The following is a 63,408-nucleotide window of genomic DNA, read 5'->3' as shown; positions in this document are numbered from 1 at the left end:
AATCAGAGATTTTCCTTATTATTATGTTTTGTTTTCTTTCGGTGTTTGTTCATTCTTCATAAATCGCATACTTCCATAAGAATAAACATGCTCCTATTGAATAAATTTTTCCTGTCCAACCCTCCGACTCACTATCATGTCAAGTTTCTATTCGTGAACAATTACTGGACTGTAATAGAGAATGACAAATAGCAGAAACGTTGACTTCAGCATGGTGAGGCAATCTTATGTTTCCTTACCATTGTATTATTTCAAGTGATAACAATAACTGTATCTAATCTATGTGGATGACATTTTTATGTTTGATTTTCAGGTGCTTGGTTTTTGTAAGCATGAGAATCCAGAAGTATTGTATGTAGATCTCCTGCCCATTTTTCTGTAGCTACTTGGATCAATATAAATGTAAACGGATTTCAATTACCAGTATTATTACAGTGTGTTTTATGCTTCGAATAATTTAATTTATGATTCATTTTTTCACCTTACTACTTTATAGTTGACTTATTGCGTTCTCCTACAGGCCTTGAACACCCATGTGACTGATGGACAGCTCGGTTCTCTAATATGCCATGGTTCAGCAACCGGCAACATTTTACACAGCTCTTATCACAAGTCACATAGCACATTATCCAAATTTTCCATACCGGCAAATCATTTCTCCCTTTGTATGTCCCACAAAGTTAGTTCTCAACTATTCAAGGTGTTTCAGCACCCACCGACCCTTCGGTGGACGGCAATTATCTCATGATGCCTGGGGAAAACCACAGTCAACCAGTGGCCAGTCTGAAATATGGTCCATTCCCAGTATAAGACTATGCCAGCCTGGGAATTCAACTTCTGCGATATTGGGATTTACACAATTCATGTGGGTACTCAGTCAAGTAAGTCGGCAGCACACGGGCTAGAGCATATGATGAGATTGATTTAAAGACAACAACGTCTTATGTTCCGAACCCACAGGTAACTACCTGTTTTAATGAAATATTAGTAATAGTATTTAACATTTTCTCTGAGTTATTAGCGTAAAAATATATCCAGAATATTGATTGTAAATAAATTCTTGCCCCAATGAAATTCTCCATAAATTTCTTTAGAAACTCACAGATTCCAATTAAGTTGCAAAACCATAATTCATGATTGCCCAAATTGCCTCCTTAGTTAATACTAGCCATGAGCTATTAGATAATTATGTTACTGTTATATTAGCTTCAAATATTCCTATTTCTCATCAGTGCTGACAAATGCTTGTTCAATTTCCTTAATGTCTGAGTTCTTTCCAATCTTTGAATTCAAAGTCTCTCAAAAGTTCAGGAGGTTGTGTTTGAGCTAACAGCGCAACTTTCTGATTGCTGGAAATTTCCGGTCCTCAAACGCTTCCATTATCATGCGACTATGACAAGCGGTTAAGTAATTCATTGCTTTGGTTGTGATGCTCAGATCCTGATCATTTTAATTAGACTGAATATATATCGCTATATCACGCATATTTTTCTGAAACGTGGGGGTGCTGATTAAGTTATACTGTTATTCGTTTTTTTTCCACCGTCCATTCTTAACTGTGATATGCCTAATACTTAATTTTTTCTTCAAACAACTCTGAATTGGTAACACTTAGATGGGAAATGTCACAAGTCCAATACTACAAACTCTTTAAGCTTTAGGTATCATTTTTGTATTCTTCCAAGACTGCCAGAAAATTCGAAATTAACTTGCAAAATTACAAGGCCATAATTTGATGAGTATATTTTAAAATCTGCTCACTTTTCTTAGTCTGACAAGTTGCTTCTAATGAATAAGATTTTATGACGAGAATTATTGAGATGAAGGATGAATAAAATCCAAATCAATTTTCTTTTCTTGTTTGAGAGTTTAAGAATAATTTTACTCTTTTGTGCATTGTCTGTGTTGTTATCTTCAGTCAGATTTAGATATCTGGACCCAAAATCCAGTGACCCTGGCCTAGTTGCCGACCAGCACCACCCTATAATCTATATCAGGACAAGCACAAGCACATCAGACATATCTGCCAGCAGCCTCATGGAGTCAATCCGCGTTAAACCCACTTTCATTTTCCATCACCTCACCTGCAATATCAAAACTGTTTATCATCCACAACAAGGCCGCAATTGCCAGAGCAAACAAATCCTATAGGTCCACCAGCGGGAAGTTCACCCAGGCTGGGCCGTATTCTTGGAATTTTGCGGATAGTTCCAGCGCATCTGCTCAGGTTTGGAAGCCTATCAGCAATCCCAGCTCGAGCATCTTCATTGGACCAATAGCTTCTGAAGCACTGTTTGCCCTCTTTTTTTTTGGTTATTGGCTGGTATAATCTTTATATTTTTTAGATATCATTATTTGGTTTCATGATTAGCTTACTTTGTCAGATATGGTTATATTTTATCGTTAATGCCTGGTTTCGTTTTTGTTAAGTTCTTTTGCCTTTGTTTTAGTTATTTTCGGTTGAATAATTAATTCTTGCATAGTCTACCCTTTGGCGTTCGTATTACTTGTAAAGTGGAAATGAAACAGAGGAAAGCGACAAAACTGAGAATTAAAAAAAAATTTTTTCACTCCGGAAGTTTCAATATTTGTTGGAAAGGAGCCAACCTCTCCCAAAAGCTGGTGCATATTGTATGCATAGAGCTGTGAGTTGTACTTGGTCATGTACATTGATGGCCATAGTAGTGATTGCTTGTGTTTGGTTGAACGGTAGAAGTTTTAGAAAACTTGGCGATTGGTTTGCAACTTGATGCTTACTAGATTTGAGGCATTTAAACTGTGTGAGGATGAGAATGGTTTGAGTTTTACCGACTTTAGTGTTTGTATCAGTGGCAGCATTGGAGAAGGGATCTTGTATATAATCATGAGGACTTGATGTTTTGATGCGGTGCGGGAACGAGGAAGGCTTCAATTGTGTAGGCAGCGGCCACGTGTGGAGGTTTTAATAGTCGACTATTGTGGCTTTAATTGGATGGAGATTGAAATTGTGATGACACTGACCTAACTCGTATACACCCAAGTACGAACCTTTGTTCTCTGTGGTGTTGAACGATGAGTGTGTTCCTTGGGCGTTGTGCTTTTAGCATCGAAGTGCGAGGCTCGCTTTGGATTTCTGACTGTGAATCTTATGCATAAGGTAGGTCGGGCAAGCCATGTTGTGAGCTGCATTAACGGGCCACATCCTTGTGTGGACTTTTAGACTACCCCATGGGGTTGCGCCATCAATTTCATGAGTCAAGCTAAATTAGCTTTTATCAATGTCGTGTTACTAGGCAAAAAAATACCAGGACAAGTAGATATTTTGACTAATGACCATCGCTATGTTCATTATAAAGACCTTTTAGGGGGGTTGGTTTGTTTTCCCGGAAAATTAGAAAAGAGAAAATTTAGTAAAAGAAACCAGGTTTACAAGTGACTTCTCTTCACAAAGCTCTAAAATGGATTTCCTCATGTTCAGAATCACATTAATTATATATAAAAACTAATACTTAAAAGATTTACATCATATCCATTTAGGGAACACCGTAAGAGAACCAGGTAAGGGGCGGAACACATTATCGTCATCCTACCAACTAAACCCCCGACATAGCCCCAAATGAAAGAAAAAGCCCAAAAAACACTTGCAGAGGGAAGCCATCTTTTGGTAAGGTATTCCTCTGTTTAGAACGACGAGACTAGATCGCGATCTATGGATATTGGCGAAGTTTGTCGCACTGAAGTATATTGATTTCTTCTTTGCCAGTTCCTGGAAGCAAGGTTGAATGCGGACTCTACGAAGCCTCCCTTGCATTCTTCTTCTTCTGTACTTGACCAGAAAATAGTATACTCGCAATTGTTGACAGCCAATGATAAGAGGGGCCTGAACTAGCAGTCTTTAAAAATGATTGAGTTTCTATGTTCCATTTCCACCAAACATATACAAGCAATAGAATCTTCAAAGACTTTGATATCAGGACTGAGACCCGCGAGGAATCATGGAGGAATTTATCAAATCTTCATGTTGTGCGAGCGACAGTTAGCTGGGAGGAGGGGGAGGACTATTCCATATTGTAACGAGCAAAAGGACAAATTGGAAAAATGATCGTGAGTTTTCCGTATCCATTTGACATAAAGGGCATCTAGGATCACCAGTCCATCCGTTGTTGATCATGTTTGCTCCTCATGTTCAATTTCTTGTAAGTAATAATGCAGACAGACTTTACCTTTCATGGAATGTTGGATTTCCAGATAATGTTGAAGTACTTAGATTTCACACCCGGAAGAGACAAAGGAGTAAGTCCTGATTTGACTGAAAAGACCCGATGATGTAGAGGCCACGAGGACGTATCATGAGAAGAGGGGGTCAACAGAGAGAAAGAGGTTCTAAGAAAGAGAGAAAGGTTCTGAAGGTACTTCTTGATGGAGATCCCCTTCGGTGTAAGAGGTGCCAGCTACAAGATGTTATTAAGAAATATACCTTGCGAATTCGAATATTTGCATGCTGAGAAAGGGACACGTTGATATGTCTTTTGGGAAAGGCTGCCAGACGAGAGTTAGCTGACTGACCACTTTATTCGTTGCCAAAAGCTAGAGGCTTTACCATCCCCAGATGTGCATATACCTAGTTAATTAAGATGTTGAATGGAGGAATAGGATTTCAACAGTGATTAACAACTCATCAGCCACATTGGAAGGGTCACCTTACTTTCTTATTGTGGCTTTCAAAGTATAAACAAAGCTAAAGCAAAGAGAACTTTGTAGAAATGTTTGGAACAGTACATTCGTTCACTTGGTATTTAGGGAAATAGTCCTTTGAAATCGAAGCTTTTTTTTTTCCATAAAATTTGGGCGAACTAAACAGCCCCCAAGTTCACGCGGCAGGGCTCAGCCCAAAAAGGAACAGGCAACTTATTTTGACTGCGCATTTCGGCGGGGGTCTACATCAAAGTTTTTAAAAAAAAATGTGTCGTTAAATTAATCCTAGGTCATTAACCATTTGGGATACTCACAATGGTCCTCACACGATTTCTAAACAAAGCGACCATTCGCACTTTGCATATTGAGTATTAGAAATTGGGAATAAGACGTGTATAAACACGAATCGGACATTAGCCTTTTAACTAAGGCCCTACAACCCCAACTACTAGTCTCGAGGTGTGTTGATTGCCTCTTTGGCCTGAAATTGACTGTTCCACTTTTAACCAAAAAAATTTGTAGAGAACAAATCCCCCTTTCCAATTTCTGGGCGAACAAAAGCGACAAATATTTTTCTCCTTCTTACTGTTGCAAGCTCCAATTGTCGCAACTTGTCACGATGCTTTTTTTTTTTTTTGGTTAATAAGTCTCTCTCTCTTCGAATTCAACGAGCCACCAACTGATGCCTTATTCATAATGAAGCATTTATTCGTCAATTGGATATTGTTCGACTAAATCAACAGAAAATGTCCAGTATAATTTGCCCTGCTGCTTATCTTTGTAATCATCAACACTTAAACTCTTATTTGCTAACATTATGCCTGCTGCATTGCTTTTATTGTCTCTTTCAAATTTTGTTAAGCAGTACGTCATAATGCAAATGAGTGGAACCTGTCCCTGAACATTTCTTTTTAATAAAATAAGGATTTCAGTTTATTTTCACAAATTTAGTTCTAAGCTAGAGGAGTTTGGTTTGAAAAAATTTAAAAAAAAAATATTTTGAAAAAAAGGGTTAGAGTGCTTGAAGACAGTCTCTTTTGAATTTGAGAGAAATATGAGGATTTACCAATATTGAATTGATTTCATTGTAGATGGATAGAATTGCATAATACAGGTACAAGGCATTATTCTTTCAAAGAATTATTTTAAAAATTAGTATTTAAAAAAACATCTTGATGCTAACTTCAAGTTACCGGAACATTTATAGAACCAGTATGTCTTAGGTTGGAATCTATGTCCTAATATAATATCCTTTACAACAAGTCTGGGAGCAAAATAAATTTCATAATCGTTAAAGTCATGTGGATTAATGTACTCCTTTCTAAGCGATAAGATTTGTGGACAACACCAATGAATCTCTGGGTGCTTCAACCAGAATTAAAACATAGCTCAGACAACGCCTCATTACCCACATGGTCCTCTTAGCTTTTAGTGTGCTATTCAACAGGATTATTTTTAATTTAAAAATAACTAAATTACTTGCAACATTGAATAAATCTATCCTTGGAATAATCAAAATTAGAAGTGCATTTTTCAATGACAAAAACGAATGAGGAGTTAATACGCATAATAACCAAAGCGGAAATGGGTGGCACTAGGGGCACACCTCCAACCACATCCCAAACCACACCTCCTCTCTTATATGCTACAGTACACCGGCCCCACATGCCATTTTAAATCTCATGTTGTGGGCCCGGTACTGCTAGCATTAATGAGAGAGAGGGATTATGTTTGAGATGTGGTTTGGGGGTGCCCTATCATTTTCCAAGCGAATAGAGGGGAAGTTTGATTGCCTTTTGCAGGAAAAAGGGAGCTACGCAAGCTGAGCGCACGAAGATTACCAAACCCTTATGTTATATAAGGCGCCTTAAATTTGCAGTTTTAGCCGGAGAGTCCTTTTCTTGGGGGCCAAGACGGAATAAAGCCAAAGTACTAGGAACCTTAAGGCACTTATCAACTTTGATGAATCATTACATTATTTTTTTTAACATTTTTCAAACAGATCCTTTAGAGTTTCTATTTTTTAAAATCGACCGGTTTTTTTTATTTATCAAACGATCCGATTTTGTGATTAGCAGTCTAATCACCATCACTAAATAGTCGGGTTTGCACCTCCGCTATTTAGGAGGGTATTAACCTAATTAGAGGCCTTAAACACTAAAAATTAGGTCTAAATAGTCGGGGTTTGTCAACCCCGACTATTTATGAAGGTGATCTGCGGCTTAATTACAAAAATCGGGTCGGTTTTTGATAAATAAAAAACCGGTCGATTTTTGAAAAAAAAAATCTAAATGCGGGCTGTTTGAAAAATTGTTTTTTTTTTTCAGGTGTTTTTTATAAGCTTATGAATGCAGGCTCAGTTAAGCTCTTAATCTTATATAACAAAACCTCCTTATTTTAGATTCTTTAATTGATGTAGCAGGAAAACTTGAAGAGATTTCTATAGTTGCCTTTGTTCATTTTTTTAATTATTATTGCCATGACTTTTATTAGTTACTAGTATTTAATACTACTTGTTGTTAGATAAGATTATCAGTTTATGTTAAAGAACTTCCAACAATTCTCCAGTGAAGATTCTTTTATTATTCTTTTTACTAAATACTTAATGACCCAATGAGAGTGTATACTCGGATAATAAATATTATAGTATTATACTACATTTACCTAATATTTATATTTATTTACATTTTCATTTTCCTTGCATTCTTCAGGAAAAAATATTTTCCGCAATTCACTATTTTATTGATTTAGCTTTACTTCTATATACATAAAACTTAGTATGAAGTTCCTTCAGTGGGTACTAAAATGCACATTTCCAAAAAAATTTAGCTGCTGTGGATAGCGATCGTTAAGATGTTAATAATTTACAGAATAAAAGAGCGTTTCTCTTTCAACAAATAAATATTCTCGCGAACAACTCTTTTAGCAGGAAATATTTTAAACAAATCGCGCCGGCAAATTTATTTTATTCCTCTAACTTTTCTTAAACAGAAACGAATCAGTTTTGGGCCGTCTAACTCTTCTTCGGACACTGATAAACATTGATATCAGTTAATAAAGTCATCCGCATATTCACATAGTTAGTAAGAATGCATATGGACGGACAAATTACTATCAAAATTAGAATAATGGTACGAGAGTAAACTTTTTTAGACCACTAAGACTACGGTTTGATGCGATATAATATTAGCGCAAGCTCGCATCTTAAAATTATAATTCATCCTGCCGTTGAGATGTTTTTCTCATATTGACATTATTTATTTTTAGATTAGAAAAGGCGTCCTTCTCATCTTCACTTTCTGTACAAGGAAACCAGCATGATCTACACAGCATATTTTCTCATATTGATGAGGATGGATCTCACAAGATTTACACTGTAAGAAATTTTTTTCAATTCCAACAATTATCCGTTAAAAATCAAAACCATAACTCAAACCCAATTCAGATCCCGATCACAACGAAGAAAAGCCAAACAAACAAGCTAGCATGAAACAGCAACAGCCGGCCCATTCATTGTTTAATCAAGCAACAAGCTTCCTTGATTTTACCCGGCCTTTGAAAATTTAAGTTAAAATCGAATCGATCTCATTCTGTTCGTTTGAATTACCCAGTTAAAATCACAAGCATATAATTTTCACGCGGATGTTAGCTTGGAACGGGTAGTTTGGCTTCAGCCAAACTATCGTTCGTTTTAAAGCTTTAATACCATACACCACCAAGCCCCTCTCTCTCTTTCCCGCTCCTCCAATGTACCAACACCCAAACCATGATATGATACGAAAACCGAAGTGAAGAAAGAAAATTAACAAATAAAACATTGGCATTTTATCTATTTTTTTTTCTCTCTCTTTCCCTAACACTTTCATACTCTCTCTGCTCTCTCTCTCTCTGAAAAATCAAAATCTCTCAGATGGAGGAGAAATCCTGTTCTTGCGCCGACACCTCTTTCAAGAATCGTAGGTCGTGATCATCGTCGTCGCCGACAGCGACATCGAGGCCTTCTCGGGCCGAGCCTCGGTAACAAGCCTCCCCGATCCTCATTCCTTGAGCAAAACCCTAACCGTCCTCCCCAATGCTTTTCCGCCTTCCTCATATCCATCACCTGCATCCGTGTCTTTATCTATCCAAGGCATCGTCACAAACGCCGCGCTCCCCCCGCCATCGCCGCGCTCGCTCCTGGGACACCGCCACCGTCGCGTAATTTGGTTGAAGACCGCTCACGTCGCCGTTGCGTTAGTTTCGCGGCGGCGAGCCGAGTGGCCCTGAAGTAAATATACGATGCCGCACCCAGATCGCGCGCGCTGCGAGACGCGCGATAGGACTGCCCACCAAACGGCGTTAGACGGGGCGTTAGTTAGGTAGACATGCCGAAACCTCTGTAGAAGGGCTCGGACCCGTCGGATTTGACGATTTTTCTTGACGGCCACGTCGATCCCGCCGGTGTACTTCGAGTCTCAGGACCATTAGCCGCTGGCTGATTGGACGTCGATCGGCGTCCACACGAATTTGCGCCGCCCACGGCGGCGCTGAGAGCGGCGCGGGTTGGCGGCCGCTGCAGCGGCGGGATTCTGGTACTTCGAACTTCACGGCGGCGGCGCCGACGGCGGATTTGAGTGACCTCGAGGGCGGCCATGTAGACAGCGCGCGCCGGGGATAGTGCCGGTGCAGGAGCGTGGCCGAACCCGCAGGTAGAGAAGCCGATGGCCCTTCGCGGCGCCAGGATGGCGGCGCGACGGCCTGTGCAGAGTTAGCGGAGGCGGGAGACTGGAGGCGGGTTTGAGGACGACGGCTGGGTAGAGGGCGAAGGAGACGCGGAGGAGAGGGCGGCGCGAGGACGAAGCAACCTCGATTGTCAAGCATCTCCCAGTTTCGCATCCGCCGGGAGATGGATCTTCCGCCGCGCGGACGAGCCGGTGGGAGGACTTGCTGCTCCTCACGCCGCCGCCGTCCGTGGGCTCATCCTCTCTGCTCGCTCCCACCTATTTCTCAACGCCGGATCCTTCATCTGTACAACGAAAAACCTTAACCCCTAATCCTTGATTTTCTAACCGCCGTTACTTTACATGAGATTTTTGTCTTTTGATTCGATGCGGATTCGGGGATTTCTGTTCTTGGGTTTGCGACATATTAGGCGGTTGGATTGGGATTTCTCTGGAGTGAAGTACTGAGCACCATGGGTAAGGTAACGACGGTGGGGACACCGCGCAGTTTTTCTTTTCTGGGGGCAATAAAAAGGAGGACGGAAGACAAAGTTAGTGGATGACGGAGAGGATAAGGCGATGGATGTGGGGAAATGTAGGATTTCGGTGCAGGGCGTTCGTCTTTTTGCATATAAATAGACAATGCTCCCCGGTAGGTTACCGACGCGTGGCGTTCACAATTCGTGACGCGTTTAAAGAGAGCGTGGGTTTAACGGCAGGTTAGGAGGTGAGGTGTCCCTTCTAGTGACCAGGCCAAGAGTATCTTTCTGTGGGCGCGGGCATCGGTTGGATTTCTACCCCGTTGGCGATCGGTGGTTGCAGAACTTTTTAGCATCAAGCAGCCCACTGAAATGGTTTCACGTGGGCCTTCTGTTAGATTAATTCCGTATGGGTTTCGCAAACGAGAGCGTGGTGCCTATCAATGAGGAAAAAGAGTTAGACCGACATGAGATTCTTATTCGACGAGAACTTGGTTTTGGCCAAACCAAACCAGCTACTGTTTTTTATGTAACTGATGAGATGCGCACGGTATTTGACAATGTGTGTAATATATTATATATATATATATATATATATATATTATATATATATTATACTATATATATATATTATATTATATATATATATATATATATATATATTATATGAGTTAATGGGTATCCTTGTCATAGGAGGGGATTTTTCCCTCTCTTACGCCTTATGTGGCCCCACCAATCTCCACCATCCTCATTAAAGTAGACACAATCCCCACAAATTCAGCTCTCTTCCTACTTTAAGGATGGTGGGGATTGTGCACAAGGCTACTTGGCTCAGGAGAAAATCCTCTCATATTACAACGGATATCCATTAATCTCTCTCTCTCTCTCTATATAATATATATATTATATATATTATATATATATATATATTATATATAATATATATATATAATCATATATATAATATATATATATTAAAAGGTCTTTTCAAAGTGAGAATCCGGATAAACATTGGTCAAATGTATATCCATTAATTTTATTTTTGTACACTCCTACGGTGTGCTACAAAAAGATACCAAAGCATGGGAGCCTCGAGTATGATCCCAAATACAGCAACACCGCATGTGCCATCAATCAATCACTTTCGTTCCTAAATCGTAGAACAGCAGCAAGAACTAACTCGGTTCAATTGATTGATCATAGTACGTCATTGCTAACTGGATAGGCATCAACGACATGGATAATGAATGATCCGGGCTTCAGTCAAAAGGAACATGATCAACACAAGGAACAGTAAAACCTGCTGTCGAAGATGCAGAAGATTCCTCCAAAATCTCCGCCTTTTCTGGAGAAAAGAAGGCGCGCATCAGAGTTTTCTCTTCTGCCGTTTTGTTTGTTTCTACAGTCAATAGCTTGGACCGGGCACAACATAAAACGAAGGAAACGGAAATGACAAATACCAACGCCGTGAAGAGAGAGAGAGAGAGAGAGAGTGTGTGTGTGGGTGGGGGCGGGGGCTTACCACAAATATCAAAATGACATCTATGTTAACCTTATTTATGAGATCGGGATATTTACCTTTTCTACTTCCAACTAAAAACAAAAACAACTTGTAGCTTCCACTAAAAACTTACTCTAATATCATTTACAATATGCAAAAAATCAACTCCCAAATACACTAAATTCTAATTTTTTTTTTTTTGAGTTGGATGGAAAAAGTTGATATACTTGGGGACCATTTGGTTCATTTGGTAGAAGAAAAGAAATGGAAGAAGGATACTAAAAAAGCTATTCCAAACCTTTCCAACAATTTTTTTTTTATAGAAACTGAAAAAAAAAAGATGAAATGATATTTTATTTGAACTCTTGTGTTTGGTTCAAGAGAAAAAAAAAATGAGAAAGAAACATGTAGAATTATGAAGAATTATGAGGAGAAGAGAGAGTAAAATACATAACTTTCTCGGCATTATAGAAACTTGCTTCTATAAACCCAATGTCGACCAAACGTAGGGTTAGAAAATTGTTGGAAAATCTTTTGGGCATTTCTTACAAATATCATTCCTACTCCCCTCCATTTCTTATAATAAAAAATAAAGGGCAAACGAAACAGCCCCTTAACCTATGTTTTTTTTAAAGGAATCAATACCTATGAATTAAGCACATCTCTCGAGTGCCTCCATGGTATTTCTGTTCTAAAATAAAGGCAATCACTTTCATTACTTTTTCCAACTTAATGGAAAAGCAAGGGATGAACATAGAAGCTGACGACACGTAAAAGATCCAGGCAGCAGAGCGAACCAGAACATGATACATCTGAGTTGGTTCAAGCGTCCCGAAAAGTATTTGGAACTGTATTTAATTACGGATAAAATTTATATTAAACATAAAGTCTCCAAACAGTTAAAAGCGATTAATTACTCAGATAATATAAACTAAAGCTAGCCAGAGGATTAAATAAATAACAAAGACGTCATGTCTCCACTCCCAGTAGTGGTAAGCTAGAATTCAACAGTTAATGGAAAGGTCCCTTCCATAAAAAAAAACTAAAAAATGAGGATTCATTTGTGCCACAGTTACTTGTTAACTCCATCCAAGCTTTGCCAAACAGCCAAAAAACAAAAGATTAGTCTTGAATAATAACATAGAGGTGGAGGGCAAAGATGCAATTTTTAAAAGAAATATTTATATGCACAAAGGCCCTGCTTTATGGGGAGAGGCTATAGTTAGGTCCATGTTACAACATCCCCTAGGTTTGGGAAAGTAGATATTGATCTGTAATAAGTCATAGGTACAAGAGAATCTTAGCTACAACTTTAACTAACCTATAAAATGTTAATAAACAAACATCACATGCATCAATCACCACATTTCTGAAAAGATTGCTTCAGAATCAGTAACAGAACATGAGCCTATGGTAAAGCCACCAACAGATTAGCACCCAAAAAGCAGATATAAAACAGATAATAATATGAACCTCTTGATAATGAATAGAAAAAGATGATTCTGAGGGAACTAGCGTAAAGCAGCAGAAAAATAGACCTTAGATGTTTTGCTAACCATTGATACATTACTAAATGCTACATTAACTACAACGTAGAAATACAGATTGTGACTGACCAACTATTAAGAACAGCAAACTGAGCATTGTTACAAGTATGAGTCATTAGAAGCACAAACCTGTCCGCAGCGCTAAGGCCGTGTATTCTCAGGATCCACGAACTCGCTTGTTGCTGCTGCTGCTGCTGCAAGAAGGGCACTTGTACTGCCTAATATGCTCAGCACGAGCCGGGGTGATCTTCACACATTTGCCATGAAACCACTTCTCACAGATATCACAGCAAAATGCTCCTCTTCTCTATCCTCACAACCTTCATCACCCATATTCACTAAGCATGAGTCAACAATTTAGGACTTGCTTTTCTCAGCTTATAGAGCAAATAACAGCCACTGTGTACACAAGGAGATAGCATTTAGATAAATAGGAGCAAAAAAAGTAGATATTATGGGCAAAACATAAATATACACAGGTTCATATCTATGAATCCTATATGAACAATGAATGCTCCAAACACATCTAGAGATGAATTCACAATTTAGTAAACTTAATGATACGTGAACTTGCAATGTCTACTATGTAGATATCATGTAAAGCAGATAACAGTTGCATTAAAAACCCTCTAAGTTTGGCTTGAACCGGCATGGCATGAAGCAGCAGCAGATTCTGGGGACAAACTTTTTAACAATAAAAACGTAAATAGACGGAAGAATAAAGGGAGAACTTGCAAAACATTTGCAGGGATAGAAAATGTCTAATTGTCATAATGAGCTTGTTCTTCCAGTTGGCGCACCTTAAGAAGAAAAACCTGAAGCACAGTTCTCAGCTGCTTGAATGCAAGAAGAATTTAACCCCTACATCTGTTAAGAACACAATAAACTTTTTTCTGTGGCTGCAAAATATTTCTCCCATTTTAATAAAATATTTCATAGGACTAGTTATTAAGGAACAAATTTAGAACTACAGGTACCTCCTCAGTATATCATTGATAAAACCTTAAAAACCATAACTTGGCCATGTTGCTTCTTAGTCGAGAAAAGATGGCATATTTATGCCTTCTTTTCTCTGTGATGATGGAAGCTTTCATACATATGTCGAGAAGAGAATTTTATTTGCAGTACATAAGAAAAATAAGTTATGCGATGAATAAGGCAACTCTTTTTGTCCCCCTCTCTATTGTCAAACTCGCAATAACACTAACCCATAATGCCCAAGTACAATTGGGCCAAATGCGAGTTGATCACTATGGCGTCCATGAGGTAACAACTCTGCTTACATGCAAGGACAGAAAATATAACTATCAACTGTAGTTGTAAATGATGCACACAAGTGTTACTAAAAAATCCAAGTACTGGGAGCATCGCTGTTACCACTTTAGAGTTTGACTTTAATTTGTTATTGCTGTGGTTGTTGGTACCAGATGTCCTCACTTAAGAAGAAAAACCTGAAGCACAGTTCTCAGCTGCTCGAACGCAAGAAGAATTTAACCCCTACATTTGTTAATAACACCGTAAACGTTTTTCTGTGACTGCAAAATTTTTCTCCCATTTTAATAAAATATTTCATAGGACTAGTTACTAAGGAACATATTTAGAACTGCAGGTACCTCCTCAGTATATCATTGATAGAACCTTAAAAACTATAACTTGGCCACGTTGCTTCTTAGTTGAGAAAAGACGGCATATTTATGCCTTCTTTTCTGTCCAGAAAACTGGATGATGGAAGCTTTCATACATATGGCAAGAGAATTTTATTTGCACTACATAAGAAAAAGAAGTTAGCCCAAGTACAACTGGTCCAAATGCGAGTTGATCACTATGGCGTCCATGAGGTAACAACTCTGCTTACATGCAAGGACAGAAAATATAACTATCAACTGTAGTTGTAAATGATGCACGCAAGTGTTACTAAAAAAATCCAAGTACTGAAAGCATCGCTTTTACCACTTTAGAGTTTGACTTTGATTTGTTATTGCTGTGGTTGTTGGTACCAGATGTCCTCACTTTGTTCTTTCCATTCACGACTTCATAGACAGTAGGCAGCTCATTTATCATACCAAAGAGGCGCTTTCTGCATCATACACAGCACTCTCAATTGACAGAAGGAATCAAGAAACATAGCAACTAGACACAGAATGCAAAACTCCAAAAAAAGAAGTATAAAAGTTCGAGGGAAAAAACAATGCAGAAAATGAGACTATAAGGGAAACAATAAACAATAAAATTGCAGTCCAGATATATCTGTAATAGATCTCCTGGAAAAATGCCTATAACCAGGAGAATGTTACTATAAACAGGCGAACTATGCATGCATCCACATTAATGTCCTATTCGATACATGCACTGGTGTCGTACTCACTAATAGCTGCCATTAAATGGTCGAGTAGTTCCATTACAAACACTTTCTGTGGATAAAAAATAATAAACAAAAATCCTTTTCTTTAATTGACCAATAGCATTATTTGAATGTCACTTTCAGGAATCAGCTTCTTGTAGATTACAATAAACAAATATGTGAATGTTTCAATGTTCTTAAGTTGCACAAATGAAATAAAATCAAAAGATACGGAAACCAGAATCCATATGAACACAGCTAATGGAGGATACAGAAACCAGAATCCAAATGATAACACCGCTAACCTACAACACTTACTCTCCCTTAGTTCAATTTATGATAGCCAAAAATCACACTTTACTTCATATCTTATATCAAAAGAAAAAGTGTACAACTGCAATCTGGATGAAGCTACTATCGAATAAAAATATTAATAATGCTGAAAACAAAGAGATAAAACAATTACCATTCCGAACTATGAAAACTATGGATTACAGAGATAAAAGTAATAATTACTTAGCGGCTATGATAATATTTTGGCAAGCATGCATAACTGCTACGTATCCATAATAGCAAGCTCCAAAATCAGCAGAGAGATAACAATGCTGTATTGAATCGAATCACATAAGGTAGAAAATAATGAGATAACAGACAAATTTGCAACATTCCATGCCCTAAATGCAGCAAATACATAACAGGAAAATAAAAAAGCAAACTATTCAGCACAACAGGCAGGTTTATCATCACAAGTGTACAAAAATCAAGTACAAAATGGAAATGAAAGAACATATAATATCTAATGCTGTATTGATTAAATTTCTAACCTGTCGGCTTTATCAAACCCAAATCTAGCGCCAAAGTAGAAAGAGACAGCAACTAGCCATGCATCACTGTGTACTGCCACCAAAGATAACCAATCTTTTTCCTGCATTCCATCTCTAGCAAAGTTGATACCTAACGCAGGCTCAGGAAGTTCTGGAGGAACCTCTTCTGCAGGCAGAGTAACTTCCCAATGCTCGTTAGGATACCCATAAAGGCACAAATTTTCCTTATCTGCAGGACACACATGTAAACGAGATTAACAACCAAAATAGTCTACAATACTACGGAATGGGATTTTAAAACATGCAGCCTAGATAAGCTTATCTAATATTTCAGAAAAATGTAGCCCAGATAAGCTTATCTAATATTTCAGAAAAATGTTCATAATGTTTAATAGTTGTCCACTGCAATCCAGTGTGGCTCCCACATTACTCGAAAGATTCTAAATACTAACGGATTGATATCTTCATAATTAAATAAATGAGCAAACCTTATGCATATAGATTAGAGTGATTAGACTACTAACTGGTATTTCCACTCCAAAAGCGAAAGAAGGGGAACCATCAACACATGTAAAATATATGAGATAAATAATATTGAGAATAAACTTGTGTGGCTGTGTAAGCATATAGAGAGAAAAGATAAATGAATAATAACAAGAGACAAATACCAAATATTAACAACAACTAAGACATATAAATATAGAAAAAAAAAGGATGATAGCGATCAAGTGGACACCCATCTTAAGAACAGACGAATAAGCCCCCGCCCCCCCCCCCCCCCCCCCCCCCCCCCCCCCCGCACAAGCCCCCTTTACTCTAACATTCACCACAACATGCAAGAATGCTACACAAGCACACATAAAAGAGAGAATATTAGATTTAGAAACTATCATAAGTAGCTCATGATCAATACCGAAAACAAAAATGGTCGAAATCTTGGTACAGTGCAATTTTAGAAAAAGAAGGTAATAAATTTATTAGGTTTAATTTTATAAAACCCCACTCAACTATGGGGGTCATCTCAGAAAAACCCCCTCAACCATTTTAACTATACAAAAAAAACCTCAATTTTGGGGTTGTTGTATATAACCCCCTTAACTTTCAAAATACAACTTATTCCCTCTAACTTTTCTCACTTAACCCCCTAAACTAATATAATTAAATCTAAAGGAACACATGATCAAAATGACCATACTATCCCTAAAATATTAAAATTTTAACCATGGTGTTCCTTTTTAACTTTTTTGATTAAAAATACCTCCCTATTTATCCCCCTCTTCTTCTTTTGCCTCCATATTGATTGCTAGGTCTGCGGGAAACTAATTTTTTTCTATCTTTTTTGAAACATTAAACTTTTTTATTTTGTAATTATTCATGTTTCTAATTTTTGGAAAATTTGTTTTTTTTTTAGATTTTTTTTCTCATAAAAACATTGAATTGAAGTCTAATATTTTAACTTGGCTGGTTTTTTGGACTCACACGGGTTTTTCTTTTAACCAAGAGTATTTTGTCATTGCCAATTTGAATTAATGATACTAGGGGAGTTATTTGAAAAAGTTGTAAAAATATGGGGGGTTTTGTGAGACACCCCATAGTTAAGGGGAGTTTAGTCGTATTTTTAAAGTTGAGGGGGTTATCTACAACATCCTCAAAATTGAGGAGGGTTCCCTGTATTTAAAAAAGTTGAAGGGGTTTTTCTGAGACAACCCTAATAGTTGAGGGGGTGGTTTTCTAAAATTAACCCAATTTACTAATGAGGCACTTATATTAACCCAAATTAAAAAAAGAGCAAAAGTAAGAAAATTGATTAGAAAAGTAATAAATGTAACCAGAGATATGCTTTGAAATATTGAAACAATATCGGTTCCCACAAACAAATGATAGTTAAAAGCAAAGTTAGCACGATGCCTATGAAAAGTAACAACCAATACCAAAGAAGTAAAAGCACAAAATAGGAACTAAGATCTGAAAATTAATATCAGAAAAGAAAGTATTTAGGATTTAGTTCAACTCCTGTCATGAAAATAAATAAATATTCACATGAAGTATCTTGCCCAAAAAAATAACATCAACAAAAGAATAGAACAAAACCTTAAAAATGACTCCATAACTCCATATAAATCAGCTTCACAGGTTCCAATCCAATGTGACCCAAGAGCAAGAGGAGAAAACTAGAGATCAACATCACATGTAAAAGACACATATGAAAGACCATATGGTAGGTTGCACAAGGTCTTTAATAACCACGAGCATGCAATAACCCGCATTAACTTTAAAAAGTAATATGAATAGGGAAGTTCAGTAATACAAATTATCACAGAGATTGTTAAAAAGAAGTTGAGAAGCCTAGGGTCAGCTGAACTTTCCATAAGCACAAGTAAAATGAAACCAAGATTGCTACCTAAGCAACTAATCCCCAAAGCAGAAGCCCAACCAATATAATATAATAACATGTAATTCCAAGAATGAAAAGAAGAAAGTAGTGACCTATCTAGCAAATCCAACCTATGGAATTACGCAAAGTTGCCAAAGAAAATCATCCACGAACTTGGTAGAATAATTATTGAAATTAGGACAAACTAAGCTGTAACTACATCAAATCAACTAATTAACAAAAGACTGTAATGAGGAAGTAGAAGTAATAGTAGGTAAAGCCAAGCAACTGGCCCTGATAAGCACAAATCCCACTGTACGAAAAAGATGACGGGAAAAGCCTAAATAGGAATGGATTTAGCAATTAACAGAATATTCCAGATTCCAATACTTAAAGAAGAGAACAGAAGAAAAAGGGAACAATCAAGATCCCAACTACCTAAACCATGCAAAACAAGCGCAAACTGGATGGGCAACAAAACTGATTTCTAGATAGATTGAAGAAAGAGTTCACCTAAAATAGCAAACAATCCAGATCCGACAGAGTTCTTTTTAGAAATTAAACTAAATCTAGCAAATAAAAAACATAAGAGAATCAATAAAACCCAATAAGCCCAAAGACTACAAAAGGAAAAAATGAAGAAAGTACTGAGCACGTTTTGAAATAAATAAATCACATGGACAAAGCAGTTATATTATTTTTATTTTTTATTTTTTATTTTTTTATTTTTTCTCGAAACTACTTTCATCAGATCATTCAAACCAGTTAATTATGAACAAAGACAGATTCAGTATAAAAGAAATTGACATCAAAATTCAAACCAACAGCAGCTGAAATCAAAACTGTAAGCAGGAAGAACAGTTATTCAAGTCCCATGTGACGACAATTGTAAGTATAATCCTATGATGCACGGATACGGATACGGGACACGGATACGACACGGACACGGATACGGGATACGGCAAAATCCAAAAAAATAGGATACGGGGATACGGCAGTGATTTTTTTTTAAAATTATTATTATAGATAGAAAAATTTAGTCAATTAAAGTATTAAACTTGTACGTTAATTTTCATTCAAGCTTGCAAACTATTCAAACTTTCATACTAGTATACTGCATCACTAACAACTATATTGCTAAATTTTATTTTCTTCTTTACAGGTTACAAATGGCGAATCAAGTTTTAAGTTTCAACTTTCAAGTCAACTAGTAGCACTACGCATAGCTCAAATAGCAAGAATCAATACTCGCACTCTCGCAATCTCGCACATGAAAACAAATAGTAGCACATTTTCAACAATTATGACCGATATGTATTAATAAGAAACAAGTAATTAGTTCTGCAAAAAACAGTTAACACTTAACAGTGATAATAATAATAAAAACCAGTAGTTAACAGTTAAGATAAATCTCTCCTTAAATCTCACTTTGTAAAATAGTTACATTTCAACAGTTAAACAAATCTCTCCTTAAATCTCTCCTATTATTAATCAAAATAGTCCACAAACCAAACTTTAATAATTACCTATTATTAATTAAAAATCAGTTTACTGACTTACTATCTCAAATAATTAACAGTTAAACATTCAAAAACATTGCTTTATAGTTAAATAAGAAACCATTAACAGTTAACAGTAAATGGCTTAATAGTTATAGTGGAAATCGGGTATGTACCCAATAACCCAATAACCCTAGCCACCGCTTCTTTTTGCTTCTTTTTTAGCTTCCGTCAGGCGCTGCAGGCGTGTCTGAGCCGTGTCCAACTCCCTGTTGACCGCGTCTGGCCAACTTTGACCGTTGACCCGTGTCGGACACGGATTGACCGTGTCCGACACGTGTCGTGCACGTATCCTGCGCGAATTGTGTCTGATTCGTGTCAGACACGGATTCGTGGCCTCTTGGGGAGTATCCGTGCTTCATAATAATCACAATGCAACAATTCCAATTAAGAAGAAGTGCAAGCTAAGGGAAAATTCTAAAAACCACAACTGGGTCTCAAATGCAACATGAACAACTACTATCACAAAAGCTATACAATTGACATAAGCATTCAACACCAACAATACACAAGAAAAAATAGAAAAATACCTTTTAACCTAATGATCATCACAAGAAGAACACAACTATGCTTATGAAGCAGGTAATATAAAAAATACAACAACAACAACAACAAAGTCTTTATCCCATACGTTCGGGGTTGGCTACAACCTACAGGAATTCTATTCTTCCATTCTACTCTATTCTGGGTAATCTATATCCTTTTTAATTACTTCCAACCAAGTTCTCTAAGTCTATTCTTGAGCTCTTTCCCACATTAACTATAATATTTATTTATCACCTTTTCTAACTGGTGAACTAAGTAAAGGGTCTCCATCGTACATGACCAAACCACCCTATCCAATTCTCGCTCATTTTATCTTCAATAGGAGCAACCTCTAAGTTACTATGGATACATTCATTTCTTATCTTATCTTTTAGTTTATACCCACAATACCATTGTAGCATTCTCATTTTCGTACACTCATTATTTGCAAATGTTGTTTTCTCCCTACCCGGCATTCCAATCCATAAAGCAGTGTTCATCTTATAGTTGCCCTATATAATTATCCTTTTAGTCCCAAAGGTATTCTACAACCACATAAGCCCACATAAGCCTTCCGAAGCACTCCTCCAATTTACTCATCCCGATTTCATTAGATGGACAATATCATCCTCATCTCACCATCATGACAAATGATTAATCCTAAATAATGAAAGTGATCACTTTTAGATATTGATCTTACAATGAAAAAGATACACCCACAAAAAAATTATCCAATTAGCTACAAATAGAATAATAAAGAAAAAAATCCAGAAAACTAATTTAAAACCAACTGGAGGTAGCAATTCAAACAAAACTAACATTGTCTAATAATTATAAACAAAATAACTAATTCTCAAACACCGACATGCGCTAAAAATATTGAAAAATGACAGCATATTACAAACTCTTTGAGTGCCAAGTTATGATAACTAAAAACCCTACAAGATCCCAAGCATATCACAACCTATGTCAGTAGAAGCAATACTAATAAATCTTCAATAATTCCATATTGGTCCCTCAAATCTCAATAATTGCTCATTACTCCCACATTTCCTAAGAGGTCTTGCAATTTGGTCCCCCGATGACCAAAATACCCCTTAGTTATGATTTCTCTCTTAAAACCCGTCATTTCAGAAAAAAAGGTTATTGGCACTTTGATACTCCTAAGTTTACAACTTTTTAACTTTAATACCCCAAAAGTTTTTGACAATTTGATACTCTGAAATTTACACCTACCAAAGTTTAAAAATATGTAAGCTTTAGAGTGTCAAGTTGCAAACAACCCTCCAAAAAACAATAAATAACGGTATTTTGGTCATCAAGGGACCAAATTGCAATAACACTAGGGCTCGAGGGACTAAGGAGCAATTTCATAGATCTGAGGGACTAATATGGAATTATTGAAGATTTGAGGGACTAATATCTGAATAACCCTAAACAAACTTACTCGAAAATTAAGCTATCAAACTAGACAACAAAACATCAGCTCGCAGATTATCTTCTAAAATCTACCAAAATCTACAGAAAAAAAACTAACAAAACCACAGGCCTAGTTATCGAATTAACCTGGGTCGCACTGTTGGTAGAAATCCTCCACATCTGCACCAAAAGCAACCAAATAAATCAGCAAAAAAAAAACCCCACTAAACCCTAAAAATCATCTTTTTACGATGAACAGAGATAAATAAAGCGGTAAAATCACCGGTGGTCAGCGCTCTTATCATGCCAGCCCTCCTCCCTTTGTAATCCCTAAACACCTCCTCCACAGTCCTAGGGTTATATTGACCTCCGTCCATGGCCAAAGACGAAAACAAAATCGAGGGAGATAAAGGAAAATAAATGTTAAGATTTTTGAAGACAAAGGAAAGGGTTTGGGTTTATGAGGAAAGGGCGCAGCCGCACAAAAGGAGAAAAAGAAATAACAGGGTAATTTATTGATTATATAGGTAAAATACTTTGACGTTGATAAAATTGGGAGAAAAGCGGACTTGAAACTGGATTTAACTGAATCTGACAGAAGGGGGGTATAAAATCCGTATGGATATTGGCTTGAAAATAAGTTTTATACTGATGCGAGCTGCCGCACAAATTTGATCCCACTGAGGAATTTTGAAATTAAACGGTGGATATTTTATCCCGCATATGTTTCATATGCGGTAGTATACTTTGCAGTCACTTGCGGGTTAGGGCTCTCAACATTCTTCTGATGCTGACGCAATGAGTCCGTACATTTATGCGGATCTATGCATTTGTATGTGAAAAATATTCGCCCAAGTTGGCTCCTCAAATCTTGTCGAAGCTCTGATCCTCCAACAGCTTCCCCATTTTATTGGAATTTTCGTTTTTGAAGAATTTTGGGTTTTTTTTTTGTCCAACAGATTCTCCATTCCATTCCCCAAAATAAGGATAGAGAAGAAAAAAGATGAGTCCTTCCCAAATCTGCAGTATTCTTCAAATTTTTGAGGAGAGCTTTGTCATAAATGTTTCACGTTCTTCAAGTCTCCAACTACTCAAAAAACGACTCAACACTATAGGAGAGCTTTGTCATAAATGTTTCACGTTCTTCAAGTCTCCAACTACTCAAAAAACGACTCAACACTATAAAATGAGGGGGCAAAAAACAAAAAGTTTTCTTCAAGTCTCCAACTACTCAAAAAACGACTCAACACTATAAAATGAGGGGGCAAAAAACAAAAAGTTAATGTCTGAATCTTTATTGTTAAAGTTCATATCAAAAATGTAGAATATTTTTATTATTGTAATAAATACAAGATTCTTTAAAATGGGAAAGTTGTTGGAGTAAGCAAAAATAATTTGGAGAATATAACTTTTGTTTTCTCATTTTGGAGAAATTTTTGGGAAAGCTATTGGCGATGCTCCAAAAAAGAACAGCTAATGATCCTGCTTCGAATCTCTTAATTACGATGGCTACACTGCAGACTTGCAATATTTAATTCTGAATCTAAATTATTGTTTGCTATCAAAAAATATGAACATGTGTTATCTGAAATACCTCACATGTACTCTATGCTTGATTTATATATGCCCCCGCAAAGCATTCTCCATCAAAATTTGAAAACAGATGCAGTAATTTAGATTTGTAACAGCGCTCATCATTTCAAAAACATTAGCGTCAGCTTGAAACACTTACAAAGTATTACCATGATGAAAGATGCATCGCACAATCACAAAAAAAAAAGAATATATATAATTCACAAAATTTGTACTTGTGATAGAACAAGAGCAAGCCCATGAAGAATAAATTTCAAGCGTCAATCAGATTAATATAACAAACATTCTGAAGCTAAAATCTGACAATGTCATATCTTGAGTGTCTTCAACCCATTTCCCTGTGAAATATCTTTATGCACTCTTGGTTATCTTCTCACCACAACTTCCGTTGAAACTTTAATCTTTCTTCAGGGTAGGAGCCTCCACATTCTAAAGCGGTGTGCAGGTCACCTGGTTGAAGAATCTGGGGAAAAGGATACCCAAAAAAAAATCAAACAAATAGCCATGACAATATAAGGGTAAATTGCAACTTTAAGATTGCTTCTGTTTTCTTCAGCAACATTACGCATGAAGCTCTAATCAATTTACAACAGCTCGATGTAGTGTCAGGAAATTTGACCTGCCAAAGCACACATCTGAATTTACTGACGCAATGCGCAACACCAAGAAAGGGACAAAGCAACTAGCATGTAAACACTCATAAAAAATGTACTTTTAAGGAAATCACCATTAATATGTCGATAAATCCTTAAAAGTGTCATGTGTGCACTATCAATGACATGTCAATTATACAGTTATAGTATGAAAATTGTCCGCTGAAATTTGGATCCCAACTCCAAACTTTAGGTAAGCACAACCAGAAGTTTGTATGAAGAAGCAATATCCAGTTATAAATTGAATTTCTAGATGTTATAACTTAAAACACTTTACTGGAAGAAGTTCTATGTCCCTAAGATTACGAAGGGTGAACAAAATAGAAGTTCAAGACTCCAGTATCACATTCAATAACATTTTGAAATCCTCGAGTGAAGAACTGCTGAAATGATTCAAATATTTGTAGATCTACTAATTTGTAGGTTCTGTAAAGATAAAGGTTCCTAGCCTAAACTAATTTGAATAAAGGAATCACTTGTGCCTCAACCCAGTTAACTCATAAGATTCTGACTTGAATTTAAAGACAGCATGCTTCCAGTGCAAATATTAACATTTCTAATATGAGACTTAACTCTTCTCAAACAAGTTCCTATTGTGGAGTACTTAAAGTGGGTAGAAGGTTCTAGAGCAATGGATCATTACCCTTGTCATTGTCATCATCTTTGTTGAGTAATTTGATTTCTTGTGTGTCTGAAACATACTGATCCAGGAATAACTGAATCGTTCTCCAATAGCGATTCCCACCAGAAAGCCATGTGTCCATATGCATCCCAGTAGGAAAATCAGTAAATAGACAGCGATCATTGCGTCCACGTGCTTTATCATACAACATTTGCATGTGAAAAGGAGGTACCAATTCATCTTGTAATCCAGACAAGAAAAGAATTGGCTGTTTGATCTGCAAATTCGATATAACAGTAGTAAAAGCGAATAGAGGTTACTTTAAGCAATAATATTGCTCTTTAACAGTAAACAGTGAGGCCTACTTGTGATGCAATTATCATAGGTGATAGATGACATTATCAAGGACCAGAAGACAGTAATTTGCAGGCACAGGTGTAAAAAGAAGATTAAAAGGGGACAAGGAACTATGCCCAATCATGAATTTGCTAAAATTAGTTTTCAAATTGATTTTTTTTCCAATGTAATTACATCCTACTAAGTGACAGACCAAGGACAAAACTCGTCATCAAATTGTGGATTGCTGTGAAACTTAATTGGACCTAAATAGGATAGAAGCATTATCAATTACACATAGGACTTGGCATGTAACTCAACTTAAGTAGAATCGATCTCCGCACTCAACCTGGCCTAGCAAAACATTGTTAGCAAGAAACTCCATTTTACACAATTCATCTGTGATGGACACTAAGACATGACAAACACCTGTGTAATACAATTCAGGACACGCCTCATGTAGAAGAAAAGACAAATAATGTATCTTTATTTTAAAAACAACATCTCAAGAATCTGTATGTAAAATATAAAGCAACTGTGAAAGGAATGTCAAGTAATTTTATGCATGGTCGTCAAAACTTGCGTAATGTTTAACCACACAAAATGTCATGTTCTGTGAACAAATAGTACCAGATATATTATTGCTCCTTGAAAATAGACCAATACGACACAACTACACACACACACAGAGAGAGAGAGAGAGAGAGAGAGAGAGAGCATGTCCACATGTGTACAACATGTACAAACAAATGATACAGAAGAACCAAATCAATATAAGTTTGTATACAGATGAATGAGAACTTTAAACGACATGGTTATGGGCCACAAGAATTCAAGTTATGCATTTTCACTCATCAAAAGGAGTAAGTTATCGCAAGCAAGTATATGAGAGCCATTTTTATGACATAAAAAGAAGGTAAATGGAACGTTTCAGACTCACATGGCAAAGGTTTGCATCTAAACTCAAATCCAATGTAGTAACTGCCTAGAAAAGTTAAGTATTCTGTAAGATTTGAAGGCTAACCTCTGAAACTACATCGATGGTACTCCATGGTGACCGCACAAGAAAATTGAGAAGCCTGGGACCTCCAGACGCACTGCCACCTATAAACCACTTTAAGAACGGAAGCATGACTCCAGCCATATCCAGTATAGAGGTGAAAGTATTTTCCAATATCAAAGCAGAAATCTGTCAGATTCAGGACAAATTTTACAATTGAGACCCGAAAAGAATCTCAAATTCAATGAAGAAGTACACATACTCTAAAAATATTTAATCAGTAGCACCTGGAACCACATAAAAGCCATGTTGGCTTCCTGAACCTAGTAAAATATAAACAGGGCCGCTTGATCTGTTGTGATCTCAGAAACCAACTTTTGCTTCGAGGAAATATTAACAGTAAACTGTCTTGCAGTCAGTTAAAGAATTTAATGTTTAGAGAATTACACTTTTATGGCTAAAATCTTTAGAAGGACTATATAGGATTTTTTTTCCATTCATTGTGTGTATTCCCAGTACGGAACAAATTTTATGTTGCATACATAAGTATTTGGCTACAAGCACAATACACTATAATGGAGTAGAACCTTGTTTACACATTCTTGATTTTTATAGCCTGGAAACTTTCATTTTCATACATTCATATAAGGATAATTCAGGATAGAAGATATTGAAAGTAAACAGTAAAATACCGCAATCATAAATGTATAAGGATGGAAATCTCTGGCAATAAAGAAATACCTTATCAGGATTGTTTCTTGCAAGCACTGACCCGACAGCACCTCCAAGAGATCTACCAAAAACAACTATTCTGGATGTATCTATATCATCTCTTTTGCTTAAATGATCCAATGCTGCCTAGCCTCAGGGGTAAAACAGCCACCAAAGCTATAAAAGAACTAGAACCAAGAATAACATTGAAAGCTGAGTAAAATCAAAGAACGTGTCAGCAAACCTGAGCATCATTTATAATCCCATGCTGAGATGGGTAGCCATCACTTTCCCCGTACCTATTTTTAGTAAAATTTGTGCATCATCAGATTCCTAACGAGACCACAAGGACAATAAAAGTTGTGTACATCCTAGAAGTTTGTGTAGCAGTCCAGATATCAAAAGTAATCTCCTAGAACATATGGTAACTTACCCTCTGTATGAAAGCATAAACACATTGCATTGTAGTCTTTGCATCATTAAACGGACAAATTCAAGGCGGTGAGCGATATCTATAGGATATTGGTAAAGGTTGTCAACACAATATAAACTATTTGCAAGGCTATTACAGAAAAAATATACAGGATACTGCCAGCATTCTCTTGGAAGAAGAGTATTGTTGGACCTGCAAAAACAACCACCAATATGTTATAAACTAACCACAGAGAGGATTCAGAGACTCAATAAGCTTTTACTGATAATGAAATGACCTCACGAAACAGCATGAATAAAATGGTGAGAAAGAGAAAGATGGGTCTTTCTGTTTGCATAAAAAGAAATTCATGTCTCTTCTGTGGAATAGACTCAACTACCCGCATAGAGGATTCACAGACTAAATAAGTTTTCACTTTTAACTGCTAACGAAATGGCCATACGAATAGTACGAACAAAATGGCATGAAAGAGAAAGATGGCTTCTTTCTGTTCGCATAAAAAAAATCACATGTCTCTGTGTGATGGACTTAGTTATCAGCCAACTAAACCATTCCCTTGGTTTTGGGCTTCTAAAGTTCTCTTTATTCATTGTTGAAGTTTAAACATATAAGTTGGCAAATGTGATAGCTATAAATATGTTGCTTAAAATTGTTTTACACATTGCTCAGAGAACAAATGTGATAACTTCAGCGATAGCAATGTGAATTAAGCATCAGATATAGGCCAAAACTGTCTCTTTAAGGTGCCCTGGTGTGTTTAGTCAGTTCGCAGATGCATCACACACAAAAATCGACCAAGCCAACTAAATAAATGTATTGATTACTGTCTTCTTTTGTTTTGTTAACACTATTTATGTGCACACAAGCACTCGTCCGGGACGTGCTTATGTACATATTTGTGATGTTTTCTCCATCTCCTTTCTATTGTTCTCCTTTTGAATTCTCTGCCGTTTAACAATCGAATCAGATCCCTTCTCTCTTTACTCCGGACCAACATTTCTAACATCAAGGCAAATGGCAAGACACTTGATCACAGTGACAACAGCACCCAATCTAGTTTAAGTTTTTCAGGTAATGAAACAGATAAAAAAAAGTCCTGATCATGCAGAATTTTTTCCTCGCCAAACTCTAATTCCATTAGGGCTAAGTCTAACTACTAACATCCGCCACAGCATTAAGACGAGGGTGAGGCTTCACACATAGGAAACAAACTGATGTTATTAAATCTCCTAAATATATGGTCACTTAAGGTATTATCATAAAGATTCCGATCCTCCGATCAAATTTAGGGCAGGATCTCGAAAATTTCAGAAACAGAAAATGAAACCCTAGGCGCACCTTTGAGAGGGGGAGAGTGCTTAACAAACCAAGAATGAAGTCGAACGCCGTCTTCAGACGTGAGCCAAACATCCTCGTAGTCCAAATTGAACCTCGATGGGTTGACGGAGTAGGATCGAGGGAGGCCGGATCTTCTCCTGCAGCGCCACCGAAGCACCGCCAGCCCCGCCACCGCCACGCCGCCGCACTCCGTAGGCCAGCGCCTTTACCACGCCATTCACGGGGGTGCCGTTCGATCTCTTGAGCGCGCGCGGGATCGCGCTCGTTTTTGGGGGTGGGGGGAGATATTTTCGATGTTGATGCTTCGGCTCCCTCGCATTGGTAGGAGAGAGGGCCTTTTTGTTGGCCCATTTGATGTGAGGCGGACAGGTGGCCCATGTTTTTTCCCCTAAATGATGATTAGGGGGTGTTTGTTTCAAGGAAAATGATAGGGGCACACCCCCAACCACATCCCAAACCACACCCCCTCTCTCATATGCTACAGTGTACAGGGCCCCACATAAGATTTTAAAATTTTAAAATCTCATGTGGGGCCCGGTGTACTGTAGCATATGAGAGAGGGGGTGTGGTTTGGGATGTGATTGGGGGTGTGCCCCTAGTGTCACCCTTGTTTCAAATACTACAATGTTAAGATATGGATTTCACCGTGGGGTTTGAAATCCATACGTTTTTTTAACATGGGTTAGAATTTCTAAAATGTTATTTGTTTCATCAATATTTTAGGATATATAATTCTATAATTTGTATTTTGTTTGTTTCAAACTCAAATTGGAGAATTATAATTATAAATTTTAGAATTTGAAATCTAGCCTAAATCATCTTTCAAAGAGAAGATTACACAAATGCTATAATATACACACTATTCGTGACTTGGTTAGATACATCCGCGACTTGGTTAGATACACATCATTCGTGACTTGGTTTAGAATACTGGATTAATTGACTCGACAACTTCACTTGTTGTCACTCGTAGTCGACCCCGTAGCAACTTGAGCAGAAAAGGACTAGTCACTTTCTTGATGGTCGTCTCTAAAAAACATTAGCTGTGAATTTTTTTAAAATCATCTCCTGCATTGAAAGTTTTAATTGATTGTCCTTTTTCAAGGCATTTTATTCGTGTGTCATCTGACATTTGGATAGAGAGAGTATTCGACGGATGTGAGCCACCAGATACTGGTGTGCTAATCTGACGCCCCTAGTTTCACACATGGCTGCAGTCCAATGTGAACCCAAAGATGTCAAACATGTCATGCACCACACACTGTGCAATAACAAGTTTCACCAATCACAGCAATATCCTCTAGTGGAATCAAAACAATGTGCAAGTACAAAACAGGCAAAAAAAGGAAAGTAACTGCAACAGACATGATATAGAAAGGAGTATCTCATAAATAAATCATGTCTCAATGAACAACCTGTAATACATCTGATATCTGAAATAAATAAATACGTCTCAACATGAATCAACTGAAAACGTAAATAAGGCTCGTAGCATTTATAAAATGTGATACTAAAACTCTAATGTTTGAATAGAAATAAACTCTACTATAGAGTCTCTACTAGTAACTCATGTGACCGCGACTATGCAATAACTCCGTCACCCTGCAGCTCCTCGATGCTCTGAATCGCCTGAAAGGAAAATAAAATAAAAAACAATAACAAAAGTGTCAGAACGCTAAAGCAAGATCACCCCCATCCACCCTCAGGAGAAGGGTTACTACATATAGTGGAGGCTCTATCTATCAAGTATAGTCTACCTAATTCATTTTCCCCATATCTAATAGAATTAATACTTAAAAATCTACAACATAAGACGTAGTACGTCGAGCGAAGTAATCCAAACAAGAAAACCCTCATGTATATACCATATGTCTCAAATAGTAGATAACTAAATATTAATCTCAAACTAGAACTGAAAGCAAGAAATACTGGAAAGTAAAGTTGAAAACACCCTAGAGGGGGGGGTGAATAGGGTTTATGTTAATCTTATTCGATATTAATGCCGATTAAAACTTATTAACAAATTATTCTTGCAAGATAGATATATAATGTGTTATGAGCAATAACGAGCAATATAAACAAATGGCAATATCCTAGCAATGAGATACACTATGAGATATATGCAAGGACATAAACACAAGAGTAAACAATATAGTTGGATAAATAAACAGTGCAAGAATGATGATATAAGATATGAGCACAAATAAAAGAACACCAAAGCAAACTCAAACACATGATATGTTCACAGAGTTCAGTCAACCACTTGACATACGTCTCCGCTCCTCGCCTCGAGGAGATCTCCAGTATCACAGCCGGGTTTTCTACACTCACCCGAATAACGTTTATACCTCATAACTCGGTTTTCTAGTTCACCGAAAATTTTACAACTTACACACTTGCAATCACACTCTACACCCTCTAAGTGTTGGCCTGGCCCGTGTCACCTTCCTCAATTGTTTAGAATTACAACCTCTCATTAGGCTTTACTACCGACCCCACTCATCTTGGAACTGACTCCGTCTCTCACCACACACTTCTCTCGGTATACAATTGTAATATAACGTGTAACTCACAATAAGGCTCAAATACAAGATTTTGTTCTCTATAATAGATGAGAACACAATATAAGCTCACTCTCACAATATCACAATCTCACAACCCAATATATGATGTATGAAATACTAAAAGCTCAAATAGGGGTGTGTGTGATAAAATGAGTATAAATAAAATCTAACTCAAATAATAAACTAGTAATAATAAGAATATGAAAATCGATAATAAATTTCTAGATAAAAGAGTTAGAAAAACTTCTCTATAAACACATTAAGAGGATGAAGAATATTGAGGATGAATTCCTCAAATTGACAATGCAAGCTTCCTCTTTTGTAAACAAACACCAAACTCAAACTTGAGAAGAAATAAACTTTTAAGCTCTTAAACTCTTGTTAAAAACCCTGTTAGATCATATCAAAAGTGAAACAATAGGGGGTATATATAGGATGAAAAACCAAGGCACAAAACCTAAGAAAATCCAGCAAAAAAGACAAAATAACAAAAACTGAAAAAATAGCCGTTAGGGCTTATCGGTCGATTGACGGCTCTCATCAGTCGACTGATGAACTGACCGTTATAGGCAATTGACAGCTCTTCGGTCGACTGATAATACGATCAGTCGACTGATGACCTCATCAGTCAACTAGTCAGTCGACCAGAATTAAAACGGAGACTTTTAGCAATTGCAGGCAATTTTATCAGTCGACTGATAACCAGTTTTCAACCTGTATTAATTTTTAAAAGCAAAATTTAAAGTCCTTTTAAAAATAGCAAATAAATTTTAAAAAATATAAAAAGTTTAAAAAAGTTTATAAACATGAATATAAACATGTTGGAACGAGCATTTTTTAATTTGCTCTTACCATTTGTGATATCTCAGAAATATTTAAAAACATTAAAATACATGTGTTTATAAATATATTAATTTCGACATTTAGCTCAAATCAAGTTCTGCAAACTTGTGTAATGCTTTTATGTACTTAATGACAGATGTTAATAATGTTTGTATAGTCCAAAGCATATTAAAACATATTTTGCATAAAAACACCAATGATTTGAAAAATATCACAAATAAGTGTGTGTGTAAATTTGAGCTTGAAGAATTTGCACACATTACATATAAACCTATACCAAGTATACCAAGAATGAATCATATGAAGCTTGAACTAGATTGGTTGACTTGATTTGCATAGGCTTCAATATCAATGTAGCTCATTTTCCTGTATATACTAAACAACACAAAACAAAATACTAAGACCAATATTAGTCGTAAATTGTTTGTTAAATCATCATCAAAACAAGAAGACCAACAAAAGCCTCATAACCAACATTAGTATATGTATCTCATGCACTCGCATAACATAATATTTTGGTCATCAATTATCTCAACAATGAGTCATGTCTCATTTGGCGTCTGTCTAATACTCGACTATCAAGTTATAAAAGTCATCACTTTTCTAAAATTCTCAACTAATCGCGCCTCATGCAAAATAACAAATAGTCATATCAACCTTTGCGCATAATCATACGGAAACAAAGACATAGGTTCATCAACCTCTGCGCACCTTAAAGCGGGAACAACAGCATAGGTTCACCGACCTTAGTGCACACTCGTGCGGATACGATAATAAAGGTCTACCGACCTCAGCGCACACTCGTGCGGATACGATAACATAGGTTCACAAACCTCAGCGCACACTCGTGCAGATACAATAACATAGGTTCACAAACCTCAACGCACACTCGTGCGGATAAGATAACATAGGCTAACAAACCTCAGCGCACATTTGTGTGGATACAATGTCAAGGGAAAAAGTGTATTCGAATAATACTTGTCGGAATCCCCTCTTTAAGGTACTAACACGTGTACTATGATACTATCCATGAATAATCATGTCTATACATGTACTATCATGCGGCCCAAACCTTGCGATCACATCTCGAATCAAAAGCAACATGATATTCAGGAAATTAGCCTTAGTAGTCAACTATTATGCTTAGTAGTTGACTACCTTGAGTCCATCCAGACTCTGTAAAAACTTATATCAGTATCAGTAGTCGACTATTAAGCGCATTAGTCTACTACTCTGTAACCAAACAGTTTCTGTAATTCAATACTGGACATGAGTAGTCGACTACTAAGCCTTGTAGTCGACTACCCTGCAATTCCATACATTCTAACATGCACAAACAAGTCTTTTCATTCATCATGTGCTTATCAAGAGGTTTGACATGGATGAAACATGTGATACTCATCCGAAAACATCATGAACGTAAAACCATACTTTTAATTTGTTCTAATTAGAGTTATCATCCCTATTAATCAAATTCCTCGATTTAAAACATGATTTCTTAGTATGATCAACATAAGCATGCTTGCAACAACACCTAGAACAGATATAAAATGATTTAAATTCATTCATATCTCTTAGGTATCACCAACCTAGGATTAAGCATAGATTAATCGTCATGAAATCTCAATTTAGCGACAAATAGGGTTAGCACATGAATTAAACCATATTAACAAGTTAAAAATGAAAATAATTATCACCCTAATGATCCTGATCACATCTCTATCATAAACAACAAGATAAAACATTAGATCTAGCACTTTATTGAGATTTATCATCAAAAACCTCATTTTTAACACATCGAGATGGTTAAGCATGCAAAACATCGAATTAAACACTTTAATTCATTTATTAACTAAAGGGATGAGTTTGGATGCAGGAGATCTTGCCTCAAACATCGTGTCGAGCCTCTGGACACGCGTGCAAGATCCCTCCTCGCTCAAAAGCATGCAATCTCACCTTCTGCTCAACGATTCACCTCGAATCTCCTCGAGGAACACCAAGAACAATCTCTAGGGTTTGAGGGAAGATGGTGGCTGATAATTCACGTGAAAACTCTCAGGAAAAAAGGTCTAAACATGTTTATATACTTAGGGTTAAACCTGAGTTCAAATATAAACCAAAACCGACTCGAAACCCAATAGAAATTTAGAAATCAGCTCGATTAGTCGACTAATGGCTTTAGTAGTCGACTAATGACCTTAGTAGTCGACTACTAAGCTTAGTAGTAGACTACTAACAACACTGATTCAGTCTGTTTGGGAAAATAGTTTTTGGTATTTTGGCTGTAACTTTCACATCTAACCTCAGAATAAGATGATCTAAGATTTGTTGGAAATCTGTAGAAGAGACCTATAACTTTGGTCTTTTGAGTTTTTCTATATTCTAACTGTATCGGTGTGTAAAATATATAAACTCTTAACTGGTTATTTTTCCATATTTCTTCTTCGTGCATGATTTGTGCATTTGCACTCATATATTCATACATATACATTGAATTGATCTCAAATCAATTCCTATCTCGAATCAAAACAACACGATATTTAGGAAACCAGCCTTAGTAGTCGACTACTATGCTTAGTAGTCGACAACCCTGAGTCTATTTAGACTCTGAAAAAACTCATATCAGTATCAGTAGTCGACAATTAAGCACATTAGACTACTACTCTGTAACCAAACAGTTTCTGTAATTCAATACTGGACATGAGTAGTCGACTACTAAGCCTTGTAGTCGACTACCCTGCAATTCCATACATTCTAACATGCACAAACAAGTCTTTTCATTCATCATGTGCTTATCAAGAGGTTTGACATGGATGAAACATGTGATACTCATCCGAAAACATCATGAACGTAAAACCATACTTTTAATTTGTTCTAATTAGAGTTATCATCCCTATTAATCAAATTCCTCGATTTAAAACATGATTTCTTAGTATGATCAACATAAGCATGCTTGCAACAACACCTAGAACAGATATAAAATGATTTAAATTCATTCATATCTCTTAGGTATCACCAACCTAGGATTAAGCATAGATTAATCGTCATGAAATCTCAATTTAGCGACAAATAGGGTTAGCACATGAATTAAACCATATTAACAAGTTAAAAATGAAAATAATTATCACCCTAATGATCCTGATCACATCTCTATCATAAACAACAAGATAAAACATTAGATCTAGCACTTTATTGAGATTTATCATCAAAAACCTCATTTTTAACACATCGAGATGGTTAAGCATGCAAAACATCGAATTAAACACTTTAATTCATTTATTAACTAAAGGGATGAGTTTGGATGCAGGAGATCTTGCCTCAAACATCGTGTCGAGCCTCTGGACACGCGTGCAAGATCCCTCCTCGCTCAAAAGCATGCAATCTCACCTTCTGCTCAACGATTCACCTCGAATCTCCTCGAGGAACACCAAGAACAATCTCTAGGGTTTGAGGGAAGATGGTGGCTGATAATTCACGTGAAAACTCTCAGGAAAAAAGGTCTAAACATGTTTATATACTTAGGGTTAAACCTGAGTTCAAATATAAACCAAAACCGACTCGAAACCCAATAGAAATTTAGAAATCAGCTCGATTAGTCGACTAATGGCTTTAGTAGTCGACTAATGACCTTAGTAGTCGACTACTAAGCTTAGTAGTAGACTACTAACAACACTGATTCAGTCTGTTTGGGAAAATAGTTTTTGGTATTTTGGCTGTAACTTTCACATCTAACCTCAGAATAAGATGATCTAAGATTTGTTGGAAATCTGTAGAAGAGACCTATAACTTTGGTCTTTTGAGTTTTTCTATATTCTAACTGTATCGGTGTGTAAAATATATAAACTCTTAACTGGTTATTTTTCCATATTTCTTCTTCGTGCATGATTTGTGCATTTGCACTCATATATTCATACATATACATTGAATTGATCTCAAATCAATTCCTAGCATACTCAAACATTAAAATATATTATTTATAATATATAACATATTCATTATTATTTATCACATAATATTCAATTTTTGGGGTTTTACAGCTGAGGAAGATAATATAACATATAACATATTCATTATTATTCAAATTTATCACATAATTATTTATAACATATAACGTATAGTAGGCGATGAGTTGGAGATCATTGCCCTAATCTAATGATCTTCCTCTTGCTGTGTGCCCCCTCCACGAATGTGACGTGTCCATTGAGTAGTTTCCTCTTTGACTAGAACCAAGTTCTGCCTCTTTAACACTCTTCAATAAAACATAAGAGGCTTAATCATCAGTGGCACCATCGATCACTGGTGAAGATGACTTCTTACGGCTACATTTTACAATTCGTTTGAGTTTTATTGCCTGGATTTTGCCGGGAAATTAAGTAGTAAACACTTTCATCGTGAGATTGGCTTTACAATTAACTTCTTGTATACCAAGGTTTCATAGTAAAATAAACAAGGAAATGATATGGTTGTGCTTGTGAGTGTGGCGACAGATTGGTTGTGAATAACTTTATTGTTTCGGATGAGAAAATGAGGGGAGTTGTCGGAGTTGAGATTGATGATAGGGCTCTCCCTTGATTCTTCTGACCGTTGGTGATTCTATAAGTGGATATCTCATCCAGCACGTTACTAAACAAAATGTTTGAATGCATTGAGGTGTGACCATGCCGATGACCATTCGATGCTCAAGTCATTAACTATAGGAAGGAATTGAAACTCTAACCAATTTGAGAAATAAAATTAGACTTTTAACGTGCACCAAATAGAAAACCAACTATTGGATTCATGCACAAATATTAATGTCTGATGATCTGACGATCGATATAATTTTGATCTGCATTAAATGTTATGGACTGGGAACAATTTGATACTTTCTTCATGGATTGAGAGGTGGGTTTATATCTCATTAAATTTTGGAATCGTATATAAATAATAAGTCCAGTTAAAATTACAAAGCAAAAGTTTTTTTTAAATAAAAACTAGAATATTACTGATTCTCTTGCACAAAATATTAGGAATAGAATAAAATTGTAAAATAGTAGCAACATCATGATGAATAATGATGGTATAGTTGATCCATGGGAGACCCAATGTAAAATGCATGGTTATCACTCACTACTATCACGTACCATCAAATCTAAACGCGCCATCAAATTTAACCGGAGCTTAATCCCTTCACTATGAAAAAGAAAACAAACTCATAAATGTTAGCATTGAATTAATAATTTGAAAACCGCCAGGCAGTTAGGGGTTGTTTGGTTGCTAAATTTTTGAATGAAAACAAATAAAAGTGTCAGATTGTGTCAGCTTTTAATTGAATTCCCTATTTTACTTTGTTTGGTTACACAAACAAAGATGATGACATAACAAGTAAATTGATGAAGTGTCAAGGAAAGCAATATCCCCTCAAAATGGATAGATTTCAACGAAAAGCTGACACAATGTCAGTAACAAAAAATAAAAAGTTAAAAAACCTTGCTAATTCCAGGCTCTAGCTACCTCTCCCTTACAAAAAGAAAAAAATAAAGCCAAAAAATAAAATCTATCTTCGACCTCTGATCTAAAAATCCATGACCAAGATTCACACTCTGGTGAGCTTTATCACTAGTCCCTCCACCTACATATCCTCTCCTCTCTGCTGCTCCCAACAAGAAGAAGACCGCCACATCATCCAAATTAATGGAACTTCCCAAGCAAAATCGGTCTCAAATTTATTTTATTTTATTTTTTTTTTTTGGGGGGGGGAGAGTATGTATCATAGCGACTGACAAATGATCTTGGTTACGATGTGAGGCAATGATTACGACGAGGTTGAGATGCCGGTGAATGATTTTGGTTTGGATATGACGACGATGGCCATGAATTTCATGGGTTGTAGTCATCTAAACAAGAAACTATGATAAGTATGCTTCGCTCTCCAAAAAAAAGCAATTCCTTTTTTGTGCTAGTTATAGCCTAATGATTCAAGTATTTCACGCATTTTTATTTATATATATGCTCATTTTCTTTTATTTTAATGAAGTAGGAAGGTGTTCAGGAAATTATTGTCCGGGCAGTTGTATGAAATGTCAAGCAAGAATTTATGCTATGCTGGTTTAATTGTATGGTTGTGGATGAATTTGAAAGTACCCTAATGTCACTAGGAAAGAACCCTAGAGGGGGGTGAATAGGGTTTATGCTAATCTAAATTTGAAAGTACCCTAATGTCACTAGGAAAGAACCCTAGAGGGGGGTGAATAGGGTTTATGCTAATCTAATCCGATTTATGCCAAATTAAAACTTATTAACAAATATATCTTAGCAAGAATGATATGTAACAATATATATATGCAAGGATAAGTAAACTAAGCAAGGGCAAACAATATAGTGGATGAAATAAACAACATGTAATAGGCGATATAAGCAATGAGCACAAGTATAAATGAACGCCAATGCAAGCTCAAACACAATCAAATAATCACGGAGTTCGGACCTTCCGTCCTACGTCTCCACTCCCCACTCCCGGGAAGAAATTCACTATCATACCGGGTTTTTAACGATCACCCGGAAATGTTTACACCACACAATATCGGTTTTCAACGCTCACCGATCAACATCCACAATCTCACAATGTAACTACACTAACTATCACCTCAAGTGTTGGTCTCTAGCACATGTTTCCCTCAAGTGTTAGGAATTATAACCTCTCTCTAGGCATTACAACCTACCCCACTCCTCTTGGGACGATCCCGTCTCTCACCACACACTCCTCTTGGTGTACTAGTGTAATACAAAGTGATTCCTCACAATTAGGCACAAATACAACAAAGTTTGTCCTCTACAATGGATGAGAACTCTATGTAGGCTCACACTGAATTGTTACAACTCTCACAACCCAAATTATACTATATATGAAAATACAATAAGCTCAAGTGGGTGTGTGTAAACAATGAGTGAAATCAAACAAATCTAAACTCAATTGTAAATCTAGCTTTAATAAAAATGATAAACAAACAAATAAATAGCTAGATATGAGTTTAGAAAAACTTCTCTAGATGACAAGAGAGAGATGGAGAAGAGTTGAATGCTCAAACACCAATGGATGATCTCCTCAAGCTCTTGTGAAAATTTCTTCACAAACAAACTCTTTTAAAACAAAACTTAAACCAAACTTAAACTCCCTTAAACTTGTTTTAAACACTTCTAAAAATTTACCCTTAGAAGTTAGAGGGTATGGGGTATATATAGGATGAAGAAACAACCCCAAAAACCAAGAGAAAACATCACAAATAGACAAAATAATGAAAACTAAAAAAGTCTGAAAAACTAGCCGTTATCATGCCATCAGCCGACTGACGGGTTTCATCAGTCGACTGATGAGCTGACCGTTGCAGGTATTTTTCAGCTCATCAGTCGACTGAGGACCTTATCAGTCGACTGATAATCTCATCAGTCGACTGGTCAGTCGATCAAAACAGAACAGAAACTTTTTGTTGATTCCAAGCATATTCTTCAGTCGACACATCACTCGACTGATCTCATCAGTCGACTTACCAGTCGAGTGATAACAAGTTATCAGCTTGAATCAAAACAGAAATCTGATTTTAAAACAGCTTATAAAAATAGTAAACAAATTCCAAAAATTATGAAACTTTGGGAAATGTTTATAAACATATATAATGAACATGTCATAAAAAGAATGTTTAGAATTGCACTTCATATTTGTGAAAACTCTTTATTTTACAAAACTAGTCCAAAACATGAAAACATAAAACACTTGTTTTTGTTATTTTGACTAAACCATGTTTTGAAACTTTACAAAATAATTTTATAGACTTGATAAACTATGTATAAAGTGATGTTGAAGTCTATAAACTAATAAAATAATATTTTATCAAAAAGACCTATATTTTGATAAAATCATCAAATACGTGTGTGTGAATAATATGAGCTTAAAGTATTAACACACAAGTATAAACCTATACTACAAACACTATAAACTATTATACCCAAGCTTGTGATCTTCAACGAAGCTCTTCTTGGTACACTTTGAGGATAAAGCTTGAACTTGGATCTTCAACTTGAATTACATTGCTTCACTCTACTATTCCGCCAACCTCCATTGGATATGATCGTTGAGGCTCGATTCCATCAATCCTCCAATATCGTTGATTATCTAGAATACCTAATAAGAAACACAAACACTAGGCAAACAACATTAGGAATTGTTTGTAATCATCAAAACAAGATTAGAAGATGTAGGCTCATAATTAAGACCTAACAGAATTAATTTTATGATATCTAGGTATGTATGAATATAGATGAGTTCAATTTTATTAGGCAATACATCAAGCTTTAGCAATATGAATTGATGCCTTTTTTTGTTAGTGTCTCATTTGATGAGTTCAAGTTAATTATAGCTTCTTTAATTTGTTTATTTTTGGGATTTAGTAACTTCTTAATAGAGTATAATAATCATAACAATTTATTGTTAGATTTTTATTTTTTATTTTTATAGAGGTAACCTTACCAACCTTACCTATAATAGTATTATTTATTTGAGTGGACTCCACATAACCACTATGTTCTAAAATTTCATTATGTAAACCAAACAACTGTTATAATATTATTATTATGGATGTCCATTGATATCCCAAGGAGTTATAGTAGTACTAATTGTAGATGTTTATTGATATTCCCATGTAAATTCTCATAAATATGATGCATGTAATATCTCCCTGCATATAAGTAGATGGCATGAGATTGTATTTGTAAGTGAAGAAAAAAGAAGGATTGAAGGATTGAGTGCTTATTGTCTTCTCTCTATTTTCTTTACTCATATTGTTATCCATTAGCTTTATAACACGTTATCAGCACGAGACTATATCCCGCTGTGGCATAACAGTTTGTTTTTGAAGTAAAGATTTTTAATCTCTATATTATATATTATATTGATTGAGAATTTTGACATATTGACGCATTGAGAAACTTTTCTTGGTTCTTCTTGGATTAATATATTTTACTAATATAAATATTGGTTCAGTTAAGGTTCAATTTTCATCATGTAAAATTTTACATTGATATTAGATTTATTCGATGCAAGATATAAGATTTTTTGTTGTTGTTATGGATCATCTATCATGTTTCATATGCTCAATTTTATATAAATAACTTATTAATTCAAAAAGAAAATATCATGTCTTCAGTCAGTCTAAAAAAATGGGTACTTAATCTAATTTTCTAGTTGGATTATTCATATTTTATTTTGCATATTTATTGAATGCATGCACATGACATCAACTATGTCTTATTAACTCTGTCTTGTTTGTTTCTTTGTAAATACTTATGAATTTTTGTAAATATAAATTGATCATATACTAACTTGTTTTTGATAATAGCATCATGGCAAATTTGGCAAAGCTTGAGTTTGTGGCATTAGACATCATGGGCAAAAATTATTTATCATGGATACTTGACGCTGAAATCCATCCGAAAGCTAAGAGCAACTCCAATGGAGCGCCAAAACTCCATTTTGGAGCATTTTGGCGCTCCAATGGAGCGCCAAACACCCCGCTAAATTTGCGGGGTGCTACAGTGTTGCGCCAGAAATGGCGCAACACTGTAGCAATGGCGCAATTTTTTTTTTTTTTTTGCTTTTTTCTTCTAAACTTTATTCTTTTATTCATATTTTTTTTTCTTTTTGCTTTTTCTTCTAAACTTTATTCTTTTTGCTTTTGTTTTTTATATTTGTATTAATAATATATATTATCTTATATTAATTATTATAATGAAATTAGAGTATAAAATAATTATTAAAATAAAATTTAAAAAGAAATAAGAAAAACTACACCATTTAGATAAAAATTAGGACATAAAAATGTAATGCCTTTTATTTTTATTTTTTGCTTGCAAGTGTGATGTTTTTTTTTGTGATGTTAAATGTAATCTTTAGTTGAATTTATGAAAATAATATTTTAATTTAATTTAACATTTAATTTTTTATATTTTTATTTTATTCATAAAATATATTATTATAATTAATTATATGTAATGTATTATATAATTACATAATTTGTTAAATATTTTAAATAGATAAAATGTTAAAAGATAAGAATAATAAAAGGAATATTCTTTTTGGTGTAAAATTTGGTGTAATGGGTTGGAGATGGAATAGTAATTTGGTGTAAAAACTACACCAACTTGATGTGAAAACTACACCATTTTGGATTTTGTGGTTGGAGATGCTCTAATGCCCTTGGTGATATAATTAAAGATGGTAATGATGCATCCAATTAAGACAAAGCAAAAGCAATGATTTTTCTTCGACACCACATTCACGAGGAACTGAAAGCTGAATATTTAACGGTAAATGATCCTCTTGTCATTTGGAATAGCCTAAAAGAGAGGTATGACCACCAGAAAATGGTTATTCTTCCTCAAAGCTCGTTATGACTGGATGCACTTACGTTTATAAGATTATAAAACAGTAAGTGAATATAATTCAGCTATGTTTTGAAGTAGCTCCCAGTTAAAATTATGTGGGGAAAAAGCCACCGATGAGGATATGTTGGAAAAGACTTTTTCTACTTTCATGCATCGAATTTGCTCCTGCAATAACAATATCGTGAAAAGGGTTTTAAGAAATATTTTGAATAGATTTCTTATCTTCTCATGGCTGAACAAAATAATGAGCTCCTGATGAAAAACCATGAAGCATATCCAACTGGTTCTACTCCGTTCCCTGAAGTGAATGTGACTACGTATCAACATCATAATCAAACACAAGGCCGTGGTCGTGGTTGTGGCCATGGGCGTGGACGTGGTCGAGGTTGTTTAGATCATTTTGATAATCGTGGTGGTTATTTCAAAAATCCATCCCGCTACCTAAAGTGGGAGAGAAAATTGGGAAGGATAAATGGGACTCAAACAAAAATTCAATGGAAAGCTCATGTTATCATTGTGGAATGAAGGGCCATATTGGTCACATATCTATCGTACACCGAAGCATTTTATTGAGCTCTATTAAGAATCACTAAAAATTTGAGAAAAGGGTGGAAACAAATTTCGTTACCGAGTGCGGTCCTTCTAATGATATCACTCATATGGATGTTGCTAATTTTTTCATCCAACTGGAGGAAAATATTCCTTATTTGATTGATAACAATAATGTTCAAGGATGATAATATTATTTTCATAAGCAGAATGTTTACATTATCAAATAAATATCTATGTAATGTTTATGCTATCAAATAAATACCTATGCAATAAAATAAAAGTCTTAATCAATTTATGTGTTTTAGGTGCAATATGAGTTATGACTTTCATATTTTTTTATTTCCTATATTTTATTATTTAATTATTTTCTTTGCTTTGGCGCATGTCACTCTTTCAATGAAGAATATGGAATTCTCCGATTGGACCTTTTGTTGATGACAAAATTTTTGCCTCATCGACAGTGCAACAACGCATACTATACTTAAGGATTTAAAATACTTCTCCTACTTAAAGAAGCAAGCAACAAATATCAATACAATTTGTGGCAGTGCAAATCTAATTGAAGGCTCCGGAAGAGCTCATATCATATTGCCTAGAGGAACAAAATTTGTAATTGGTGATGCCTTATATTTTGAAAAGTCTCAACAGAATTTATTGAGTTTTAAGGATATTCGCAAGAACGGATATCATATTGATATAACAAATAAAGGCAATGTCGAATATTTGTATATTACGACTATTGTTTCAGGTAAGAAAAGTGTACTAGAAAAATTGCTTACATTTTCTTCTGGTTTATACTACACCAATATTGGCAAAATTGAGGCACATGCTATAGTAAACCAGAAGTTAACTAATCACAATGAGTTTATACTTTGGCATAGCTGGTTAGGTCATTCTGCTTCAATTATAATGCAAAGGATTATAGAGAATTCATGTGGATATTCATTGAAAAATCAGAAAATATTACAAACAAGTGAATTTTCATGTGCTGCTTGCTCTTAAGGCAAATTAATTACTAGACCGTCATCGGCTAAGATTGGAACAAAATCCCTTGGATTTTTGGAATGGATACATGGTGATATTTGTGGACCTATACATCCATCAAGTGGACTATTTAGATATTTTATGGTTTTAATTGATGCTTCAACTAGATGGTCACATGTATGCTTATTATCAACTCACAATTTGGCGTTTGCGAGATTACTAGCTCAAGTAATTCGACTACGAGCTCACTTTCCAGATAATCCGATTAAAACTATACGACTTGATAATGCTGGTGAATTCACTTCTCAAGCGTTCAATGATTATTGTACTGCTATTGGAATAACCATTGAATATCCTGTAGCATATGTTCATACTCAGAATAGCCTTGCAGAATCATTTATAAAATGAATTCAATTAGTTGTTAGACCATTACTTATGAGAGCAAAACTTCCTATATCTGCATGGGGACATGCTATCTTACATGCAGCAACACTGACCATTACTTATGAGAGCAAAACTTCCTATATCTGCATGGGGACATGCTATCTTACATGCAGCAACACTTATTCGCATCAGGCCAACTTCCTATATCTGCATGGGGACATGCTATCTTACATGCAGCAACACTTATTCGCATCAGGCCAACAAGTTATCGTGAATTCTCCCCATTACGATTCGTTTATGGTCAGGAACCAAATATTTCACATCTAAGAATTTTTGGATGTGCGGTTTATGTTCCAATTGCTCCACTACAACGCACGAAGATGGGACCTCAAAGGAGGTTAGGAATATATATTGGGTATGAATCTGCATCTATAATTAAATATCTTGAACCGTCTACAGGAGATTTATTTACGAGACGTTTTGTCGATTGTCATTTTGATGAGACACTTTTCCCAACATTAGGGGAGAAACTAAGCAATTGGTAAAAGAAATTATCTAGAATGAATTATCATTGTCCTACCATGATCCTCACACGAAACAATGTGAACAAGAAGTTCAAAAGATAGTTCATTTACAAAAACTAACAAATCAACTGCCAGACGCGTTTAGTGACCCAAAAAGAGTGACTAAGTCACATATACCAACTGCAAATGCTCCTGTCAGAATTGCTATTCATGAAGGATAACCTATCACCGCTAATGAGACAAAGGGATAAATAAAGCATGATAGACCAGTCGGTTCTAAAAATAAAAATCCTCGTAAAAGAAAAAGAGCAAAGCATACAAATGACCAAGTTGAGGAAAATGTTGCTCAAGAAAAATTCTCCAGTGAGACTCTAGATGAGTTAGTTCCAAAAGTGAATCAGGTACCTGGAATTAAATAAAATGAAGAGATCTCTATCAATTATATTATAAATGGGGAACGATGGAACCGAAATGAAATAATCGTCGACGATATTTTTGCATATCATATTGCGCAAAATATTATAAATGAAAATGAGGATCTTGAACCAATGTTTATGGAGGAGTGTAAACATCGAGAAGATTGGCCAAAATGAAAAGATGCTATAGATTGTGAATTAAAATCACTAGCAAAGCGTAAAGTTTTTGGACCTGTTGTTCAGACACCCGCTGGTATAAAACCTGTAGGATATAAATGGGTTTTCGTGCGAAAACGGAATGAGAATAATAAAGTTGTTAGATATAAAGCACAATTAGTTGCCCAAGGATTCTCACAAAGACCCGGTATTGATTATGAAGAGACGTATTCTCCTGTGGATGCAACAACTTTTTGATATTTAATTAATTTGACAGTTTGCGGAAAACTTTAAATGCGTCTCATGGATGTAATCATAGCCTATCTGTATGGCTCACTTGATAATGATATTTATATGAAAATTCCGGAAGGATTACAGTTTCCTGAAAAGTATAACTCTAATCCGAGAGAGTTTTATTCGATAAAACAGCAGAGGTCTCTCTATGGTTTAAAGCAAGTATGATGTATGTGGTACAACCGCTTAACTGAGTACTTGTTGAAACAAGGTTATAATAATGATCCTATTTGCCCTTGTGTTTTTATAAAGAGATTTAAATCACAATTTGTGATTATTATAGTGTATGTTGATGATTTAAACATCATTGGAACTCTTGAAGAGCTTCAAAAGGCTGCAAAATTGCCTAAATCTGGAATTTGAAATGAAAGATCTTGGCAGAACAAAATTTTGCCTCGACTTGCAATTTGAACATCTTAAGAATGAGATTTTTATACACCAATTTGCTTATATATCAAAGATAATTAAAAGATTTTATATGGATAAGACACACCCACTAAGTACTCCAGTGGTCGTGCGATCACTTAAAATTAATAAAGATATCTTTTGACCTAAGGAAAATGATGAAGAACTGCTTGGTCCTGAAGTACCATATCTTAGCGCAATTGGTGCACTGATGTATTTTGCTAGTCACACTCAACCTGATATATCATTTGTCATGAATTTATTAGCAAGATATAGTTCGTCACCTACAAGAAGTCATTGGACAGGGGTTAAACATATATTTGGATATCTTAGAGGTACAATGGAGATGTGTTTATACTATTCTTATTTGTCCAAATCGGAGTTGGTAGGATATGCAGATGTCAGTTATTTGTCTGATCCTCATAATGGACGATCACAAATGGGTTATGTCTTCATATATGGTGGTACTGCTATATCTTGGCGTTCTACCAAGCAAACAATTACGGCTACATCATATCTTTGTAGTGCGGTGGCACAACGGAATCCAAAAAGTTGTTGAGAGAGAAGGCACACACAGAATCAAATTAAAAATAACAGTACAAACTCAAAACATGAGATTTACGTGGTTTGGCAAGTTGCCTACGTCCACGGGGCAAGAAGGGAAGGAGTTTTCACTATTAGAGAGAGAGAGAACACAAAATAGAGATTACAAATCACTCACAAACCCTCGAATTAATCTCTCAAACAAAGCTCTCAACTCTCACCAATTTGCTCTCACAAGAAAGCTCAAAATCACCCATTATCCCTCTTAATTCAAAACAAATTCTGATCAATATAAAACCCTAAAATCGTGTTTCAATATATATCAAAAAACATACCCAAACAAAACAAGAAACCAAGCCCAGGTCTAAACCCGACTTGCGGTCGACAGGCAACAAAGTCGTGGTCAACCGTGGCAAACGACAGAAACCAAAAATCGATTACAGGGTTTGGCGGTCGGTCATGGCGGTCGACCGGCCAAAGTGCAGAAACACACCCAGTACTCGTGCACGTTTCTGGTTGACCGCCAAAGTCATCGCGGTCGACCATACGGCCTCCAAACTATTCCCTTCATCAATTTGCCTGAACTTCGTCGTCGTCGTTCTCGTTTCTACAATAATCATGCATAAATTTTGGCAATTCATGAAGCAAACCGAGAGTGTGTCCGACTTAGATCAATAATCCAACACATTTCGAAGACATGTGGGTTGTCCTCTCAAATCAAAATTTCCACCAAACAGGAGGTACCAACAATTTTGTATGAGGATAATACAACATGTATAGCTCAATTGAAGACGAGATATATCAAAGGTGATAGAACAAAACACATATCTCCAAAGTTCTTCTTTACTCATGATCTTCAAGAGAATGATGCTATTGATATTCAACAAGTTTGATCTAGTGATAATCTCGCCGATTTATTCACAAAGGCACTACCTATAAAGAAATTCGAGGAACTAGTCTACAAAATTGGACTACGATGGTTCTATGACCTGTCAACATAATCTTTGTGATAGATAAGCAAGTTTACAAAAAACAACCAAAAGGCTCAGTTCCACCTGTCAACAGCATGGTCCACCTGGCGCTCTTTTAATAAGTGGCATCTTCAGTCTATGCTCCGAAGACTATGGCCCGTGGGCCTTCTAAAAACACTTTGATTACTGGAAAACGCAAAAAAACAGAAATTTGTTAGATTTAAGAAACCAAATGAGAGAAAAAGTGGGATGCAAGGGCGGCTACTGGACTCAGAAAAGAAATCAATTTTATAAACACTTTGTGAAAACAATTGCTAAACCCAAAAGTAATTTAATATTTTCACCAGAAGAAGAGGAATATAAAAAGGAGAAGATGAAGTTTTAGAGAGAGAGAGAGAGAGAGAAGCAGCAGCAGCAAAGGGTTTCGAGCGAGGAGACATGCTCCCCAAAAGAGGTTCGTACTCATCTCTCCCACTAATTTATTTTATTTACAGTTTTGCCCCTCTCTGCTGCTTCGACGCTGAGCTCTGACCAAAACCACCCTTTTTTATTCCTTTTATGTGATTTTGTGATGAGTTCGGATGTTTCGAGAAGTGGGTTCTTGGAGATGAGATGGTTTACTAGTTTACTTTTGTTGATTTTATGTTATTCTGCTGTTTCTTTTATTTTTTTCTTTTATTTTTGTTATTAGTGGTGCGAGGATTTGGGATAGATTTGTATCTTCCTTTGTTTTATGATGTGGGACATGGGTTTTGCTTATCTTTAAAATTTTTTGGGCATTGTGATGTTAATTTTTTCTGGGTTTTGGTTGATGTTTTTTTGATCCTGTTGTTTTTGCTTAACTTTGTAGTGCGTTTATATGGCTTCCTGGTAACTTGAAGATTTGAAGTTTTTGGTTGCGATTTTGGAATTATTTGTTGGTGAATGACGGAGTTATGCATGTCCTCTTTTGCTTATTTTTAGTTGATCTTTATCGCTATGGTTTGTGATTTGCATTATGAGTTTTTTTGTGTCTATGTTTTTCCTTCTGGTTATTGTCATTTTGTGTTGCATGTTAAACTGTATTGGAGATTGGATAGTTTTTGCATTTCCTTCTAATGCATATTTTTTTTTGTTAGGCTTCGTTCATTGGATCAACTCATTTGCTCGTTTGCTGGGTAATAATTGGGGTTTTAAGCTGCTGTGTTGTCTTATTTACCATCTCTATGGTTTTCTTCTTCCAATTTTGATTCGAGTCATTTGTTCTGTTCATTTATTTGTTTCTTTCTAAAGATTTTACTTTTAAACTTTATTAGTTCCACTAGTTAGTTTCTTGTAATATTGACGCCGTTGTTGTATTTACATATTTGTTGCTTGTTCTATATACATACCTATTGCTGTTTGGCCTGAACTTTTATCTCGGCAGCATTTTGTGATGATTACAGGTAAGCTTTTGAGTTCTGCTTGTTGCCTTTGAGGATCCCTGCCTCCATTTTTCTTTATAGTTCTCTTTTTAAGTTCAGTTATGAGTCTCATGACATTGATTATATATTTGTATTTTTATTATTCGGCTGCAGATTCCATTCATTGTTGTGGTCTTATCTTGATTTCTATATATGGATGTCTTTGAAAGGCATTTACATATAATCTGGGAAAAGCAAGTCAAGTTTATGTAACATTATTATTATTATTATTATTATTATTATTATTTTGCAATCATTTGCTGGTCTTAACATTAGTTCCCTGATTCTTTGTTTGGGTAAGTAGATGTGTCTATTTGTCGTGATTTGTATGTTGAGGAAGTTGATGCGTGATCTTTTAGCACTTCTTTTAGAATATTAGCACTCTTTGTTACTTATAGATGTTTTTTCCCGTTTAGATGGTTTCTTTATCCTTTCATTCCTGTATATGTTGTTTATGGGTTGTATTGTTTTCTAGTTTTTATGTATCTACATTGACGCATTGGATCCTAGGCGCTATACTGAGTTAGTATTTATGCAAGTGTGTAAATTTGATTTGGGGCAACATTCTTGCAGCGGAGAGTTGATGAATTCACTGAAGTACTCGATTTTGCACATAGGCATTCAGAGTTCAACAGCATTTTACTGGTAGTTTCCATTTCAGTTCAATATTTAATGTTGTGGAATTGATTGAATTTATTTTGTCAGCTTTTGGATGTAGATATCATTATTTACTTTTTAATCAGAAGAACTATTGGTCCATAAGCATTTTTCAAATTTCCAAGTTTGCTATCTAATTAGTTCTGGTTTGAATGAACTATTGAATTCTACTGCCTGAATTTAGGAGGATGACACATTGGCTTATTATAAAATTAATTTTGCCACTGCATTATTTAGAGACTATATGTAGAATCTCCCTGACAATTCCCTGCTATTTACATTTGTACATTCGCTATATAGAATTAACTGTTTTTGAGCATCATGTCCTACCTACCTGCACCTTCTCTTATCTGAACAAGACCAAAGCATTTCAATGAAGGCTAAGTTTTTCCCGCTTCAAATTTAAGTCCTTTTGTAAGTATAAGTCATAGAAGGTGTTCAAGTCTTACCTTCAATAACGAAAAGGGGCCTTTCTAAATTAATTTTAAACACATTGTTTTCTGTCTCTTCGTGCGTTAGACATATTTCAGGCTGATTGCCGGGTTATCAAACATTAAATAACTAAGATGGATTCTAGTATTATACATATTCATAAATAAGTATTTATATTGTCACAATGCCGTTGGTTAATGTTATTTAAGAGAACAATATTTTTTGTGACTTATGTTGGAAATGTATTTGCTGATTTTTAGTTTTTCTCAGTTTACAGTTGTGCTGTTCCAGAATACAATTCGGGCATTAAAACATACTTTGTCTCTTGATTAAAATAGCTTTATGCGAATATAATTATTTACTCATCGATTGCCAGCAAACCTCCTCATGAAAACTTGTTACATTCTGGAAAACATAAAAAAATAATTATTTGTGGAAATGCCTCAATTTTGAACTGTGGATTGGAGATTTCCTTCTAAGTACATCATTATTACGCAAAGATAACTTGATTTCATTACTTGCAGGGTTAGACTAAGGGCTAAAATTTTTCATTTCCTATCTGAAGACTTGAAATATCTACGAAGCTGATTGATGCATCTGAAGCATGTGAAAGGTTTGGAAATGCAGAACCCTGATAACAAGGATCCAGTGCAAAGCTCAGTCTATTCAACATCTAATTGTGTAAATGCTCTACCATTGTGGTGGAATTCAAGCATATTGAGTTATCCTCCATCTCATCCAAAAAATTTATACATGATCAAGGATGCTCTTGCACAGCCATCAAGTCAGTTAAGGAGCAATCAAATTGCTGATCAGGACTTTTCATCAAATCATTCAAGTGGTCAATCCCACCAAGAACTGTCGGTTTCCAGTGAAGGCACCATTCAAGGAAAACTTGTTTCAGCACAATCTGGTATATTTATATTTAGCATGACACATGTAGTTTTCACTTATATGAGTATAGGTGCAAATTCTTTCTTGGTATAAATTCTATTTAATTATCTTTTTGTGATCAATAATTCTATATAAGTATTGGACATAAAATTTAGTAAGCTTTGTTAATAGTTTGAAATGGATTTATCTTTTTTCCCTTCTCCTATGATATGTTTATAATGTCTACATTATATACTATTAATGATGTTGCACAGCTGCAACTACTCTTGCTGCCAAAGGACGGCTTGGCCAGTGGATTACATAAAAAACATTTTTATTTTTATGCTGAAAAGTTCTAAATCCACATGTTATATGTCAATTTCATATAATCATTCTCTCACATTTAACTGTAGAATGACCTTACATCTTCCTCACATGAAATTCCTCATAGAATTCCACAAATATGCTTGATTGATCCAAGTTGTGAACCTTAATCTTCATGTGACCGTTATTCTTTTTTGCTTCATTAATGTTGCACAAGTTTGTCTTTGTTGTTGGTGCAAGACACAAAGTATCTGATGTGTTTTCCTTCATTCTCTGACGTAGGCAATGATAATACATATGACAAGCATGTTGAGGCTCAAATGAAGGCTTCTGCATTTTCCTCGGGAACTACAGAAGCTGCTTTCCCATCTCCTAAATTTGATTACAACCCCTCTCCTGTAAATTCTTATTATCCCCTGAAGCTCAAAAAGGGCTTTTATTTCGTAATGTTATTTAGTTTCACATTGTTTTTGAGTTCAGATATCTTTCCAATGTATGTAGCTAATGATTTTTCCGGTGTTTGCTTTATAGGCTTCCATTCCATATGCTTATGGAGATCCATACTATGGAGGAGTTCTTGCAGCTTATGGGCCTCATGCTATTGTAAGTTTTCTTTGAGCACATTATGCTTTTTTATCATAATTATAGACTTCAAGCTTTGGTTCCATATATATGGTCTGCTTATTTGGGCATTTTTCAACATGAGATTAGTGTCCTCTCATTTAGCGTCCACTACAACTACCATGGTTAGACCAATAGGCTATTTTGTTATAAATAATATTTGAAATTGGGTAAGGAACACATCACAAGGACCTGCTTGTAAGGTTCATTTTCTGAGAATCATTTGCATATACAGGTGGTACTTCTCTGTCTGGAACTGGATTTGTGGTACCTTTATAATATGTATCTGAAAAGCAGCTACTTGAAACCTTGTCATATTTTCTGATTTATGCAATTTGCAAGTATATGACCAATGTCCTTAGCTTATATAAGCTATTCTTGGATTCGAAGTGTGTTTTAGCGTGTAAAATTCATTGTAGCTTGTAGGGCATCATATTCATAGCTAATGCCGCTTTGCTGGTGGCCACTTGAAGTGTATTTTGATTGCTTCCATATTTGTTTTTTGAGCATTATATGTTATTTCTAGTTACCATGATTAATTCCATGCAGTTAGGCGGTTAAGCATGGAACATATTTTATGTCAGCACAATATGTTGCTCTTATGAAACTTATATACACAGAGATAAACAAGTGTCCCAATTCCCCCTCCAGGAGAAAAACAAGAAAAAAGAAAAGGGAAAACCCATCAAAAGCACATACAAAAATGCATGTGCATCACGACGTTTGGTCCTGGTTGTTGCTGTGAGAGCTCAAATATGAGACACTGAGACTTTGTTGTCATTATTAATATGTGCAAATATGAACATAGAATCACAGTTCACAGATACATGCATATATACATTCCTCTCTAACCAAATTACTTCTCTGGTCACTTAAGAGGGCGTTTGGGGAGACTTAATTTTTGGTCAAACTAGTTTTTAAGCTAGCTTTTTGATTTCTATCTGTTTGGTAAAATGTCTAATAAGTTAGCTTATAAGTCCCATTTTAAAAAGCTGATAGACCCTAGCTTTTAAAAAACTAACTTATAAGCTCATTTAAAAAAGCTAGGTTTGACCAAACAAATTACTATTTTACTCAAACAATTTTTATAGCATCTTTATCAAAAAAGCCAGAAGCCACTAAAGCTAGCATAACTTAAAAGTTTAAAAAGTTAAGCCCTTCCAAACACCCTCTTAAGTCTTTCTTGTCAATAAATTGCTGAACAGGGATGTTTTCCTTTCGTTTTGGTGATAAAGGTAAATCACTTTCTCTTTGCATATGTCGTTTTCCATTAACCGTAGAATACAACTTTCATGGATTTTCAAGGTAGTAATACAAGTACTTATCCATGGCATCCATAAGTATATCTCTTATGCACTAGGGGGATAACTAATGTATGTTAGTGTGAGTAATGCTCTTTCCATAAATAGTGAAGCTATTTACGAGAAGTAATGCTCTTCCACAAACAATCTTCGTTGGAAGCAATTTGTACATAAATTGTATGTTGAGCATCTTTGTATATTCTGACTCGGTTTGGGATTCTGTCTGCCGTGTCTTAGCTAGAATTTTTTGACCAATATCTGGTTGTTAATTTTTTCATCTCTTAATTCAACAAAGTAGCACATTTTTCTGTTCTACTTAATAATTATTATTATTATTATTTTGATCTTTTTATTTTGCTTATATTTTTTGAGCCATGCTCCTTTGGAAGATACTCTCCTATGAAATTGATGTGTTGTATGCGCGTAAGTCTTCTGTGTCATGATTTTTTTTTTTTTGGATTTACTATGCAGCTATCCTTACCCTATTATTTGACATTTATTCGTTTGACTGCATTGATTCTATTCATTAGCTTCTGGATCCTTCATTTAGTACTTCGTTGCTTAAATTTATTTACATTGATTGTGTGTCTAATTGATTTTCAAACTTAAGGCTAGTCTCAAATCATAATGAAGGTCTGTTAATAGTGCATGATCAAAATTTGAAAAAAGTCATTTGGTATTGAAGCTTAACAGTATCCTAATGGCACTGGTCCTGGTTCGGTATGCCTGATCAAAATTTGGCATGGGCATTAGGTCAAATAGTCGTTTACATAATAGTAAATACATAAAGCATCTGTCAGTTTTCTTACGTGTAACCGAGTTTAAAGCCACTGATATTTTGGCAGGACTTTTTTATTGAACTTAATCATGTAGGATCTGATCTAATACACACTAAATACTAGAGGGGGGTGAATAGTATTCATTTAAAAATTTTGCAAAGTAGATTATAAATTGCAAGGAAAGAATAGCAACAATCACAGAAATTTGAGCAATCACAAACACAGAAGATTTATACTGGTTCCACCACCTCGGGTGTACATCCAGTCCTCAAGCAAATCCCGCTTGAGAGTTCCACTATGATTTTGAAAAACTATTATAAAATCAAAGACAAACCTGACCAATTTGCAAGACCATGCAAATTGTAACAATCTCTAAACCAATAGATCACCTCTCACACCCGAGAGTAACCTTCTTTGATGAAAGAACACAATTCCTATAAGCCTTGAAGTATAGGTGTTGTACAACAGTGGCTTAGGAACTCTTTTAATCTCTGATTAATACCTAAACTCTTTGTATGTATGATGAAGATCAATAGCAATCTCAGAAATTACTTTTATGAACACTTAGACTGAAAATCTAAATTTTGAACTGTTGAATTTGCACAAATGCTTGATCTTATATGTATGAATCTTGGTGGCAAATTCTAAACTTTAATACCTATTTATAGCCTCTGAAAAGACAAAATTTTAAACCTAAATAACGTCCACAAACGGCTATAAACAGTCATAAATTTAAACTTTAAAATCTAAAAAAACTGTATTTGTAGTCGACTACAATGCTTAGTAGTCGACTACACAGAGTCAAAACAGATTCTGTGAAGTCAGATTATTTCTTAGTAGTCGACTACTGTAGTCATTAGTCGACTACACTGTAAAGACAGACGTTCTAGAATTCTGAACTGACTCTTAGTAGTCGACTATAAATCCTAGTAGTTGACTACACTGTAATTTCACAGAAATTGGAATTCTTTCTAACAGAAACTGATATTTTGACTAAGGCTTTAGTAGTCAACTACTATTCTTTAATAGTTGACTATACTGTAATCTAACAGAAACTGATATTTTGACTAAGGCTTTAGTAGTCGACTACTATTCTTATTGGTCGACTACTAAGGGGTACAGAAACTGATATTTTGACTAAGGCTTTAGTAGTCGACTACTATTCTTATTGGTCGACTACTAAGGGGTAAATATGAGATATATGAAGTATTTTGAGACTCATTTTTTATCTATAAACTCTAATGGTTAACATATGGGATTTCTATTGTTAACCACACACTAAGCATGTGTTAGTGTGTTATAAACACTATGTGTGTGTATGTGTTGTGAGTGATCAATGCTTGTACAATAAATCTAAGTAAAAAAATGTAAAAGTTACATTATGATGCTTATGCACTTCTTCTTCTTTACTTCTTGTTGCCTTGAACTCATCCTGCACTTTGTTCACATATCTTGATCATATTTACTTCTTGTTGCCTTGAACTCATCCTGCACTTTGTTCACATATCTTGATCATATTTGATGTTGATATCTGCATTGATATGTTAGTGGCACTTTGTTCACATATCTTGATCATATTTGATGTTGATATCTGCATTGATATGTTAGTGCATAATAATATACATAGTATATAAGTTGTTATCATCAAAACTATATATTGGGGTCAATATATCCAACATTCTCCCACATTTTGATGATGACAAACAATATATGCATATGTAAGTATATCATAAAAGAATTAAACACTTATGAACATTATATACTTACCCCCCTGCATAAAAGCATATAAGAGTCACTGAAATTCATATATTTTAATATTTTCTCCCCCTTTGTCATTAGCAAAAAGAATTAAACATTTATTCTAAACATGCAAGTATTTCTTCTTCATGAGCTAACACTTTAAATAAGTCATCCAAATTGTGAACATAGTCCATTACTTCACCCATCCAAATAGGTAAGCAAAGACTTGTCATAAAGACCAATAGTTCGATAACTTTCATCGTCATAATCTGTTTAGAATATTTAGCTCATGAACACAACATACTAATGCATAAATCATACTAAGCACATAGTAAACATAGTAGCAACATTAACACAAATTGGTACATAGTCTTAATCACATAAAGCAACTTACGACATAATATATAAGTCTTAAGCAACTACCACATAGTTTGTGACATAAATAAACAAACCAACTTATGACATAGTTTTTGACATAAACATGAAACTAATCAAAGTACCAAACCAACTTATGACATAGTTTTTGACATAAACATGAAACTAATCAAAGTACTACATGAGATGCATGCATGCTCCTCTAATTGACATAAACATGAAACTAATCAAAGTACTACATGAGATGCATGCATGCTCCTCTAACATGAAGGGCCTTGAGGGGGTGGATGTTCTTGGAAATAAGCACTAAACTTCATATCCAAGTTATCCAACTTCTCGTTTATCTCTTCTTGATTTGTCAAAATGCATGAGTCTGAGTATATAGTGCTCGTTGTCCAGTCTCTAACTCAAGTATACGAGCAGATAGGATATTATATTGAGCATCTGAGAAGCATGAGGAATCAATTTGCATTGGAGGTGGTATGTGACTTGAGGAGGGGCCTGCTTGATGAGATGATTGTGGAATATCTTATGGGATTTGTTCTTGAGGAGGGTGAGGTTCATCTTGGGGATTTTGGTCATGAAGTTCAAAGTTTGTTAACTTCATCCTAGTTAGGGCATGGGAATCAAAGAATTCAATGTAACGAACCATTGAATTTTCAGTTTCAAGATCAACATGGAATGCTTCAAAAAATTTTGTTAGAAAAGCTCCAAACGGAAGAAATCCTCTAGGTATAACTAAAAGATTCTCATAGAAAACCTCAGTCAAATTCACTTGTATTTTTCCATTATGGCATACTGGGCCTTGGCTAAATCTAGTGAGATGAAATGAAAACTCTCTGTTTTTGGATACAAATTATAAGCAAGGATACGAGCGATAAACCTAGGAATGAGTCTAAGTTTGTTTCAATGATTTAGAGGTTTTCCTTGTCCGGGAAGAAATATATGATTCAAAAGCAAGTTTGTATCCGACATTTTGACACTACTAAGACTAACACCTTGGTAAGAGATATTGAAAAATTTTCTAATTTTTTTAGGAGTTAGATTAATCTCAATTCCCTTAACAAGAGTGTTGAGTATGTCAGATTTGTTATCAGCTTCAAGACGAGTGATATTTATGTAAAACAATTGAACTAAAAGAGGATAATGAGTTTTTTTTTATTTTCAGAAGAAAATAACTCTAGTAGTCTAACGTTTTCAAAATATGCACTGAAATTATGAGTTACAAAGTCCTCAAATTTAACAAAATGATCAGGTAGTCTCTCAAAGGTTTGGAATTCTTTAAATTGTGCAAACAAACTAGGATCTTTTAAGTACATTGAGTAGTCTTCAACAACATTTGAAGGACCAGACCGTGATCTCTTGGATCTAGACATGATTCAAGTAAGAAATTTCAAAAGATCAAGTGTAGGAGACTTTCTCAAATTGTAGATGCCCTAGAAGATGTTAGTAGTCGGCTAATAGAGGTTGTAGTTGACTACAAGAACTGACAAACTCAAGAAAAACAAGGAACTTGAGGAAAATTTTGGGAAAAAATAAAAGGAGTGTAGATACCCTAACCTGGATTCGATCCTGAAGAGGGGAGAGGGCTCCTGTCGGTTTTAGGAGAGTGAGGGAGTGGACAATTATTTATTTAGGGTAGTTTTCTTATGTGAAAAATCAATGACTAAGAATATGTTACCCGGGTACTTCTATAATGAAACTGTACCCGTACCGGACACGTACCCGATACTTTTCCGTACCCAAACTTTATGGACACTTCTTGAACATATGAATGCATTTATTACAACATGTACTCAATTATACGATATATGTGTTAATTTAAAACACTTGTCAAAGACTTCCTAGACGTAGAGCTTACACTTCACATCCGTCTTTTGAAACTAATGAGATATGGGTCGGATTCGTTTCAGTCCATACCCAAGTTTAAAACTATATAGTTAATGAGTCGTTTAGATGTCTAGTAAAAACATGAGTAGTTTATAATTCACGATAATCAATATGATAAAAGAAACTCAAAAATATGATCGAAATTTTAATTCTAATGACACATATATATATATATATATATAGTCGTGTCCTCGTACCCTATATTTTACAGTTTTGCCGTGTCCCGTACCCGCACCCGTACCAGTACCCGTACCCGTTTCCATGCAACTTAGGCCTAAGATTAAAACATGAATTCAAATGTATGAACATGATTTGATCTTAATAGCAGTTGATTTAGGGCTAGGTTTGATAAGGTAAAAAATGAGTGGTTGAGATCAATTTGACTTAAGTTTAATGAGTATTGGGTTTTGGGTTTGGTGGGTAAAGGATCCAATATGCTCAAAAAACACATACACGTGAAAACTGCTATTTCAGTAGTCGACTAATAAGATAATTAGTCGACTACTCTGTAGTTGACAGAGTTCTGTAAATCGAGTTGAACTTTGATTAGTCGACTATTATCCTTATTAGCCGACTAGTCTGTTATAAACAGAATATCATATATGCAAAATGTGTGCATGTAGTCGACTACTGACCTAATTAGTCGACTATTAAGGCTGTGTATGCATATGTATTGATCTTAAAAATTAATTTAAATCTACCATTGAACATATATCTAATTCCCTTCTTAATTTAACATAAATTTCTTCTTTTAATGATTTGTTTAATATATCTGCAATTTGTTTATCGGTAGAAACAAAATCTAATAAAATGTTAACTTTAAGTACATGATCACATAAGAAATGATGTCTAATGTCAATGTGTTTTGTACTTGAATGTTGAATAGTATTTTTAGATAAATTAATGACACTAGTGTTATCACACATTATGGAGGATGAGGGACAAACTATACCATAATCAGATAATGTTTCATCCATAGAACTTGAGCACATGTAAAACTTATAGCAATATATTCTGCTTCAGTTGTTGATAATGATACTAAATTTTACTTTTTACTAAATTAAGATACAAGCGAATATCCTAAAAAGTGACATGTACCACTTGTACTTTTCCTATCGGATTTGCACCCGGTAAAATCAGCATCACTATATGATATTAAATCAAATGTGCTATTCTTAGGATAAAATAAATCATAATCTGTAGTATCTTTAAGATATCTAAAAAATCTTTTTACTGCTTTAAGATGTAACTCTTTAGGATTAAAATGAAATTTAGCACATAAACAAACACTAAACATTATATCGGGTCTACTAGCGGTAAGGTAAAGAAGTGATCCAAATCATACCTCAATATTGTTTTTGATCAACATTCTTATCATTCTCATCCTTGTCAAGAGATGTAGTTGTACTCATTGAATTTCTTTTGCTTGTTGTATTGTCCATCCCAAAGCGTTTGAGTAATTCTTTTGCATATTTGCTTTGGTTAATGAATATTCCTTCCTTTTAATTATTTAATTTGTAGTCCAAGAAAGAAGTTGAGTTCATCCATGTGACTCATTTTAAATTCATCCTGTTTTGTCTTAGCAAATACTTGACAAAGATCATTATTAGTAGAACCAAATATAATATCATCTACATATATTTGAATTAACAAAATACTTGACAAAGATCATTATTAGTAGAACCAAATATAATATCATCTACATATATTTGAATTAACAAAATATCTTTATTTATTTTCTTAATTAGTAGAACCAAATATAATATCATCTACATATATTTGAATTAACAAAATATCTTTATTTATTTTCTTAATTAATAGTGTAGAGTCAACCTTCCCAATTTTAAATCCGGAAGTCAAAGAAAGTTCTTTAGTCTATCATACCAAACACGGGATGTTTTTTAAGACCATGTAAAGCTTTTTTAAGTTTGAAAACATGATTTGAAAAACTTTCATGTTCAAATCCGGGAGGTTGTTCTACAAAAAGTTCTTCTTTAATAAAACCATTAAAAAAATACTTTTAACATCCATTTGAAATAGTTTAAAATCCATAAAATATGCAAATGTAAGTAAAATTCTAATAGATTCTAAACGAGCAACCGGTATATAGGTTTCATCATAATCAATACATTCTTCTTGATTATAACCTTGTGCAACCAATCTAGCTTTGTTTCTAATAACTTGACCAAATTCATCCAATTTATTTTGAAATATCCATTTGGTTCCATTAATGGATTTATCTTGTGGTTTAGGCATAAGATCCCAAACGTTATTCCTTGTAAATTGGTTGAGTTTCTCTTGCATAGCTATAATCCAAAAATTATCTTTACATGTTTTTTTAATATTTTTAGGTTCTATTGTAGAAACAAAAGCAACATGAGTATATAAATCTAATTGTGATCTAGTTTGAATATCACGAGAAATATCAGCAATGATCAAATCATGTGGATGATTTCTAACTTCTACATATGCTTTAGGTAAAACATTAGTATCATTAAAATCATTAATAATAGGAGATGGTTGATCATTAACATCATCATCATCATCATCATTATTATCACTAGTATTAACATAAGATTCATCAAAAGAAACATGCATTGATTCTTCTATTGTAGACGTATTTTTGTTAAAAATTCTATAAGCTTTACTATGCATAGAATAACCTACAAAAATACCTTCATCAGATTTGTTAAAAATTCTATAAGCTTTACTATGCATAGAATAACCTACAAAAATACCTTCATCAGATTTTGAATCAAACTTATCTAAATTTTGCTTTACTATGCATAGAATAACCTACAAAAATACCTTCATCAGATTTTGAATCAAACTTATCTAAATTTTTTTGTATTTAATATATAACATTTACATCCAAAAACTTTAAAATATGAAACTTTAGGAATTCGATTGTAAAATAATGCAAAACTTGTTTTACTTAAAATATGTCTTAATAAAATTCTATTTAAAACATAGCATGCAGTATAAATTGCTACTGCCCAAAAATATTTAGAAAGTTTAGAATCACATAACATTGTTCTAGCACATTCTTGTAAAGTTCTATTTTTCTTTCAACAACTCCATTTTGTTGTGGAGTGTAAGAAAAAAAAAATCATGTAAAATACCATTTTTATTACAAAAATCAGAAAATAATTCATTTTCAAACTCACCACCATGATCACTTCTAATAGTGACAATGGTAGCAGATTTTTGATTTTGTATCTTTTTATAAAATATATAAAACTCATCAAAAGCATCATTTTTATGCTTTAAAAACATAACCCATGTAAATCTTGAATAATCGTCAACAATGATAAATACATATCTACTTCCATTTAAAGATACAATTCTAGAAGGATCAAATAAATTCATATGTAATAATTCTAGTGGTCTACTTATAGAAACAAGACCTTTAGATTTAAAAGTTGATTTATGCATTTTTTCTTGTTGACATGCATGACAAAATAATTTTTATTATTTATAATTTTAGGCAAACCATTTACTAAACTATGTTTAGAAATACGTGAAATATATTTTCATATTAACATGTCCACATCTTCTATGCCATAAAAATAAATCATCAATTGATACAACTAAACAATGATCATTGGAATAAAAATTCATAGATAAAACATATATATCTTTCTTTCTACTTCATTTAAATAAAATATTGGTTAAATCATTATCATAGATAAGACATGAATATTTTTCAAAAATAATTTTAAAATTCTTATCACATAGTTGACTTATACTTAGAAGATTATATTTTAAACCATCTACTAATAAAACATTATCTATTAGTGGTTTGTCAACATTACCTACGGTTCCAACACCAATTACTTGACCTTTATTTTTGTATTCAAAAGTGACAATTCTTCCCTTTTTGTATTGAACTGAAGACAACATTTGAGTATTTCCAATCATGTGTTTGGAACATCTACTATCTAGTATCCACTTTTCTTTTTGAGGTACCTGAAATATAGACATGTAAGCATTGATACCCTTTTATGTTAGGTCCATGAGATTAGCCCTTAGGAGACCAAATCCACTTGGAATTTGGTTTCCCCTTATTAACATAAGTATAATTAATAGAACTGCATATGTTTTTCTTAAAATGAGAAATATAAACATTTCTATCATGCAAACTGGTATTTTTAGGCACCTAAATGAACATGGATAAAGCATAATAATTATTTCTTGAATATGAAAATTTATGAGTATTTTTAACATAAGTATTCCTTAATAAAGGTGTATGAAATTTACTAACATTTATAGTCATAGAAGATGATGCATGATGTATTCTAGTAACATTATCATTATTCTCACGAACATATCGTAAACAAAATTTTTGATTAGAAGACTTTTGAAAAGTTAATAAATTAGTTAAGTCTTCTTTTCCTTTATTAAACTTAAAATTTTTGATTAGAAGACTTTTGAAAAGTTAATAAATTAGTTAAGTCTTCTTTTCCTTTATTAAACTTGTTTACATTTAAAAACAACTCTTCATATTTGAGTTTAAGAGAAACCACATTATTATCTAAATCTGAAATTTTATTTTTCATAACATTGCATTCATATTTAAGATAAAAATTATTTTTAGTTAATAATTTATTTTCAGAAAATAATTTATCATTTAATTCCTTCAAATATTCTATTTGTGTAGAATTTGAAAAAACTAATTCTAAGTTTAATATTTCATTTTCATTTTTAAAATCTTGTAATTAGCATTTAAATCTTTAAATTTAATATAAAGTTCATTAAAAGCATCTAATAATTCTTTATTGTCTAAAGAATCATTTACTTCATTTTCTTGTGCCATGAAGCACATGTAGGCGGATTCTTCATTTTCTCCTTCTTCATCCTCGGATGATGAATTGTCACTATCATCCCAAGTCACGGTCATAGCCTTCTTCTTCTTCTTCTTGAAGTTGTTGAAGCTGTTGGTATTGGTGCACTTTGATTTGGACTTGAGAAGTGGACAATCCTTCTTTATATGTCATGGCTTATTACAATTGAAACACAAAGAAGAATCATTGTTAGTATTCTTAAACTTATTTGATTTAAACTTACATTTCTTTAGAAATCGTTTGAATTTCTTTATAATCAATGCAATATCCTCATCATCTTCCTCAGATTCTTTGGTATCAGATGATGCATTGAAGACAAGTATCTTCTTCTTCTTTGGTTCGTCATCATTCTCTCTATCTTCAAGTTGAACTTCATATGGTATAATATTTCCGATAAGGTCCTCTACGGTAAGAGTTGAAAGATCGTTGGCCTCTTCAATAGCCGTAGT

General features: G+C 34.8%; 3 protein-coding genes and 1 pseudogene across 10 annotated transcripts in view; 1 reads left to right on the top strand and 3 right to left on the bottom strand.

Annotated features, from left to right (window-relative positions):
• LOC109834846 lies at nt 8,712-9,319 on the bottom strand (annotated as a pseudogene).
• LOC109833581 (PHD finger protein ALFIN-LIKE 9-like) lies at nt 14,697-22,492 on the bottom strand. Its single transcript, XM_020401307.1, has 4 exons — nt 22,227-22,492; nt 22,091-22,123; nt 16,067-16,295; nt 14,697-14,978 (listed from the first exon to the last, which is right to left on the bottom strand). The coding sequence occupies exons 1-4, from the start codon at nt 22,318-22,320 to the stop codon at nt 14,816-14,818; spliced, it is 519 nt and encodes a 172-aa protein (XP_020256896.1). The 5' UTR covers nt 22,321-22,492; the 3' UTR covers nt 14,697-14,815.
• LOC109834845 (protein bem46-like) lies at nt 23,658-28,846 on the bottom strand. The gene is made up of 9 exons (XM_020402862.1): nt 28,839-28,846; nt 28,630-28,766; nt 27,448-27,483; nt 27,292-27,370; nt 27,103-27,157; nt 26,889-27,005; nt 26,172-26,336; nt 24,833-25,088; nt 23,658-23,999 (listed from the first exon to the last, which is right to left on the bottom strand). The coding sequence occupies exons 1-9, from the start codon at nt 28,844-28,846 to the stop codon at nt 23,983-23,985; spliced, it is 870 nt and encodes a 289-aa protein (XP_020258451.1). The 3' UTR covers nt 23,658-23,982.
• LOC109833580 (nuclear transcription factor Y subunit A-3-like) overlaps nt 47,937-63,408 on the top strand; it is a 20,340-nt gene continuing 4,868 nt past the window's right edge. Inside the window, exons 1-6 of one of the 8 annotated variants that reach the window (XM_020401305.1) lie at nt 47,938-48,135; nt 49,697-49,768; nt 50,737-50,893; nt 50,975-51,125; nt 51,692-51,807; nt 51,941-52,012. In XM_020401305.1, coding sequence (XP_020256894.1) covers nt 50,804-50,893; nt 50,975-51,125; nt 51,692-51,807; nt 51,941-52,012 — 429 coding nt within the window. In that variant the 5' untranslated portion in view covers nt 47,938-48,135; nt 49,697-49,768; nt 50,737-50,803. Of the gene's footprint in view, nt 48,136-48,188; nt 49,769-50,736; nt 51,126-51,691; nt 51,808-51,940; nt 52,013-63,408 lie in introns of those variants that run through there. The other 7 variants (XM_020401306.1, XM_020401302.1, XM_020401299.1 and 4 more) reach the window with 7 other exon arrangements.

The sequence above is a fragment of the Asparagus officinalis genome, chromosome 3 (assembly GCF_001876935.1).
Source record: "Asparagus officinalis chromosome 3, Aspof.V1, whole genome shotgun sequence".
NCBI lineage: Eukaryota > Viridiplantae > Streptophyta > Magnoliopsida > Asparagales > Asparagaceae > Asparagus > Asparagus officinalis.
This window is presented reverse-complemented; position numbering and strand designations above follow the sequence as displayed.

Coding starts and splice junctions, on each gene's coding strand:
- LOC109833581 (XM_020401307.1), bottom strand. CDS start 22,320: ATGGACGGAGGTCAATATAACCCTAGGACTGTGGAGGAGGTGTTTAGG. Junction 22,124..22,226: donor GATAAGAGCGCTGACCACCG/GTGATTTTACCG, acceptor CTTTTGGTGCAG/ATGTGGAGGATTTCTACCAA. Junction 16,296..22,090: donor CTACCAACAGTGCGACCCAG/GTTAATTCGATA, acceptor TGTGTCCTGCAG/ATAAGGAAAATTTGTGCCTT.
- LOC109834845 (XM_020402862.1), bottom strand. Junction 27,371..27,447: donor CTTCCAAGAGAATGCTGGCA/GTATCCTGTATA, acceptor AATATCCTATAG/ATATCGCTCACCGCCTTGAA. Junction 26,337..26,888: donor CAAGAAACAATCCTGATAAG/GTATTTCTTTAT, acceptor TGAATCTGACAG/ATTTCTGCTTTGATATTGGA.